This window comes from Rhododendron vialii, chromosome 12a (genome assembly GCF_030253575.1).
Source record: "Rhododendron vialii isolate Sample 1 chromosome 12a, ASM3025357v1".
NCBI lineage: Eukaryota > Viridiplantae > Streptophyta > Magnoliopsida > Ericales > Ericaceae > Rhododendron > Rhododendron vialii.
This window is the reverse complement of record NC_080568.1, coordinates 11,923,845-11,995,933: the sequence shown is the minus strand read 5'-3', so window position 1 is coordinate 11,995,933 and position 72,089 is coordinate 11,923,845. Positions and strand designations below refer to the sequence as shown.

At 37.5% G+C, this 72,089-nt stretch overlaps 3 protein-coding genes across 5 annotated transcripts in view; 1 reads left to right on the top strand and 2 right to left on the bottom strand.

Annotated features, from left to right (window-relative positions):
• Positions 1–39,817: 39,817 nt before the first annotated feature.
• Positions 39,818–43,012, top strand: LOC131310803 (uncharacterized). Of its 3 annotated transcripts, none has more exons than XM_058338010.1 (4): positions 39,818–40,101; positions 41,390–41,601; positions 41,719–41,782; positions 42,280–43,012. In XM_058338010.1, the coding sequence occupies exons 2-4, from the start codon at positions 41,447–41,449 to the stop codon at positions 42,595–42,597; spliced, it is 537 nt and encodes a 178-aa protein (XP_058193993.1). In that variant the 5' UTR covers positions 39,818–40,101; positions 41,390–41,446; the 3' UTR covers positions 42,598–43,012. The 3 variants fall into 3 exon arrangements, with proteins under 3 accessions (XP_058193993.1, XP_058193992.1, XP_058193995.1); XM_058338009.1 differs by having other exon boundaries at positions 39,823–40,101; positions 41,408–41,601; XM_058338012.1 differs by having other exon boundaries at positions 39,843–40,101; positions 41,408–41,592.
• A 3,128-nt stretch (positions 43,013–46,140) lies between these two features.
• LOC131310802 (ribulose bisphosphate carboxylase small subunit, chloroplastic 1-like) lies at positions 46,141–48,781 on the bottom strand. The gene is made up of 3 exons (XM_058338008.1): positions 48,518–48,781; positions 47,520–47,654; positions 46,141–46,636 (listed from the first exon to the last, which is right to left on the bottom strand). The coding sequence occupies exons 1-3, from the start codon at positions 48,674–48,676 to the stop codon at positions 46,397–46,399; spliced, it is 534 nt and encodes a 177-aa protein (XP_058193991.1). The 5' UTR covers positions 48,677–48,781; the 3' UTR covers positions 46,141–46,396.
• Positions 48,782–71,597: 22,816 nt separating this feature from the next.
• LOC131310801 (uncharacterized) overlaps positions 71,598–72,089 on the bottom strand; it is a 2,578-nt gene continuing 2,086 nt past the window's right edge. Inside the window, exon 9 of the mRNA XM_058338007.1 lies at positions 71,598–71,640. The gene's annotated coding sequence lies outside the window, so the exon portion shown is untranslated. The remainder of the gene's footprint in view (positions 71,641–72,089) is intronic.

Below are 72,089 nucleotides of genomic sequence, written 5' to 3'. Positions count from 1 at the left end.
GAGTTATTAGTCGGATATTACGATTTCTGGAACGTCCTGCCATTGTTCTTTGTTCTACGATGGTCAAATCATGTAAAATTGATGAACAGACTACTTAAGTTTAAGTTATCATCTTTCTTTTTTACTTTAATAATTTTAGTTAGGCCAGTGCTAATGCCACGACCGTTTCCTTCAGTGCCATGACTTGTTATAGTTACTGCCTATTCTACCCTTGGTCAGTAAATGGGGAATATTTCTCGTTCTCTGTCCAATTCGTTACAACATATATATCTAAAGCACAACTCAATTGTGGCTTCACTTCAAATACACCCGTTTCTTCCCCTCTTCCACCACAACTGTAATCAAATTCATCTCATCCTCCTTTGTTCTTTCACTAGAAACCCAAATCCCCATCTAATCTCCATTGATTCCTCCGCACATGAATCTATACCCAAAATCCCTCCGTTTATCCAAATGCATGCATAACATGCCTATTATTCAAACACCACCGGTAAGTTTTGTCATTTAACACAAAGTGTATAGTAACATTTTTGCAAATTCTCTCTCTCTCTCTCTCTCTCTCTCTCTCTCTCTCTCTCTCTCTCTCTCCACATATCAAAATTGGAATGAAATCCAACGCCCTATTTGGTGGTGTCTAGGAATCTGCCCATAAAGAAATTAGAAATGAATCAAAGTGTTCCAACAAGGAGGAAATGGAGAGATTGATAGCAAAGGAAAGATAAGTGGGTTTGGTCGAACAGAGAGAGAGAGAGAGAGAGAGAGAGAGAGAGAGATAGTTAAGGGTATTTCTGGAAGACTAGATGAAAATTTGTAAAGTTTCGTGGCATTTGAAAAAAGTTTGTGGCATTATGTAACGTTCCTAATTTTGAGAACGTTAAATAGGAAATTTCATTGAAAATCTAAATAGAGTCTGGCTCAATATTATAGCATAAATCTCAAAAGAGTACTTTTACTCAAATAAGGGAGAACTAGGTTTCTATCTACTGTTCTGCTTGTTCCTCCATCTTGGCTAGCTCCTCGGCTCCAAAGACTCTAAGGTGTAGAGTTCACCTTGTTCGTTTATAAGATCTGACACATTATACCAGTGTCGCCACCAATATAATATGTCAGGATCACCAAAGGTAACACTGTGAGTTACAAAAGCTCAATAGAGTAACCTATACCCACTAACCCTTAACTTACGAACAAAGATCACAAATTCAATGATTTCCACATAGTTCATACATATTTGACAAATAGTTAACAATGACACATCCACATTCACTATTCAACTAGCGTTGGTGTTCATGATTTTTCGGGTTTCTCCTACGCGACTCCTCGTAGACCGTGTCACTAGTTTCACCTTTCATTAACCAAATCAACATTTCAAAATCGTCATTTTAACACACCCAACCTTAGTTCCGCCGCGCCGGTCTCCCGAATATCCTCACAATGGTTCCGCCGCGCCGGGTTTCCATTGGCACACAAAACCTTGCATTGGCTCCTCTCCGCGGATAACCAAGCTACACACACTACAACACGAAAAGGCTATAGCGAGGATTTAGTTTCCTCGCAAAAGCACTTAATTTCCTCGCAAAATGTATTGGCGAGGAAAATTTTAGTCGCCAGTTTTCCTCGCTAAAACCTTGTCGCAAAAAGTATTAGCAAGGAAGAAAAATTCCTCGCCTATTTTTGACGTGTTGCGAGGAATTTTTTCCTCGCTAAATGTTTAAATTCCTCGCTAAATGTTTTTCTCGCAAATACCATTTGTCGTCAAATAGGCTACAAATTTATTACCACAAACAATAGGCGAGGAAATTTTTTCCGCGTTTTTTGCAGCTCCTAGTAATCGAACCTTGGTCCTCTCCCATAAGACACGAAGCAACTAACAACCACACTACATTGTACTTTATGTGAAATTGGTGAAACTTTATTTATATATTATATCTTTCACCACTCCAAATTAATTTTTTCGACATTAATTTTGGCCTTTCTACTTTATGTAGTCTTATAGTGTTTGAACTTTATTTGAACAAGTTAATTTTTTGCTAGCACAACAATTTTATCTAACTAACAATTTTTGAAGGACTAATAATATGTGTTATTATTCTCATTTTCTGATGGGATAGTCCTAGCTTTTATGGAATGAGATTTTTGTCGTCATAAACTTGAGATATATTTCAACGAAAAAGTTAGGGACAAAGAAAATTTACCTCAGAGTGCCCCGAAAAGAGCAACTAGTGGTTGAGATTCAGTTTGATGTGTGGGATCCTATATATCAAAGTGAATCTTAACCACTAATCGCTTTTTTCGAGATAAGTTTTTTTTGTATCTAGTACTAATACTTTAATATCAGATTATGAACAATAAGAGTCATCACCCTCATTTTCTAATTTTAAAAGTGAGTTTGACTTTCTTTTTTGCCAAATACAAAGGGTATTATATATAGACTCATAGTTTTTTTCATCATCGCTATAATAATATGAACAAAATTTATAAATATTCATATAAGATCATCCTAAAAGCACTAAAGACAATACTTTTTTAAATTTTTAATCTTTAACAAATTTTTTAAAATTTTAAATTGCCCTCTCTCTCTCTCTCTCTCTCTCTCTCTCTCTCTCTCTCTCTCTCTCTCACACACACACACACACACACACACACACACACACAATTTGTATATGTATAAATAAAAGTATCCATGATACTTATAAAATTGCATTTGAAATTAATACTTAACATGTTTATCTAGTTATAAAGGAATGCCATTAGAATCACCTAAGTTGATTTAAATTAAAATCAACAAACTGTTTACGGGAAAAAAAAAATTACAGCATGAATGCACAGTACATATGAAATAGTGTATTTTTTGTGAAATAGTGCATTTTTATGTAGATGCTTTGAAAATAGAATTGTGATGATCCAACTTCGAGATATTTTAAATACGACATCAGTATTTTGAGATGTTTTTAACTTTATCTTCTGTTGAGTTTTTTACTATTATGGAAAAAATCATCTATACCTACACTTCAAGGTATCTTTCATTGCTAATTAGAATAAGAAAAGTGACAAATATATGAAGTTTTTTTTACCAATTCAATGCGATTGGTGATGAAAACTATTTGTTCTCTTTTAACACTTTTTATTTTAATAAATTTCATAATGGTATAGATTATTATGTCATACCGTCATAATATTACAAAATACATAGGAATATAATTAATAATAACATATATATATATATATATATATACAGTCAGGTTCCGGTGAGGGATCCCTTATTTTTTTAAAATGCGGGACTTTCCTTCCCGATTGAATTTCGATGATCCGAGCCGCTCAAAGTGATCAGAACGTGATTTTAAGGGTCCCCGCGAGAAATCAGCAAAAAAAATGACCGGGAAGGGCTTCATCCGAGCAGTTTTCATTGAACGGTTCAAAAAAAACTGCTCGGATGAAGCCCTTTCCGGTCATTTTTTTTGCTGATTTCTCGCGGGGACCCTTAAAATCACGTTCTGCACACATTGAACGGTTCGGATTTTCAAAATTTGATCGGGAAATGAAAGTCCCGCATTTTAAAAAAGTGAGGGATCCCTCACTTGATAATTTGTGTATATATATATATATATATATATATATATATATAAAGAATGAATCCTAAAAAAGGTAACGAAATATTTTCTCATCAAAAAGTTACATTTGGAGAGGAAAATCTGTTTTTCTCGCCAAATGTAACCTTTTGGCAAGGAAAACTATTTTCCTCGCTAGAAAAGGCTTTTTGGCGAGAAAATTTGTTTCCTCGCTAGAAAAGGCGACAAAATTGAATTTCCTCGCAAATAATATACTTTTAGCAAGGAAATTCATTTTCCTCGCTATGGCCCTTTTGTGTTGTAGTGACATCCAACTTCGGTTCCGCTGCGCCGTTCTCCCGAGTATCCTCACAATGGTTCCGCTGCGCCGGGTTCCTATTGGCACACAAAACACATACCACATAAGGGGCTACCATGTCTGGCCACATTATGGTTTCCAAAACATTTCTTGTATCAAAAAACACGCCTTTTTATTAGCCACACCCTAGGTGTCATGTTTCTAACTTTCTCGATTTCCGTGTCACGTTTACATGCAACGACTCCGCGGTAGGATTTTTCACATACATAATCATAAATCATTCATTATAATATTGAAACTAAACTAGCAAGATCATCCAACTCTATATTACTAATCATGCTCAAACCACTACTTAAAGCATAACGCCACATGTACTGATGTCTTTGGAGTGAAAATCACTTATGCTTTACAACAAGACAAGTAATACAAACAATTCATAACTCATGCTCATAACCATCTAAAGATCAAAATACGAATACTTCTATCAACGATAAAGTCTTATCTTTTGAAATACCGTTCTTTCTTCTTTTGTGGGAAATTCAAAACAACACATGTTTATTAGAGTAAAAGTCAATTATTCCAACATGCTCATACTTCCATTAGTGAGAATAAGTTTACTAACTATCATGCATTTTAAACCTTATAGGCGATAGATAACCTTATATACTTAAAGATAGGGTATAAGAAGATTCTACGTTATACTTTCCAACATACGGTTCTATGTTATACGTAGAGTTTAGTGGACAAAGGGACTCTACCTTTCTTCTTGGCGGTTGGTCGGTTTTGAGAATAGGTTATCGGTTTTGCGAATCGGCGGCGTAACGGCTCCGAAGTGCTTCGAAAGGAAGAGAGATAGATTTTCTCTTCCTAGAAACAACTTTGCTAACTAAACTAGGCTACTTTAAAGATCTAGGGGTGGTTTTTGGAGGTGGTTTGGTGGTAGCTCTCAAGAACTTCAAGAAATTTAAAGAAACTTGAACCTTGGAACTAAGAAGGCTTAGAAATCCTAGAGAGAAGTGAGAGCAAAGAGTGAAGGTGTGAGAATGGCTTGAAGTGAGCTTGCTATTTATAGGCAAGGCATGTCTCTCTCCCTCTCTCACCCGAAATATATCTCTCTCTCTATATATCTCATCTTTTTCTCACTTGTCAAGCTTGATTGAAAGCTTGATGGGTTAGATTATGAGATTGCTTGTATATCTTCCACCTAGTTCTAGGCATGCATGGCTAGATTTGGTACTTTGGAGTTGGTTTGGAAAGATTTTGTGGAAGACATGGGGTAGTAAGTCAAAGATTGGGTTAGTAAGAAGATTTAGGGTACAATGGTTGGTGATACATACTTGTAGAAGTGTAGAAAGATAGGTTGTAGTGTGTAAGGAAGTGTAAGAAAGGTCACCTCACAACCTCTCCCAAATCTCTCCCACACTCTCTCTCTCGGCCTTTCCCCCTCTCTCTCCCTCTCGGCTTCTCTCTCTCTCTCTCTCTCTCTAGTACTATGTATATATTTATGTGTATAGAAGTACACTTCAAGGGTCATGAAATCTAGTCTAGGAAAGTAAAGGGTTATTGTCAAGATTTCCCTAGGAATAAATAAATAAGCTAAGTAGTACATGTACTTATATATATAAACCTATATGTGTGCTTAGAGAATCTAGAAAATTGACTTTATAAGGTACATATATCTATATATAACCATATATGCATACCTAAAAATCTTAGGACAATATCTTTGGTGGTCAAAGGTAAGTCTAGGTTTCCTATTTTCCAAAGGATCAAAGTTTCCCTAATAATTTTTATCCAATGGGCAAAGGTTATAAGTATAGTCTAGGATTCCTTAGAAATATAATAATAGATACTACTTAGAAAATCTAATATAATAATATGGTCTAGGATTCCAAAGTAGTACATATATTTATATATAACCATATATGTGTACTTAAAAATCTAGGAAGTTGACTTTGATGGGAACTTTAGACTTAGGGCTATAGGTCTAGGTTTATCCAAGGGATAAAAGTTTTCCTAACATTTATTAACCAATGGGTAAAGGTTAAAAGGTTCATCTAGAGTTAGAAGAAAGTAACTTAGTGAATTGGTGGTCCGGTTCCTCCAACTAATCAGTTGGAAACTAACCTCACTAGCCAAGTAGGGCTTTTAATCAAGAAATGAATTTTAAAAGACTAAAATCTAATTATAATGGATCATAGGAGTTAACAAGAAATATTAAAAGCAATATTATGAAATTAAAAGATGTCACGTCCTCGATTTTTAACATAATTATAAAGGATTTACATAATAAAAATACTCACAATATCCATACGGTACCTAAAAGATCACTGTGTTCTCATTTCCTTAGTTAAGCTTCCACTTTCACAAAGTATCCAAAATATTACAATATAGGCTCAACGGCCCCAAATCAACATAAGTATCAAATGTCGAAAGAGGATTAAGGGTTACAATATTCCAAATCAAAAGGATTACAATTTAAGTTACAAGTACACCTTTCAAAATAAATTTACAAAGATGAATAAGTAACTCCTTCGGTTAGCTTTCAAAAATATTGTCCACACTCCAAGCACGTCAAGCAATGCAAGCTATGGTCCCGGGTTAGTACCTGAAAATAATATAAGGCTTGAGCTACACTAGCCCAGTAGAAAAGTCTACGCAAACTCTATATGCAAATGAGCGAGACGAATGAACAAATGATAAAAGATCACAAGACAACGGAGGAAGCACAACTTTCATGAACAAGTGTCCCAAAATCTCCAATTTTTCTTTTATTCAACCCATAAATCATATCCGTTCAAATCGTGTCTCAACATGTCGTGTCATTTATGTGTCTGAGCCGAAGCTCCTGCCGGGCTAATTTTGGGACCCCGATATCCCCTGCCAAGCACCCACCTTGAAGGTTAGGCCTTGAAAAATTATTATGAGCATAAGCTCCTGCCAGGCTAATTATGGGACCCTGAAATCCCCTGCCAGGCACCCACCCGTCGATGGGCCCTGAATGTTCGCGCGTCATTTGCAAGTTCAAGTGTATCATTCGTACAAATGTCGTGCAAGAAGCCCATACTTATCATGTCATAGTTCCACTTATTTGAACAAATTCATTAGATATTTCCCATTGATCAAAGAACACGCATGATTGCCCAATATTCTTATTATATATGATAAAATAATCATAATAACTCATTGAAATGGCATAAGGCTTTGGAAAGGTGGAATTGCAACGACACAGGAAAGTTGAACATTTTACTAGTGGTCTACCGGTAGGGAATGGAGGACTACCGGTACAAACCGGAAACAGAAGAAACAAACTTTTGGTCCACAAGAATTCTACCGGTAGGAGGAAAAATGGTACCGGTAGGAGTCCGAGAAAAATTAGTAATTCTACCGGTAGGAAATAGCTTCTACCGGTACAAAATCAAAACAGTGAGTACACATTTTCACGACAACAAAGTTCTACCGGTAGAGGAAAATATCCTACCGGTAGGAATCCGAAATTTGGCGATTTTTTCATCAGATAACAGATTTTGATCCAGACCAAACAACAATCAATATCAGCTCAAACAAAGCATGGAAATACTCAAACAAGACATAAGAGAACCCAATAACATATAAGGAAAGGTAGAATTCCCTACCTCGAGTATCCAAACCGGAATCAAAGAGATTATGCAAACCCTAGCTTCCGGAATTCAAATCAAGCGAAAATACTCCGAACCAAACTTTGTCCAACACGATACAAGCTCGAATATGCAAATTAAAGATGGTTTGGGAGTTGATTGGTATGGATTTTTGGGTGGTTGGGTGAGAGAGTGAGAGAGATCGGGAGAGAGCTAAGATAAGAAATGGAAAATGAAAGTAAAAAAAAAGAAAACATTTCCCTGGTATACACGTGCACACATGCACAAATTACACCAACACCCCATAACTTTCAACTCCTTACACAAAAGACCCCCACATTCATAATTAAACTATTTTCGTCCTTTTCTTTTATTTTATTTTCTTTTACTATAAATATTAAAAATTAAATAGGAAATTTACGGGTCTCTACATCCTACCCTCCTTAAAGGAATTTCGTCCTCGAAATTTTCAAGCCAAAACTAGCTAACACACATATCACCTATGCACGCAAAACCTCAATCACAAATATTATGCAACATGCTAAATCATCAAAATACTTCAATCTCGAGTACTCACTTTGGGTTACTCCGGGAATAAATGTGGATACTTCTCTCTAACCTCGTCTTCCCTTTCCCAAGTTTGATCCTCGCAACCCTGACTTCTCCATAAGACTCGCACTAACGGTATCGTCTTACCCCTCAACACTTGATCGCGTGAATCTAGGATACGGACCGGTTCTTCCCCATAAGACGCATCGGCCTCTAACTCGAGTTCGGACCATTCCAACACATGCGACGGATCAGGTTCGTACTTCCTCAACATAGACACGTGAAACACATCATGTATGCCCGATAATCTCGGTGGCAGGGCCAAACGATATGCAACCTCCCCGATCTTCTCAATAATGTCGAACGGCCCGATATAACGCGGCGAAAGCTTTCCCTTTTTCCCAAAACGAGATAAACCTCTACGCGGCGATACTTTGAGGAATACATGATCCCCCTCTTCAAATGACAACGGGCGACGACGACGATCGGCATAATTCTTTTGTCGGCTTTGCGCGGTCAGCAATCTTTGGCGAATCACCTTAACTTGTTCGGTCGTTCTCTCTTGAGCTTCTTTAAGGCGCTGACGAATTACTTTCAAGCTCTCGGAGGTCTCTTTTACCATATCCGGTCCTACAAGCGTAGCCTCTCCCAATTCGGTCCAACACACAGGCGATCGACACGGTCTTCCATACAAAGCCTCATACGGTGCCATTTCGATACTAGATTGATAACTATTGTTGTACGCGAACTCAACTAATGGCAAGTGGTCCTCCCAACTACCCCGGAAATCCATCACGCAAGCCCGAAGCATGTCTTCCAAAATCTGAATCGTTCTCTCGGATTGCCCATCGGTTTGAGGATGATACGCGGTACTAAATAGAAGATTAGTGCCCAAAGCAGCTTGTAAACTCTGCCAAAAACGCGCGGTAAATCTCGGATCTCGATCGGACACGATGGACACGGGAATCCCATGAAGTCGAATGATCTCTCGAATATACAAACGACTAAGCGCATCAACGGAATCGGTGACCTGAATGGGTAAGAAATGAGCGGTTTTAGTCAAACGGTCCACAACTACCCAAATAGCATCATGCCCCCTCGGCGATCTCGGTAAACCTGTAACGAAATCCATGGTCACATGCTCCCACTTCCACTCGGCCACTGGTAATGGTTGCAATTCCCCCGCGGGTCGTTGATGTTCGGCTTTCACTTGTTGGCACGTGAGACACTTGGACACGAAAATCACAACGTCCCTCTTCATTCCGGACCACCAAAATTGTCTACGCAAATCATGATACATTTTCGTTCCTCCCGGGTGAACGGCTAACGGAGAATGATGAAACTCTCGTAAGATTTCTTCCCGACACGAAATGGGTACGAACAACTTTCCTTGATAGCGCAAGCTTCGGTCGGCGTGAATCATCCACCCTTCTTGAGCGTTTCCACTAAGGAATCTAGTACGGAGTTCCTCTGCTTCCTCATCATGTTGCTGGGCCTCAATCACTCTCGTCGATAAAGTCGATTGTACCGTCAAGTTGCATAACGTGACCCCTTCCCGAACTTCCTCAAAGTGCATGGCGTAGGAGCCCAAGTCGTTCATTGCTTTCCACTCATGAATCGCTAGGCTCGCTAGATGTGTCGGTTTTCTACTCAATGCGTCAGCCACAACGTTCGCTTTCCCCGGGTGGTATTGTAATTCAAAGTCATAATCCTCCAAATGCTCCATCCAACGGCGTTGACGAAGGTTAAGTTCCTTTTGAGAGAATAAGTATTTCAAACTTTTATGATCGGAAAAGACTTCAAACTTCTCACCATACAAGTAATGACGCCAACTTTTCAAAGCAAATACGACGGCTGCAAGTTCTAGATCGTGTGTCGGGTAATTCCGCTCATGTGTTTTCAACTGTCGTGACCCATACGCTACCACTCGTCCCGCCTGCATCAACACGCATCCCAACCCTTCCTTAGACGCGTCACAATACACAGAGTAGCCAACTCCACGGTCGGGCACAATCAAAATCGGCGCGGTAGTCAATCGCTTCTTTAACTCCTCAAAGGCTGTCTCACACGAGTCACTCCAAACGAATCGGGTCCCCTTACGTGTCAATCTAGTCAGTGGTGCCGCTAAACGAGAGAAGTCTAAAACGAAACGGCGGTAGTACCCAGCCAAACCCAAGAAGCTTCGAATCTCGAATACGTTCTTTGGTCGCTGCCAATTCATAATCGACTCTATCTTTCCGGGATCAACAGACACTCCACCCTTCGAAACCACGTGGCCTAAGAATTTAACTTCGGATAACCAAAACTCACACTTACTAAGTTTAGCGTATAGCTGGTGCTCTCTCAAAAGTTCAAGAACGATGGTGAGATGGGCTTGGTGTTCCTCCTCCATAGGCGAATAGATCAAAATATCGTCCACAAAGACGACGACGAAGCGATCAAGATAAGCACGAAAAATACGATTCATCAAGTCCATGAATGTAGCTGGAGCGTTTGTTAGTCCGAAAGGCATAACAACGAACTCATAATGGCCATAACGAGTGCGGAAAGCGGTTTTAGGGATGTCCTCTCTACGAACCCTCAATTGGTGATAACCGGACCTTAAGTCGATTTTAGAAAAACAAGTGCACCCCGTAGTTGATCAAACAAATCATCGATTCTAGGCATAGGATACTTGTTCTTAATGGTGACTCGGTTTAGCTTACGGTAGTCAATACACAAACGGAGTGAACCATCCTTCTTTTGCGCAAAAAGAGCCGGTGCTCCCCACGGAGACGTACTTGGACGAATGAATCCTAGGTTCTCCAGTTCTTGTAACTGAGTCTTTAGCTCTCTCAATTCGGCGGGTGCGAAACGATATGGAGGTACGGAGATAGGAGCGGTACCGGGAAGTAGATCAATGGTGAACTCAATCTCTCGCTCGGGAGGTAAACCAGGTAACTCTTCCGGGAATACATCCGGAAAGTCGCAAACCACTAAGGGTAACTCCCCACGCATGAAGGCATCCTCATCTAACGTCAAACTCGCCAACAATGAATAAACCGACCCTAGCTCACGAGGCCCACATAAATAAGGTTCCAATGGTTCTCGACGCTCCCCAAAGAATTCAAAACAAGGACCTTCGGGTGGACAAATACGAACTCGACGCTTAAAACAATCGATGGTAGCATGAAATTTGGATAGCCAATCCATTCCCAAGATAAGATCAAACCCCGACATTCCTAAAACGATGAAGTCGAACATGAAACGACAATCACGGATAACCAACTCACAATCTCGACAAATACGGTCAAGAGGTGTTCTACCCCCTAGAGGTGTTTCGACAAACAAAGGAGGACTAATAGTTTCCGATTCCAATTCCAAAGTACACACAAATGATGCAGCAATGAAAGAATGCGATGCTCCAGAATCAAAGAGTACTTTAGCAAATGAGTTGAACAAAAGAAAAGTACCCCTCACAACAGAAGTTTCCGGAACCTGAGAAGTGGTAGGTGGGATAGCAGAAGTGATGTTGAAAACTCGCCCCTGGGTACCCTGACCCTGCATAAAACCCCCTCTCTGACCAGAACCCTGAGCAGGCGCGGAAGAACTCGCTCCCTTATCAACCCCGGAACTCTGAGCTGACGTAGTCTGACGAAAGTAAGGCTGCTGCTGCCTCTGAGTACCCCTAAACGGCTGGCCCACATTACGCCCCGTTCCCGGCTGCTGCACAGAACCTGACTCACTGCGCGCTCCCGACCCCTGAGGACAACTCCTTGCGAAATGATCCGTTTTACCACAAATATAACAAGTTTCCCCGAGGCGTGGACACTGAGCACGAACGTGTCCAGGTTGATTACACTTATAGCACACGGTTGAAGGTCTAGACAAAGCAGCCCGAGTCCCCAAAGAAGAAGGCGGCCTAAAGTTCGACGAACTACCCTGCGGTGTCTGAGATGGTTCCCTTGTCCTTTTCCTCCCTTGGCTTCCAAAGCTCCCCGATGAAGAACTCGTGTTCACGGTTGGTTGTCGCGGTTCCCAAACCCCTCTATTCCTTTGTGCCTCTTTCGGTATCTCAATACTTCTCGCACACTCAACTACCTCGGCGTATTTTGTCTTGCGTTGCACCATTACCATCCTCCTCACGGTATTATGCAGTCCTTTCTCAAAGCGTCTACATTTCCTCTCTTCCGTCGCCACCAACTCTGGCGCAAAACGAGATAAGGATTGAAATTTCTGTGCGTACTCCGACACGGTCATGCTTCCTTGCTCTAACTTCTCAAATTGGTCCCTCAATTGCTCACGGCTAGTTTCTGGAAAATACTGCTCCTCAAATAACGCCTCAAATTCAGCCCAGGTCAAATTCTCAACGTCTGGCTCATCTACTTGAGCCGCGGTCCTTGTCGCTCTCCTTGCGTCTTTCCTGCTTTCAAGAACGGATTCCCACCATTCACCGGCCTCCCCAACTAGTTGCACCGCCACGATACCTACCCTAATGTTATCTTCTGTGATATTAAGAGCTCTGAAAAGTTTACGGATTTGGGCTAGCCAATGGTCCGCTACCAAAGGGTCGCTACTAGTCCCATCGAACACTGGAGGGTTTCTACGGCTAAACTCCCGCATCGCCACCATAGCTCGATCCTCGACATTCTCTCTAGGTGCTTGGTTTAAAAGATTTGCAGCTGTAAGTGCTGCGACGAGGTCCCTAGCGAATTGGTTCTGAGCAGGAGGTACACCTGCACCTCGACCGGCCCCAACCCCCGGGTTCCCACCTGGGTTCTCCCCATGCTGACTAACCTCGTCCTCAAGAGGTACCCCACGGCCACGACCACGGCCTCGACCACCCCGGGTTCCAGCCCCAACTCGTCTGACACGCGTCTTCGGAGGCATCTTACTACATGATATACAAAAGAAACTATTAACCACAACATTAGAACTATGGAGTTGAAGCCCTCAACTTCGCAACACGGGTTAATAGCTCTACACCACTCTACGATAATGAAAATGCAATGCCACGTAATCACGTGAATGTTAGTCACACAAGCATGCACAAATTATGTTAGAAGGCGTGACATTTTGAACCCATGAGACGAAACGTCTCCCCATGGTCTCTAGGTGTTCTAAACCTATGCTCTGATACCAAGTTGTCACGTCCTCGATTTTTAACATAATTATAAAGGATTTACATAATAAAAATACTCACAATATCCATACGGTACCTAAAAGATCACTGTGTTCTCATTTCCTTAGTTAAGCTTCCACTTTCACAAAGTATCCAAAATATTACAATATAGGCTCAACGGCCCCAAATCAACATAAGTATCAAATGTCGAAAGAGGATTAAGGGTTACAATATTCCAAATCAAAAGGATTACAATTTAAGTTACAAGTACACCTTTCAAAATAAATTTACAAAGATGAATAAGTAACTCCTTCGGTTAGCTTTCAAAAATATTGTCCACACTCCAAGCACGTCAAGCAATGCAAGCTATGGTCCCGGGTTAGTACCTGAAAATAATATAAGGCTTGAGCTACACTAGCCCAGTAGAAAAGTCTACGCAAACTCTATATGCAAATGAGCGAGACGAATGAACAAATGATAAAAGATCACAAGACAACGGAGGAAGCACAACTTTCATGAACAAGTGTCCCAAAATCTCCAATTTTTCTTTTATTCAACCCATAAATCATATCCGTTCAAATCGTGTCTCAACATGTCGTGTCATTTATGTGTCTGAGCCGAAGCTCCTGCCGGGCTAATTTTGGGACCCCGATATCCCCTGCCAAGCACCCACCTTGAAGGTTAGGCCTTGAAAAATTATTATGAGCATAAGCTCCTGCCAGGCTAATTATGGGACCCTGAAATCCCCTGCCAGGCACCCACCCGTCGATGGGCCCTGAATGTTCGCGCGTCATTTGCAAGTTCAAGTGTATCATTCGTACAAATGTCGTGCAAGAAGCCCATACTTATCATGTCATAGTTCCACTTATTTGAACAAATTCATTAGATATTTCCCATTGATCAAAGAACACGCATGATTGCCCAATATTCTTATTATATATGATAAAATAATCATAATAACTCATTGAAATGGCATAAGGCTTTGGAAAGGTGGAATTGCAACGACACAGGAAAGTTGAACATTTTACTAGTGGTCTACCGGTAGGGAATGGAGGACTACCGGTACAAACCGGAAACAGAAGAAACAAACTTTTGGTCCACAAGAATTCTACCGGTAGGAGGAAAAATGGTACCGGTAGGAGTCCGAGAAAAATTAGTAATTCTACCGGTAGGAAATAGCTTCTACCGGTACAAAATCAAAACAGTGAGTACACATTTTCACGACAACAAAGTTCTACCGGTAGAGGAAAATATCCTACCGGTAGGAATCCGAAATTTGGCGATTTTTTCATCAGATAACAGATTTTGATCCAGACCAAACAACAATCAATATCAGCTCAAACAAAGCATGGAAATACTCAAACAAGACATAAGAGAACCCAATAACATATAAGGAAAGGTAGAATTCCCTACCTCGAGTATCCAAACCGGAATCAAAGAGATTATGCAAACCCTAGCTTCCGGAATTCAAATCAAGCGAAAATACTCCGAACCAAACTTTGTCCAACACGATACAAGCTCGAATATGCAAATTAAAGATGGTTTGGGAGTTGATTGGTATGGATTTTTGGGTGGTTGGGTGAGAGAGTGAGAGAGATCGGGAGAGAGCTAAGATAAGAAATGGAAAATGAAAGTAAAAAAAAAGAAAACATTTCCCTGGTATACACGTGCACACATGCACAAATTACACCAACACCCCATAACTTTCAACTCCTTACACAAAAGACCCCCACATTCATAATTAAACTATTTTCGTCCTTTTCTTTTATTTTATTTTCTTTTACTATAAATATTAAAAATTAAATAGGAAATTTACGGGTCTCTACAAAAGAAATAATGAAATTTTTATTCATTAAAAATTAGAGTCGTTACACATTAGCACTTAGTTATTGGAGTGTTGTTTGATAAAATTAAAAATTGAAGATGAAACTTGAAAACCTAAGTGTTGAAAATAGAAAGGCTGAATTATTTAAACTGAAAAACTGTTTGATAAAAGTATTAAGAGTTGAATTAAAATAATTGCTTTGATATAAAGATAAATGAATTCAGCTATTTGATATAAAAATGAAATGAATTCAGGTTAAAGTATTTCTGATTGTTTTCTTTCATTTCTATTAATGGATGTCATGTGTTTGTAGACATGGTGGTGAAGTAGTGGTAATGGTGGTGGTGTTAGCAGTAGTTGGTAGTGTTGTGGTGATTGTTGTAGCAAATGTGGTGTGGTGGAAGTACGGCGAGGGTGGTTGTGGTGGTGGAATACGATGGAGAGAAAGTGATAGTTAGAACGGTGTGGTGGTTTTGCAAAGATTACGGTGGTAGTGGTCATCATAGTGATGGTGGTTGCGATAGTGGCAGTAGTAGTGGTGTTGGCATTGGAGTGGTGGTGGTGGTAGTAGTAGTTAGTGCGATTGTGGAGTGGTGACGGTGGTGGTAGTGCGATAGTGGAGTGGTGATAGCGGTGGGCAACAATGGAGTAGTGGTGGTGGTAGTGGTGATGACGATGGCATGGTGATGGTGGCAGTGGTGGTGATAGAACGTGGTAGTGGTGGTGATGCTACGAAGGTCAAGTGATGATAATGGAGGCGATGATGGAGTAGTGGTAAGGGCGGTGGCATTGGTGGCTATAGTGGTAGCAGTGGCGGTGGGGTGCGGTGGTGGTGGGGTGATGGTGGTGGTGACGATGGAATATTGGTGACGTGGTGTGGTGATAATGGTGATGACGGTGGCATAGTGGTGGCTGTGATATTGGGTTATAAGTTGTATATGTTACACGGAGTTCATTCTCTTTTAGCCTTGCCTGGAGTTATATGAATCTATTTGATATTTTTAACTTCCCTTTCCACTTTTAATGGTCATCAATACAAAATAAACTTGGGAGGCGATAAAGCCACGACTCCAAATGTTAGTGACACGATGTTTTCTTGTTTTCTTACAATTATACCCTTTACTCTCGTAACTCTCTCTCTCTCTTCTGTACTTCTTCTCTCACTGCCCACGACACAACTCCCTCTCCTGATGTTTTTTTTAGAACAGCTTTCAATCTAGGCAACCTACTTCCATCTTCTTCCATTGCTTTCAATCCTCGTCAACGTACAACGGCTTGCCTTCAGACTCATTTATATCTCGCCCTTCTCTTCCCCTCCTCCACATCCCCAAGACCCAATTTTCCCCACCGCCCCATGGAATCATCTTCATCGTAGTCCACCATCTGATTTTGTCATGTTGTAGACTCCTACTTGATGCGTTAAGTAACACAGAGTTCAAGGATTGGCACAAACCATAGAATCAAAATCTGTCGCCCTCTATATTGGCCTCCTCACCAGGCAGAAAGTAGAAACGATTGGGATGAGAGAGAGAAAGAGGCAACTGAGTGATAAGTGAACAGGAGAGAGAGTGCTGTTAAAAAAAAAAAAAAAGAACAGGAGGAGAGGGAGTTGTGGAATGTGGGCTCAGCAGTAAGAGAAGAGAAGTACATAACCATAGAATCAAAATCTATCGCCCTCTATACTGGCCTCCTCACCAGGCAGAAAGTAGAAATGATTGGGATGAGAGAGAGATAGAGGCAACTGAGAGATAAGTGAACAGGAGAAGGAGTGCTGTTAAAAAAAAAAAAAAAGAGGAGAAGGAGTTGTGGGCTCAGTCAGCAGTGAGAGAAGAGAAGTACAGAAGAGCAGAGAGAGAGAGAGGAGAGTAAAGGGTATAATTGTAAGAGAACAAGAAACATCGTGTCACTAACATTTAGAGTCGTGGCTTTATCGCCTCCCATAAAGTTATGGTATTAAGCGTTAATAGGCCACATGCCATATTTAAACGAACTTAACTCGGGCGCGAGGCTTTCTACAATGAATAAACGGAAACTTTTTCAAATTTGAAGTAGACCACGCTAGGCTAAGGCAAGTTGTAGACTACACTTTTTTTCTTTTGTCTTTATTTAATATTTTTTGCATTTGTTATTTTAGCAGTAATTTTTTTTTTATATTATTGGTTCATCTCGACAAGAGGAATTGGAAGATTAGAGTTTTTTTTGACTTTTACTCAATTTTTTTGGATAATATCCAAGAAAAAACCCTTAAGTATGTTTGTGTAAAAATCACAATTTTTTACTTTTTTGATTTCTCTCGTTGAAAAGAACCAATTATACATAAAAATTTAGCGCAAAACTATTTTTGAATAAGGACGAAACAAAAAAGTTACAGTCCACAATTTTGAGGTTAGTAGAAATATTAGTAGGCCATGCTTGCATGTTGCGACATGGGAGGTTAGATGGTCAGATCATTTCAAATGGAAGAACAGAGTACTTAGTTTACATTACAGCGATTCTTTATATTTGTATTCATTCTTATAATTGACTTTTTTGAGTTAATAGTTAATTATTGGACTTAGTTTAGTTTTGACATGCTCACCCATAATTGATACTCCCTCCGTCCCAAATTGGATGTCAATTTTTGATATTCGTGTTAATTTCAATTTCTTATATCTTTCAATATGGAAATATAGATCTTGTTTTATAGTTTTCGATTAGTTCTATAATACAAATTTCCAAACTCATGAAAAATATTATAGATTGAAAGATATAAACGATGAAAAATGACACGAATTTAAAAAATTGTCATCCTTTTTGGGATGGAGGGAGTACTATATACTGCCATTATAATTCAGCTCACAATATATGCAAAAGATGGTCCATCGAATAAGCATACATGAAATGAATCCTAAAGTCGTGGGTATATTTTAGTAACTTGTGAGTTGCATTGTTTGTAAAGAAGTTAGGTGTTTATATTCTATTATAACTTTACATGATGTTGATTAGCAAGTTCCAGATGCAGTCAATTATTTTTTTACTTTCTTCGAAAGGCGAAAAGAAATTCATTAATCTTTGAAAAGCAATTACAAAGATTAAAGGAAAACACGTGAGAACGGCATCAAAACAAAGAGAAAACATCATAACTATGTTGGTACGCAGACCCTTGACAATCATATGCTCAATCACGAACTAGAATAGAATGGTTGACAAGTAGTCAACAAAAGATAAAGAACCGTTTTCAACCGGAATTACAACCAAACTGAATTAATGTTGACAAGTAGCCAACAAAAGATGCGGTCAATTATTGGCATTAACGTGGATCTCTGTCTATGTTTAAATAAAAACTAGTTAAGCAAAATAGCTTAAAAAGAAATTAAGTTTTGAAATGTCCTTCATATTTTTGAATTTCAAATAAAGATATTTTAGCCGCATGAAATTATATTGATCGCGTACGTGTGACCCATTGTAGCCTTGAAAGATGAATGGAGTCACAGTCACCCAATATATGTGTATTGTATTAAACTCAAATAATGGCAAATGTTGAATCTATTAGGTGTACAATTTGATCTTATTGGATCAATGGTAGGGATATCATACACGGTAACACGGGGTTCAATTTTTCCCCTTTTTAGCACTGCCTTGGAGTATCTTATCCTTTTCGGTCATTTTAATTAACTTTTCTTTTTTACTATCAATGGTGGTGGTTTTATTTTCTCTGTGAGCTCTTAAACTTGGTCATTAAAATGAAGTGACCCACAGTATAATTTCTAATATTACCAGCCGCTGGAAAACTGGAGAAATAAAGACACATGGAAACATGAAAAAAATTTATCACTAACACAGTGTGTGACTTATCAATAGCTTAATGTGCCACGAGCGATACAAAAGTAGTTTAAGTCACACGCCCATGAACAAATGGAAACTTTGCAGTCTTTGGAACGTACAGCTCTAACAGAGTTCTTGGGACTGCTATTCCCTGAGTGTTGCCGAGTTGGTGGTAGATTTTTGTAGGTTTTGTTAATTAAGCTGTTTTGTGGGCGGCCAGTTTTTTTGTTGGTTGGTCATAAAATGTTTCATTTACCAAAAAAAAAAAAAAAAACGATTTAATGAAATCTATCTCACCGCAAGAACAAAATAATCCCCTGTGGGCCTATGAAAGTTGTCATGCGCCGATCCTCCTCCCACATCATGCTTTCTTGGAAACCCAAACCATAGCCATCCCACATAAACAATGAAATAGTATAGCTCGACAAAATCAAAATAAACTTTAAGCAGTTCTCTAATTCGGTAGTAAGTAGTAACACGATTCAAGGAACATGAACATTGTCCAATGCTTAGTTTTTAAGGTCCAAGTACAACGGGAATGCTTGGCTGCCAAATTTTTCATTTTGAGTTTAGTATTTTTGGCTTTTGGGAACCAAATCTAAAATATATAATGCAAATGAACCGAAGGATGCATAATTCAAAAATCAGATGAGATAAGTTTTTTGGGTTCTCATTATACTTTCCCCACACAAAACCTTTTGCAGATTCTACTCTACGCATACCATCTTTCCACTTGTATGGATTTTGATTATAATTGAAAATTTTATAATCTACAACGTCAAATTTATAATTAAAAATAATAATTTGCTTCCAAAAACTTAACCCTCAATGTATAAAATTATATATGTTTATACCCGAAAATGACATCCAATTATGGAGAGTTTTGTTCGCTTTGTGAAGTGGAGTAGTACATTTGGATCATGTTTATTGGGCTCGGAATTAATAATGATGGGCCAATTAAAGATTTATTATGAATATGAATTGGATCGAGAATGGGCAAATCCAAGAAGATAAGTATTCCATTACATACTAGTACTACTGGATGGGAGTGGGAGTTTCCCCTGGCCATCGAAGTGGGTTTATTTTCTAACAGCTAGTTTTTGGCTCCAAAAGACATACTACTCCATACTACTGTACTACTAGTTCAACAACCATTTTACCCAGTCAATGGCCCCCATATATATATATATAAGGACGGTTTCGGGGACCCTAAAAAAAATCCTTAAAAAAACCCTTCAAATCTTAATCTCATAGTTCCCGATCAAATTTTGATGATCCGAGCCGCTTAATGTGTTCAGAACGTGATTTTAAGGGTGCTCATAAGAAACTGGCAAAAAAACTAACCGGGAAGGGCTTAATTTGAGCATTTTTTTATTGAACCGTTCAATAAAGTTCAATAAAAAATTGTTCCGATAAAACCCTTTTCGGTCATTTTTTTTGCTGATTTCTCACGAGCACCCTTAAAATCACGTTCTGATTACATTGAATGGCTCGGATCATCAAAATTCGATCGGGAACTTGGGGGGATTTTTTTAAGGGTCCCCGGAACCGCCGCGCGCGTGTGTGTGCGTATATATATATATATATATATATATATGTATGTATGTATATGCTCTAAAGGAATTGAGGGATGGTGTTGTGCAGTGGTATGTGCAGCACAGTGCTGCGCACCTCCAAACTGTCGGATCGTGGATTCAACGACTCGAATCTCATCTCAGTAATGAACGACTCTCGATCGTTAGTTACCGCGGTTCTAAAGATACATCGGGACATGGTAGCCTTGATGCTGTCATGCACTAGATTTTCTCTCTATAAATAAATAAGAGTCTACCTCTACTTTGATACTCCTATTTTTGTCCAACCCCTCTTTTTCTTTTTCTTTATTTTCCATTTCCTTTAGCCTTTTTCTCTCAATCATCGATCTACTTGAGTTTATTTCCTTTCAAATTTCAAAGCTTAGTACTTTTTTTTTTTTTTTGATCCGAAAGCTTAGTACTTCACCCTGGCACTTAGTTACTACTCTTCATGTAATTTTCATTTCCGTTTTTCACGTCTACCATCAACTTAAATATTTGTTGTTCCTACTACGTTAATGGAGTTGGTTCTTTCATGTTTAAGTTCAATTTCCTTTATTAATTGTTCATGAGCCATTAGTTTAATTTCCAATTTTTCAACAACGGTTAGAAAAATACTACATTAAAATCATCTTCCTTGAGGCAAAGCCACAAACTTTAGCCACATCACTAGAGCAAGTTTATCAATAAAAAGGTAAAAAAAGCTTGTGTACAGTGTACATTTTTTATTTTATATACTTACATTTCTTTCAACACTACACCAATATTATTTATTTAACCTATCATCTATTAAAATATTATTACTTTTATTTACTTTTTTCTTTTTTGGGGAAAGAGAGAGAGAGAGAGTGAGTGAGAGAGAGAGAGAAAATAATAAAAAATAGGGTGGCTGTTGAACAGTTCTTCGCTTCTTATGCCGAAGAACTGTAGCCGGATGCACAATAGCTTCATGTTTAGCTCACCTGTTGCAAGAGAACTTTTGCCCTTTTGATTAGTCAAAATAACTTTTTCTCTGTTTTACCTTCACTGATAAAGTTGCTCTTAGTCAGATTGAGGCACCCATGCCCTATTCAAACATTAAGTTGCAATATGGCATTGGAATGCCTGTGCTCACAATTGCGAGTGACGTTGACGCCTCTCTCGAATAGTACGATAGCATGGCATTGCGAGTGACGTTGACGCCTCTCTCGAATAGTACGATAGCATGTCATTTCGGAGAGTTTTCTTGTATTCCAGAAGCTATGTAAGAGTTTTTCGCTGCTATCGAATAGATTAGTTTTGTTGATTCCTTCAAAATGTGGTAATGGTCCACTGTGACATTTCGGAGACCTTTCTTTGGAAATTGGAATCAGTCAAATTTACTTTTTTATACGGTAGCCCAATTCTGCGATCCGATGGATTAATTTTGCACGTGCAGTCTCTTTTTTTTTTTTTTTTGCAGTATTGGGAAATGACGCATTGTTTTTGAACAGGGCAAGTAAAATGCGTCATCTTTAAGCGGTGGTTGAGTTGAGTGGCAGGATTAATTGGGGAATCAAATAATCCATTTGATTTAGTATATCATGCGTTGGATTACACTCAATTTGACAAAGAAACAAACGATATGCATGTCTCTATCGAATATGAAGAGAGAGAGAGAGAGAGAGAGAGAGAGATTAATTTTGTAATTGGAGCATATACGATGGTCATACCCAGCAAGGAATTTGCATTTTCATTATTAGGTTTGTGGGAAATTGACAGGTGAAAAGTTGGAAGCAACTTGGACGAATGAGTCATTGGACTTTTCTCTCTATGTCAATCTCTTAAATTCTACGAGACTATCAATTTTTCTCTCTCTCTCTTTCTTAGGCGCTCAAAATGTTTCGAAAAGTCTTCACACCGAACGAGGTGGGTAGGCAAATTCGGTGAATAGACTTGTTGAACAATCAACCCTTTTCCCTGGTGGAATTGTTGGATTTAATTTAAAACTTAATGATTATATTTTCATTATCCTAGCTTCTCATTGAGATATTTGTTGCCTACAATTGGAATTGGTCAAACCAATTACCACGTTCACCTCTTTTTCTCCTAATTGCTAGGATAACTTGTTATATATCTATATAACCCCTAATAACACACTATATATATGGGAACTAGCCTTCTTCACAAGTAGACTACTGATTATCACAGGAGAATCATTTTTTATAAACCTTTTATCCTCTCTTTCTTCATCTTACCATATACACAGAATAATGTTCTCATTTATGATCGTCTAGTTTGATTCATTATATGATACTATATTTTATGGTGTTTTGAGTGTTGAAAAATTACATGGTTCGTGAGTTCAATTCACTACACAGAAGAGAACTTGCAGGTCGATGTATCTTAGGAAATGAGTACCATTCAACCATGTGCAAGAGGGGGTATGTCGTTTCTTAGGAGAGCGCTATCACGTGCCTCGACTGCCTCACAGGCTATTCTATTCCTTTCTCTATTTATTTGATTCTGTAAATTTGATTGATGAATATTATTTAGATTTATTATTCTATCAGAAAATTCCTATTGCATATATTTTCTCCAACAAAAATGATTTTGAGTATACTAATTTTGTTTTGGAGAATGGCATTTAAATATTTTCCAGGCTGAGAATGTTGGTGAGCTTGATAGGAAGCAATAATGGAGCTCTTATAAACTTCTAAAAATGTGGGGGCCTGATCAGCCTCAAGAGCGTGTAGACTAATTCTTGTTAGCCTTATTAAAGGCTTAGCGCGAATGCTAGTCTTTGAATCATCGAGGGGAATGGGATTGAAGCCTATAAGTTAGTCATCTCGGCGGACACCTAACCTTTGTGATTGGAGATCCCATGAATCAGGTTCAACAGGTAGCAACGAAGTTGAATGGTGACTAAGAGGAGCACTACAAATATTAGAGGGGAAACCCCTGTTCCTATTCCTACGGTGATAGGGCTCATGTTGTGTGATGATAGGAAGAGCTTAGCTCTGAATGTGTCCAAGGTAGGATTTCTACGGGGTGTTGGTCACAAATCACCGTTGGAGGATACACCTATATGAGTGTGGCAGTGGGGTCGTTGCTGTGAGAAATTAGACTACTCTCTAAAGACACTCATGAAATAAGATACGTGCGCATGACCGTATATCGCACCAAACCGTTCCAGAACCATAATGTTTCTCGTATTGTGTGTGTGGTAGGAATAAGTTTGATTTTAAGGACCTAGTTCAAGACTTTGTTCACTACGGTTCTTCAAGCTGAAACTTGATAACACTAAGCGTAGGTTCAAGTCCGGAAGACACCTATGCCCATTGCACAGTAAAAGCACTCTTGTAAAATTTTTAAATTATGTGGGGAATTGTTGGATTTAATTTAAAACTTTCTGATTATATTTTCATTTAAGTTAAAACTTTAAAATTGCAAAAAAACCAAAATTGGGTTTTGATTCAGTGTGTTTTTGGACTCAGTTTTGGTTTTCTTCAATTTTCACGTGTGCCGATCATGTATCAAATAAAGACCAATGAACACAATTTTTGGCATGATTAACGTTCTCACGAACTCTACAAAATGAACGAAATCGATCATCCAAATGTGATCAAAAAATAACCTTAAATGAGAAACGGACCAGAGGGGATACCATGGGGCTTGGTATCACCGGGATACCTAATTGTTTCTCTCAAGGGCCTCATCTCTTTAGCTATAAAATGATCATTACCGTTCTGGTTACGGCTCCGGCTATGATGCTCCCGAGTGATTTGGGAGTATCATGCTCCCAAGTTGTTTTTTCCTTCTTCTATGGTAAGTATTGTCAGTAACCTGGTAAGTGTTGTCGACAAATATAGTAAGGGTTTCTTAAGGAAGTGTAGCCATGCAACATAATAAGTGTTACCTTAAGGAATGATGTATAAAACATGTTTCTGTGATAAGTAATACTACGTTGTTTTGGTCAAAAATACTTAAAACCATCTCGTTTTTAGCAAACATACCCTACTTTTTATGAGTGGTTTTGATCTAAAAACTGTAATTTACCTACTTTTCAATCTAAGATTTCAAATTTAATGGGGCATCATGCTCCCATATCATTTGGGAGCATTGTAGAAGTTTTGGTTACTTTGAGGATTTCGTGAATAGGTGGTCAAAACAAGAACCAAAACTTCTACAATGCTCCCAAATGATATTCTGATATTGTTTTGTGTGGGAGAGAGGCATACATAGAGTTCAATTCGCCAAGGAGGCTTTTGGTGGTGTTCTGATTGACAATCGTGGTTTAACGGTTCTATTCCCTGGGTCAACCTCCAACACCTTTCGACGAGGCAGTGAATCTGTTTTAAGGAGACTGTTTACAGAGCTCGATTTGGTTTATGATTGTTGGATTAACTGCTTTAAAACAAGAACGGATTACCACGAAATTCTGCTATTGAAAACAGAATACCAAATTGTAGAATGCCGTCTAGGTTGAGTCGCGGACTAGGTCACTTTCTTTAAGATGTTTCTCGGCTCTGCCCAGATTGTGCAAGCAGTTCGTGAATGCCTCGCCGTCCCCAGGATAAATCAGCCCAGAATTCAAGACCTCTGCTCGGCCTTCCCTACACGGAGGAAAGCCGAAAACAAAACACACAATCGACCTACTGCTCGAACTCAGAAAACATTTTTGGGGGTGAAGAGATAACTGTTTTTTTCTGTGTAAAAACCAATTCTGAAACTCTAAATTTATAGGTGCGGGCTGTACTTGATTTTTGGAAACAAAAAATCAAATCAAATTCCTTTGATTTAGCACACATTTTTTTTACACGTTTTCTTAATCAGCCGAAATCAAATCAAAATCAGAGTGCATTGATTTAGCACACGTTTTTAATCAGTAAGAATTTTCCATTTTGAAAAAGATTTGATTAACTGAGTATTTTGTAACAAAAAAACGTATTTCAGAATTTTAGCAAAAACGTGGGCTTAACTAGTACGTGCGCGAGGCTCAAATCCCGAATTTACACCCCCCCTGCGCGAATAACCCGTGACGCGCACCCGGTTAACTAGTTTCCGAATCAGTTTTCCAATTGCCGCCCATTTTCCTGAGCGCGCGAGACCTCTCCTTGGGCCCTTATTCACAAACTCATTTGGGTGCAAAGTCATTTAAAGTGGATAGAAGTTTCGTGACTTGGCAATGTGTTACTAGAGAAAAACATAATGTTTTACAAACACAAACCAAAGTTCCAACAATCCCCCACTTGTATTTTTAAAACAAAATATTCGAGGAAAGGTATAAAGCTGTGCATAAGCAGAGGTGTCTTTCAACTTGAACCCTTACATAGTGATAGTGCTTCAGATAGTAACTAGAGTGACTTGTGATCTTGAACTTTAAGTCTGAGAGCACTACACACACAACTCTACTAATGTGTAATGTTTAAAGCCAGCACTTTACGGCCATGTGCTTATATCCCAGTTTCATGAATGACCCAGAGAATTTGCCCAAATTCTCCCGAGAAGCGGCCACACTTCAACATTCATATAGGTGAGTCTATCAAGAGTACTCCTGTAGTCTAGGTATTCCACTCCACATAGAGCTATAGAACTCATTAAGTGTTAAAATAACACAACCTCTTTCGCTACAGGATGTCGTGCTTCTTAGGGATGGACTTGGAGTGTAACTCCTTACAGCATGATTCTTACCATATTACCATGTGACTCGTTTTTCCCTTTGAACCTATTTCTTGGGATCTCCAGTCTATAGGTTGGGTATCCATCACAAGTGACTCATTTCTCAATGGGCTTTAGCCCCATCCCTTTCGAGGTGTCCCACACCTTCTCTCGAGCTAAGCCTTTCGTCAAAGGATCAGCCAGGTTCTCTGCTAACCGTACATAATCCACTATAACAGCTCCATTAGAATGAAAATTTTTAACTGTGCTATGTTTACGATGTATTTGTCGTTTCTTACCATTGAAAAAACGGTTCTGAACTTTTGCAATAGCCGTGGTACTATCGCAATGGATTAGTATGGCCGGTATCGGTTTTTCCCATAAGGGAATCTCTGATAGGAGGTTTCTCAACCAAGCTGCATCCTCACTAGCCACAGCTAGTGCTATCATCTCAAACTCCATAGTGGATTACGCCAAAATTGTTTGTTTCTTGGACTTCCAAGAAACTGCACCTCCTGCTATGTTGAACACATACCCACTAGTTGCTTTGGAGTCATCCGAAAGAGTGTTCCAATCGGCATCACTGTATCCCTCTTGAACAACGGGAAACTTCTAATAGTGTAATCCAAGATTCATGGTTCTTTTCAGATACTGCATGAGCCTCTCAATAGCAACCAATGCTCCATTCCTGGCCTGCTAGTAAACCTGCATAAGACCCCCACTGCATAAGCAATATCTGGTCTCATGCAATCACAAGCATAACGAAGACTACCAATAATGCTAGCATACTCAGATTGTCTAACACTGTCTCCAGTGTTCTTAAACAATTTAATACTAGGATCAAAAGGAGTGCAAGCATGTTTATAGTCAAAGTAATTGTATTTCTTCAAGATCTTTTCAATATAATGTGACTGATCAAGAGAAATTTCATTTGCAGATTTAGTAACTTTAACTCTGAGGATTACACTAGCCTCACCCAAATCCTTCATGTCAAAGTTTTGGCTAAGCAATAATTTGGTTTCATTCACGACAGATAAGCTAGAGCCAAATATCATAAGGTCATCCACATACAGACAGATAATGGTGCATGCATGATTATCAGACTTGTAATATATGCATTTATCACTCTCATTGACTTTGAAACCATTTGAAACAACTAGACTGTCAAACTTTTCATGCCATTGCTTTGGAGCTTGTTTAAGGCCATAAAGAGATTTAACTAGTCTACACACCTTGTGTTCTTGACCATGGACAACAAAACCCTCGGGTTGATCTATATATATCTCTTCTTCTAAGTCTCCATTTAAAAAAGCAGTTTTAACATCCATTTGATGTACAACTAAGTTATGAACAGCAGCTATAGCAATCAAGACTCGGATAGAAGTGATCCTTGTCACAGGAGAGTAGGTATCGAAAAAATCTATGTTCTCCCTTTGCCTATATCCTTTAGCTACGAGTCTAGTTTTATATTTATCCATAGAACCATCAGGTCTCAATTTCTTTTTAAGCACCCATATACAGCCTATTGCTTTGCAACCATATGGAAGGTCTACTAATTCCCAAGTTCTATTGGACTCCAACGAGTCCATTTCATCATTTATGGCTTCTTGCCAAAAATCAGTGTCTAGGGAAGTCAAGGCCTCGTTAACAGTAGTAGGGTCCTCTTCTAAAGAGAATGCAAAGTTAGGACCAAAGTCCTTAGCGATTTGAGCTCTCTTGCTTCTCCTTGGTTCAATCTCAGTGTCCCTAGAGTTCTCGTTTCTAGGTTCTTCTAATCTAGGCACACTACTACTAGATTCAACATCCCCACTATTTCTGAATTTAAAAGGGAACTTTTCTTCGTAAAAATCAGCATCTATAGATTCTACGATCACCTTATTATTAATATCGAAGAATTTATATGCTTTACTATTCACAGCATAACCAATAAAAACGTATTCATAAGCTCTACTCGCAAGTTTTGACCTTTTCGGATCAAGAATATGAACATATGCTAGACAATCCCAAACTTTAAAATATGACACATTGGGCTTCTTGTTTTTCCACAATTCATAAGGTGAAATTAGAGACTTAGAATTAGGAATTCTATTCAGCACATAACATACAGTCAATAAAATTTCACCTCACCAATGTGAAGCTACACCAGAACTAAGCATAATCGCAACTACGAGTTCATATAAAGTTCGATTCTTGCGTTCTGCCTTTCCATTCATTTCGGGTGAGCATGGAGTAGTTTTCTCATGAATAATACCAGTAGAATTATAAAAAGCAATGAACTCATTTAAATCATACTCAGTGCCTCTATCACTACGGAGTCTTTTAATCTTTCTTTGGAGCTGGTTTTCGACCTCATTAAGAAAGATTTTAAACATATCAAATGCTTCACTCTTATGCTTCATCAAGTAAACAGAGGTATAATTCGAATGATCATCAATAAACGTGATAAAGTATCGATGTGCATTTCTAGTGAGAACTCCATCTAACTCACACGTATCGGTATAAATCAAATCTAACAATTCAGTCTCCTTAAAAGTTGATTTATAAGGCTTCTTTGTGATCTTAGCCTTGCTACATGATTCACATTTTTCAAAATCATACAAGGAGATATTAGGAATAAAACCTAAGTTGTTCATATTCTTAATCAGTTTCTTGTTAACATGACAAAGCCTAGCATGCCACATATTAACAGAACAAACAATGTAAGAAGAAGATGCAATTTTATTCATATCAATAGTAAACTTAAACATGCCATCAAATGCATAACCCTTTCCAACAAACATGCCATTTTTAGTAAGAGTATACTGATATGATCCTATAGTCTGAGTAAATCTGGCATTATTGAGGAGGTAGCCGAATACAAGATTCTTCCTCATTTCTAGAGTGTGCAAGACTTCCTTCAGAGTGACAGTCCTTCTAGAAGTGAACTTGAGATCAACCTCACCAGTACCAAGAACCTTAGTGGTGTGGGAGTCTCCCAACAACACTTTCTTATCATCAGCCTCAGAATACTTTTTGAACAAGGAGCGATCATAACAGACATGGCGAGAAGCGCCAGTGTCTATCCACCACCCTTCCGAACCACTTATTAGATTAACCTTTGATATCATAGCCACTAGTGGTTCTCCATCCACCAAGTTCGCCTGTGGAGCGCGACGCCTGGGGTTCTTGCAATTTCTTGCCATATGGCCAGGCTTGTTACAATTGTAACACACAAATTGGACGGAGTCCGTGTTTCGAGCCTGGCCTCCAGAAGGGGGTAACTTCTTGTTCTGATTTGGTTTTCCATTTCGGTTCTAGTTCTGATTTGGCTTCGTAATTCCTCCTTTCGGCTTGAGCACAACCGAACTGTGGTTCTTTTTGTTTGCAACAAAGAGAACCTCATCCTTCTGATCCTGTTTCCGAGCCTTCTCCTCAATTCGGAGCCGAACAATCAAACTTTCCATTGAAAAATCTTTTGACTTATGACGGAGATCCTTTTTAAAGTCTTTCCAACTAGGAGGCAGTTTTTCAATAAGAACAGCAACCTGAAATTGTTCACAAATAGACATGTCCTCAGTAAGAATTTCATGTGCAATTTTCTGTAAATCGTGTGCCTGGGAAACCACGAATTTTTCATCAATCATAGAAAACTTCAAGTAGCGACTAACAACATATTTCTTAGTCCCAGACTCTCTGGTATCATACTTTTTCTAGAGGGCATCCCAAAGTTCTTTAGCAGTATCAAAAGTGGAATAGTAATCATAAAGCTCATCAGTCAAAGCATTCAGAATGTAGTTCTGGCACAAAAAATCATCATTGGTCCATTTTGAAATCTCTTTAGTGTTTTCAGTAGTAGGAGGATTCGCAGCAACATGTTTAGTCGAATCACAGTATGCAGCAAGTTTTTGAGTAGTCAGGAAGAAAAACATCTTTTGCTTCCAACGTTTAAAGTGCAGCCCCTCAAAGCGAAAAGATTTGTTGATATCAATGGTGGTAATAGAAATCTTGTTTTCAGAATCCATGGTACATTGAATCGTCTTAAAATTGTTGGATTAACTGCTTTAAAACAAGAACGGATTTCCTCAAAATTTTGCTATTGAAAACAGAATACCAAATTGTAGAATGTCATCTGGGTTGAGTCGCGGACTAGGTCGCTTTCTTTAAGACGTTTTGCGGTTCTGCCCAGATTATGCAAGCAGTTCGTGAATGCCTCGCCGTCCCCAGGATAAATCAGCCCAGAATTCAAGACCTTTGCTCGGCCTTCCCTGCACGGAGGAAAGCCGAAAACAAAATACACAATCGACCTACTACTCGAACTCAGAAAACATTTTTGGGGGTGAAGAGAGAGCTGTTTCTTTCTGTGTAAAAACCAATTCTGAAACTTTGAATTTATAGGTGCGGGTTGTACTTGATTTTTGGAAACAAAAAATCAAATCAAATTCCTTTGATTTAGCACACATTTTTTTTACACGTTTTCTTAATAAGCCGAAATCAAATCAAAATCAGAGTGCATTGATTTAGCACACGTTTTTAATCAGTAAGAATTTTCCATTTTGAAAAAGATTTGATTGACTGAGTATTCTGTAACAAAAAAACGTGTTTCAGAATTTTAGCAAAAACGTTGGCTTATTATCTAGTACGTGCGCAAGGCTCAAATCCTGAATTTGCACCCCCCCCTGCGCGAATAATCCGGTTAACTAGTTTCCAAATCAATTTTCCAAATTGCCGCCTATTTTCCTGAGCGCGCGAGACATTTCCTTGGGTCTTTATTCACAAACCCATTTGCGTGCAAAGAGATTTAAAGTGGATAGAAGTTTTGTGACTTGGCAATGTGGGATTAGAGAAAAACACAATGTTTTACAAATACAAACCAAAGTTCCAACAATTTAGAGTTAATTTTTCATAAGTCTTCTCGATTTTCTTTTTTTGAACGACGAATTTTTTTTATTAATCTTTGATGGATTACAAAAACTAAAGGGAACAAAGAAAAAGGCAAAAAATGCCCATTTGAGACCCAAATCTTTGATTGGCAAAGATACAAATCAAATATACCCCAAAAGGCCTAACTGCCCAACAATATAAAACAGAGCTCAACACCTAATAGGCCTAAAAGTCCAAATAAAATATTAAGCACAAATGGAACATAACCCAACACCTAAAATACCTAAAAGCCCAAGTCTTCTCGGTTTTCACATACCAAAATATCCTTATTGGTGGATTCGATCTTGCAAATTTTTTAATTTCTCTAAGCTGCCCAAACAGATCCAACGGTTTTAGTTTTCTTTATGGAAGTCCTTCTTTTCTTTTTCTTTTTTTTTTTATCCGTTTATGGAAGTACTTATTTTTTCATTCTTCCTCTCCATTCTCAAATCCGACCCGAAATGAGTTTCTACTTACATAATCCGTTCTCACTCTCAATTATCATTTTACATTCTCATTCTTAATCTTCGTTCTCGTGAACTCCATTCCATTTTGTTCACTTCTAAATACTAAAAGTAGTGTCATTTTTATCTCAAAAAATAAGGTGGTTATGAAAATAATTTTTCGAACTTTTTTGCACCGTTCTAACTAGTTGAGATATTTCAAATTGTGCCAAAAAATGGACAAAATTATTATGAAAAGAACTTTATTTTTAAAGGTCAAAATAACATTTTTGACAATAGACAAACAAAATGAGAAATAAAAAATAGTTTCAGATATTTTTAAGAGACGATTTCATTATGAAAAATGATTTTCAAACTCTCCTTTTTACAATTCACATTCTTTTTTTTTTTGTCTTTATCACATAAATTTACAATATTGTCCTTGAATGTGTGAAAAAAATGTGTTGAAAAAGGACAAGATAGTAAATTCAAATGGATGAAAAAAAAGAAAAAGGTATGAACGGTAAAAAAGAGAATATGAAAATCTAGATAGTAAATTCAAATAGATAAAAATAAAAAATAAATGTAAATAATAAAAAAAAGAAAATATGAAAATCATTTCCTCCTTGTTGCTTGTGCATTTGCTCACGATCACGTGGTGTATTGATCAGATGAGGAGGAGCCGGAGGCTTTAACAGGGAACGACGTGGCCCATGTGGCCGAAACCGTTAAGCGGAAAACAAGGATTTCTGTTTCACTTGGAACAGTCATCCCCACGTGACTAAAGTCCATCCTCATTTATGTTCATCACGTTAATATGCAGACAAACATAATACATCCGTATCCTACCCTCTAATTTTGTTCCAACTCAAATACCGATCGATAGAGGCCGACGCAATATTGTTAATACAGGATGGTACCAGTCAATACCGGATTATTTATAAATCTATTTTTTCCTTCCTATACTGGTCAATACAAAACAATACCGATCAATTTCGATCAATACCGATCTACTTTTATTTTTTTTTTATTATAAATGTATATGTTATACACTAAATTCTTTATTGTACATAAAGAGAAATCTGCACAATCGAATGATAGATTAATGAATAAATGATTGCTTAGTTACTTATATAGAGAGTGATGTATTTGATACTGTTGATAATGAGACTATTATGTAACGGTTTCAATATATGAAAAATCATCGAGGACAATTGGAATATCTTATGGACTTTTATGGTTTTTTGCTAAATGTGCTTTTTTCCTTTCGTATTTTGTTAAGGAAAATTGGCCCCTTTAGCCTCTTAGTGAAACTCGTCCTTGGTAGTACTTTCTTAAATACCGAATTTTGCCTTCGAGTGGAATTTGACTTTTTTTTATTTGGTAAATCGGAAATGCAATTTGACTCTTCAAGGCAAAATGAAATAGGACAGTGCAGGGGGCCGAAATATCTGAAGGTTCATAGGGTTCAAATGGTCCAAAAGGGGGGGAACAGGTTCATACGCTATTTGACCCGTCGTCCAGTTGTCTCAGTTCATCTGTAAATAAAGGTGAGCTTAGGCATGATATGTCATTAATCTTCCGAAGGATAGATGGATTCCCGGGTGCTTCGCCGAACGTTGTACGCCTATCCGAACGAACATAAACTCGAGTTCGCTCGGTGGTCATGTCTTCTGCCCGAGGACGTCTTTTCGTTCGGCGGAGTTGTTCTTCGGATAGCACATCAAATGCTTGGAGCAGCTTCGTCCATCAGGAGGGAGTTCCGCCGAGTACAGTCGTTTATGGAACCTTCCAGAAATATCTATTGATAAGTAAGCTGTCTTTTCTGATATTCGAAGTGACATCTCTAAGCGATGTAACCTTTCTAAGATCGACCCATATGACTCTGTAAGATCTGGGGAAGCGTGCTCATTAAATGACTCTTCTACATGACATCATCCGAGCGCTACTTGACGCGTGGAAAGCAAAGCCATCTTGCTTAACACTCTACCCCTTCACCTATAAATAGAAGGGCATTATCTCTAAGAAAAGGATCTGAATTCCTTCTCAACAACACTCTCTTCTCTCTACTAGCATATTTCTTACCAAACTTCTTTTAATCTTCTCCACTTACTGACAAGTTCGTCGGAGCTTCTTCCCGGAGGAACATCCCCCTCCGGTTCTACAGGTACCCCAGGCTCAACGCCGTCTTCTACGGTCCAGCAAACGGAGAAAGGCACACAGGAAAGATCACGAAGAAAGCGACCCCCACAGACAGAACAGACAGTTAAGGAAAATCGGTAATATGATGTGCTCCATAAGGTTAATGAAAAATAAGTCTGAAAAGATTTTAAAAAAAACCAAAGAAGGAATACAGAAATCGATCTTATTAGCCCGTTTATTTTTTTGGTACGAGACAATGACTAAAAGCAATTCAAAATGGAAAGGGATCTAATCTCTTTGTCGAAGCACATGGAATCCTATGAACCATCTCCTCACGTCCTCATGCTCATGCAATGATCAGTTCCCTTAGGTTTTTCTTTTTGATTTACACTTAAGTAAGTTTAATGTTTTTTTTTTGGTCCTTAAATAGGATTTATGTAAGTTTTTCTAAGTGAAATGATTTAAGTATTCAAATAAAATTATGTAAATAACTACGTAATCGAGAATCAATCAATCCTCCAATTTTTATTTTTATTTTGATCCTAATCAATACTCCATTGTTATCCGAAAACCACTCCATGCATTATAATAAAAGAAGATCAATAATAACTAAGCAGTGACAAAATGATTAAAATATGAATTAAAATATATTCTTTGGAGCTGACACACAAATGGGGTCCACCGTGTGCTAGAAAAATTGATTCCAAATGGAGTATATATTTTCCTTCACATTTTGTGTGTTACATTTTTTTTTTTTTTCAAAAGTGAGAAAATTGTATTGATAGACGCCTAGCGACACTTATAAAACAGAGATCATTACAAAGAACTTTGATAAAGTCAAATTAATCGTCTAACAAATACAAAACGAGTAAATCACAAGGCAATCGATATCTTTCATCCTAATCTAGGCATGACTTAATGCAATAGTGACACTTTGAAATTGCCTAACATTTAATTAGGAGTCTCAAACGAGAAAAAGTGCAAAGTTAAGGACAAAAGACACCAAATACCCAGACGATCAGATGCACTCAAACCAAGTATGAACGCACCAATGAACTCCTAAGAACTATTGATCTGCCAAGTCGTCATGAGTTGCCCCGCCAAAGACATCGTGTAGGGATAGAACGCTGAAGCACAAATATTGTTGTGAAGCAACCTCGATTGAGAGAACCTAATCTGTAAACAAAATTCATCCAAAGACGAAACAATAACTCTCATAAAACGAGAGACAAAACTCTCACAAATTAGACGGCAAGTCGTAGATCTGAAGAGACAGAAGAAAAAAACAAAGAAAGAGAGTCGGAATAGTACTATGACCTTCCCCTTTCACTGCCGCACACAGGTATGGACGCATGGGGGGAGGGGGAGGGAGAAGAGAAGTTGTGGTGGCGGGTTAAGACTTGAGAGATTAGGTCAGCTGCTTCAACAACCCGTGAGTTACGATATCCTACTCTGGCATCAAAACCGTGTGTGCGTTACGTTACGTGTGTAGCCCGAGAGAGTCGCCGCCCGGATTTTTGAGATGGATGATCCGAGAAACCGAGAGTTTGTTTGAGAGAAAAAGGCTTTTGATCTAGCGAAAACGTCGAGACTTTGGGTCCGGGAGCCAAGTTACGAATAGGGAAGGTTTTGTCGAAAAGCACCCCACTCGCTCGGTGAAACCGGTCTCTACTAAACATTTTCAAAAAGAAAACTCTTCATGGATCTTTTTGAAAAATAAAGCTCTTTTAATAAACAAGTAAGAGGGGAAGGAACATGAGAAAATATATCACATTAACGTGCGTGTGGTGCTGTCTGTACAGAGATGATAAAGATGATGCAGTGCATAAAAGGAAAGAGAAGCTTTTAAATAAATTGTTTGAGTCACTGTGATCCCCTTCACGGCATACTGTAATGTCACGTAGGGCTTTACAATTCGTCGTGCGGGGTTTTTGTTCTGTTATCAGATCGCCATCAGCTCTCAGAGCATAACTTTCACCACTTTTGACAGGCATCTGAAGATGCTCAGCCATTGGATCACTTTAGAACAGTACCATTTCATCAAGCCATGGACATAAAACAATTCCTAATGCGCTTAATCACTTGAAATGATCGAGAAAGCTTTGTTTATAAATGGAACATGGCTCGTTGATATGGCCTTATTCCGAGAACACTGACAACTGGTTTCTTCGTAACAGAAACATGCCTAATGAAAGATGACTTGGATGCAGATAGTTTAAACAAGAAAATAGTGGCTGATGAAATGATGTGCGTTTGAACACATTACGCCGTGCGTTGCATTGAAACGTCGCACGGCGTGGTGCCTTCAGATCAATAGTTGCTTTGTTTTCTAAAAAATGATTTCTAAGTCAAAACTTTACCAAAGGAGGGTTAAGTCTGACAGCAGAAGAAGTTCCCTCAGGGTCAGAACTGAGCCTAACCCAAGAAAATTTGGTTTTTATCTTTGATCTTTTGCTTGGACAAGGACGGATGATGGCGGATGAGCGTTTGTGGGGTCGGTTGAAAGAAGAAGGGGGTATGGATGTGTGTAATAAATGGATATGTTGAGTGGTTGGGATCTTAAAGTGAGTAAATGGACTCTCTTTTAATGATGGAGAGAAAAATGGGGACTTTGAGAAAGGAGAAACCTAGAGAATGTTTTTAAAGCAAACCTTCTCAAAACTTGGAAGTGAGTAGTGGGTATAAAAGCATGAAGAGATAGAAAGAGAGTTCAAGGCCCTTTTCCCTTGAGTGGAGGGGTGAATTTATAGGCAAGAGCCAAGAATTTTGAATTCAAATGGTGGAGGTATTTTCTAGGCGGGCCAGAAGTGCCTTTTTAGCTTAGCCAACTTGTAGTTGTGGCTCAAGTGGGCGTGGCCGACAGCTAGCTCAGCCAGTCGGAATTTTATCCAAAATGTCGTGCGGTTTACCTCATGACCTCGTGCGACATAATGAATTCTATTATGCCGTGCAGTGTAGAGGAATTTTATCCAAAATGTCGTGCGGTTCCGCGCAATATTTTAGGTCCAGTACAGGGCTTTTGGTTTGGGCTTTGAGGTTTTGAGTTGAAGGAGTCCTTTATCCAAGCTCGCAAAGGTATTGTTTCCTTTATTTCATCATCGGGATGTTTAAAGGCTCTCTGAGGTCTGGATTGAGGTGTCTACAGTCATCCCACGTAAATATTCATCTCGGTCATTTTAAACGGTTAAGTTTTCATCATTTTCACTTGTGAAATACCTTATCTACCATTATTTGGTGATATATCTACCATTATTTGGTGATACATATAAATATGCATAAATATTGTTGCCTAATTAGGCGACATATAGTTAGGATTTATGTAAGTATAGTTTCCTAATTAAGTGAATTTTCATTGATGATTTGAAAATGAAGGAGAAAACTTCAAATCTTTATTATCTTTTTTCAATCTAAATCATTCATTCTCCTTAATTTTGTGTATTTTTAAATCTTTAATTTCATGAATTTTAATAAATTGATCGTATCATATTTCTAAACTTACATGAATATGATATGACCATGAAATTGAAAATGATCGTATCATATTTTTCATGAATTATTCCTGCAAAATTACCATAAAACATATTTTCCCGAAATATGGTGGATTGTCAAATTGATCATGTTTTTTATGAATTTCCCATGATTTATTTCAACTTGAATCGAACCAAAACAGTTATGATTTAATGAACGAAATTGATTTTGGCACTCCAGTTTTTACCACTGGCACTCTACTTTATGTGTTAATCATGTGAGAAAATAAAACAAAAAGTGGAGTGCCATTGGCTAAATTTGGAGTGCCAAAATCACCTCCCTTTAATGAATACACTGTGATTTATTTAAAAAATACTCACTCCGTCTGGATTTAATTATCCCTAGTTCTATTCTAACCGGCTAAAAAATGGATTATATCTTTGAATTCTTAATGAATTTCATATCGAATATAGATCTTGTTTGATAGATTTCGATTAGTTCTATAATACAATATTTTCGAAATCACATAAAACATTATAAATTGAAAAATATAATCAATTGAACAATGACACGAACTCCAAAAATAACTATAAAATCCGGATGGAGGGAGTATAAATCTGAGCAATGATTTCATGAATTGAAAGGAATACACAGTGATTTTTTAGGAATACACCATGATTTAATCCAAAAATATGAATAAATCATGAAAAATCTAGGATTACGCAAATCATGAACAAAATAAACCATGAACTACACAAATAAACCATGAATTCGTAAATAAATATATCATGAAATACACAAATAAATTGTATTGAATCTGGTTTTTGATTCAAATCTCCAGCATTGCTAACTCTGTATTCTCCATCAAATTAGATGAAGAGGAATCTGATGGAGTATTAACCGACTCCAAACAACTTTGTAAACTCACGGGGACTCTTCTGCATTATTGAAAGAAGCACCCAACGTTTGGGGGAATGAATCTAGGTTCTCCTCTAAATCTCTACGTAGGTTAGCCAATTGGGTCGTAACAAGTTGTTGTGGCAGCGGAGGCGGAGTGGTATGCACCGTCATTAATTCGAGCAATTTGGGGTCTTAGCTTCTGGGACTGAAACTTACCGGTGGAGAAGTGCTCAAAGACACCGACCGAGTGGAATACGATGACGTAGAAGAACTTGACTTGCTGCTACTTCCTTCAAGATTCTCCCTCGTCGCCTCCACGGAAAACTCCCCCCTCACCGCTCTGGTTCCGTACGAGTTCTCGCGGCTACTGGAAAACTCTCTCGATGAGTAAAACATGTCTTTTACTACATTCGGGCAATTTTTTCGGTGGCCGAGCGGCGGCAGGGGGTGGAGCTCTGGCGAATTGGGTTTCCTCGAGCCAGCGCTCTCAATCGGGGTGATAAAAGGGTTGAAGCCGTCGTGAGAGTTAATAATGGTGCCAAGGAGGAGAAACACAAAAGTCAGCGACGGTGATCTTCCAATGAGCCTCGGAGGATCGTTTGACCGGGAAACAACCTTGACGCTGTAATCCGATTTGGTGGTGTTGGTCATGGCGTCGTTGAAGTTGAAATTCTCAAACGGGGCAGTTAAATTATTTTTTTCGAAATTCTTGGGATTTGTTAAGGGTGATTATCCTAAAATTAGGCTAAGGGACCTTAAAGATTAATTTTTGGTCCCCTTTTTCGGTGCTATATATATACACAATCCTTTTTAAGTCAGGGATTCCTGATGCGTTTTTATAAAAAAAAACTACTAAGATCAAGTCTTTTTCGGTTATATTTTTTGCTGATTACTCATAGGTACCCCGAAAAACACGTTTTAAACACATTGAACGGTTCAGATCATCGAAATTCAATCAGAAACAATGAGGTCCGGACCGTAAGAAAATCAGGGATCCCTGGCTTGAAATTTTTTATACATAACATATATTATAGGGACAGTCTAGGTGTTATTAAAAAATAAGGATGAAATTATAAGTGAAAAAAACTACTGGATGAAAACTTACAGAGAGTGGCACCTGAGGATAATTCTTTAAATCTCCCATTGTAAAATCTTCTCCTTTTTGAAAAAAAAAGAAAAAGAATACGAGTCTTTGAGTTGATAATTTAGATTTTTTTTTTGTCAAAAGTGAAAAGATTATATTGATAAACGTCCAATGACACTTACAAAATGGAGATCATTACAAAGAAGTTGGACAAAGCCAAACTAATCGTCTAGCAGATATAAAATGAGTAAATCACAAGGCAATCGATGTTTTTCATCTTAACCCAGATATGGTCTGACGCAATATCGACACTTTTAAACTGCGTAACATTTAATTAGGAGTCTCAAACGAGAAAAGTGCAAAGTTAAGGATAAAAAACACCAAATATCCATACGATCAGATGCACTCCAACTAAGTATGAACGCACTAATAAACTCTCAAGAACTAAAGATCTATCAAACTGTTATGAGTTGCCCCGCCAAAGATATCGTGTAGGGATAAAACGCTAAAGCACAAATAATGTTGTGAAACAATATCGATTGAAAGAATTCAATCTGTAAACAAAATTTGTCTAAAAACAAAACTAACTCTCGTAAAACGAGAGACAAAATTCTTATAAATCAGATGACAAGTCATAAATTTAGTGAGATAAAAAAAAAAAAGAAAAAAAGAAATGGAGTCAAAATAGTACACGACCTTTCCCCTCCCACCCGCTGCACACAGATATGGAATACACCGGGGAAGAAAGGTAGAAAATGAGTTGTGGTGTCTAGGGTTGAGAGAAGGGAAAAGAGATAGGGTCGGCTCGATATTTTAGACATCAATAAATAAATAAAAAATTAACTGTAGCGTTGGCACGGAAGCTGTTCTGATTTCTCGTGGGGAGCACCGCCTTCGTGACTGTTAAAATAATACTCCGTAATAAAACAATTTAAAACAGAATACTCTCTCTCATTGCACAAACGCTTCCCCTCTCTCTCTCCATTCGCGCTCTCTCTCTCTCCAGTCTTCGCCAATTTCAGATTCCCTCCGTCTCCCTCTCTCTACAAGACTACAACAACTGTCTCTATAAATTCCACCCCACAGGTCCTTAATTGCCTTCCAACCTCTGACCGTTTTCCACTTAAATTTTCCTTTTGTTTTCTGTTACTTTTACTCCGACTCCTCTCTCGGCCACACGCTACCCTCTCTATCTCTACAGCTCGCGCTGAGGTATGAAATCTCTTCTCCAACCACTCTTGCATTTCAAATTGATTTTCATCTATCTGACCTACTCTGTTCAGCCTCTGGGTTTTTTTGGTAATTTGACAAAAAATAAAATTATGATCTCCAGTGTTTCCCCTCCACTGACTTGGATAATTTCGATTTAGTTTGTGAAGCTTTACGTTAGACTTTCACTGTTTCTGGAAATTTTACAAAATTCCGTCCAAAATTAAAATTACGTTGAAATGATATTTAATTTACGCAGATCTGAGAGTACGTAATTCTCGAACTAATTTTTTTTTTTCTGACCTAAAACGAAATTTTTTAGCTCCGGAAGATAAATTTTGGCGAAGAGATCAAACTTATCGAAGGAACGAAAAACTCAATTTTTTTTTCCCTTTTCCGTCGTAATAATTGATCTGACAATCTACTTTCTTATGCATGTTTTCTTTTTCGTTAAGTAATTTTTGGTGTATGTTTATTGCGGTAGATCCGAAAATGATAATTTGTAGCAAAATAAGTTAGGGTTTTTAATTAGATCTCATCCACTTTCATGACTATTTTGCTGTAATTTGTGAATGAGTTCCTAATATCTTTGCTGTGATTTGTTAAAATTCCTTTGACAAAGTTTGCTTGTAATTGGAATTGACGTTTTCTAAGACAGATCGGAGCGTTATCTTAAAAAAATTTCTTGTGAAAACCAGAGAGTACGATTTATTAGTACTTAGGTTTCTCTACAACCAAATATTGATCGAAGGTCCAAAAAAAGTCATTTTGAACTCATTTTTTTATTTAATATCTGATCTGTTACTTTCCACTTCTCGGACCGAGATCCCCTGTCCGATTTCTCATGTCTTCGAAAATGGAAAAAAGAGTTGATTTTCTCAGTAGATCTTGATCATATCCCATTAGTTTAATTTTATTTATAGTTTAGTTAGTTCAGATTTTAGGTATGCGCACGGCTGTTTCATCGGTCTTTCCAATGCCTCAACAGTTCTCTAGCGATAAGGTCAAACATATTCAGCCGGCAGATTTTTCTATATTTTAATTTTTTGTTCTATTTTATAAACTTTGACTAGATCTCGTTCCGATACTGTTTCTGATCCGTCCATATAAATAAATCCAAATAATATCTTTAACCATTCACGCTAGAATCGAGATCGTGTCCTTGTTAGAATCGATGATTCGTTCACTAGGCGTTACATTGATCTGATACTGCTTCAGATCTATTCTCACGAATTAAAATTAGTATCTTAGATTTACTTATATGTTAAATCGAGATCGTTTCCTTATTCAGATTGATTCATTTCGTCAGGGCGTGTCGTGCATATAAGATATCTATCTGAAGACAAAGATGAATCACGCTTTGGCAGCCTGTGAAGAGATGAGGAGCTATGTTTCTGTTTCTGATCGAAGAGAGGCGGTGGTTTGTCCGAAACCTCGTCGTATCGGGTTATTGAACGCAGGCGTTAACGATCCGATTATCAGGCCTTTGAGATGGCATGTGAGGTAAATTTGAATACCCCCTTTAATTTACTCGATTCCATGTAGTATTTGGTTCATTTGAATGCCCCCCCCCCCTTTTTTTTTTCTAATTCTTTGTTTTTGTGTGTGTCTAATTAACAGTCATCATCCCGAGATATTTGAATCAAGAGCAGGAACAGATCTCCTCGACCTCATCCTCCCTAAGGTATGTCTCCTCTGCTTTATTCATTAGTTTCTTAATTTTCTGTAATTAGTTAGAACGTTTTGATGTCCATGTGAACGACATGCTTGGCAAAAAAAAGTTTGAAATAATGAATATCCTCGTTTGGTTCCATCTTTCGGGATTGTTTTGTAGAACCTTTCAAAATTCTCATAGAATCTTTTATTTAAGAAATGAATAAGATCTGGAAATGATGTGTGCTTTTGTTTTTAAAAGTAGTTTCTGTGAAGCATTCTACAAAATCAATTTGAAAACTGCGAATGAGTAAAAATTTCAGAAGGGAAGCAATATTAGCCGAGAATACTGGGATCTTTGCCAGGACAAGGTACAACTGTGTGATGTGCTGAGGAGTTGTTCTCCGCCTTGACAATAGTTTTCCAAGTCCTTATAAGTTCCGTTTGTTGATTATGTTCCCATGGAACCATCCATAACAGTATTTATAGAAGTAGTATAACAATTCTGTTTGCTTATTGATTTTACAGGGGGTTTGTGGTGGAGAGCATCAATCTTGTGCGCAAGCAGCAGTCGCCTCGTCGCCCCCATTTTTTTCTGGGTCTCCGCCGAGCAGAGTATCTAACCCATTAATTCAAGATGCCCGATTTGGCGATGAGAGCTTCGCCCCAATCTCACCGCAGTCGATTCCTATTCCGTCGGGGTTGAAAATATCGTCTCCTTCCTCATCCGCTAGAAAAGGCGGATTTGTTCGTGTGAGCTTTGGAAACAACCCAGCTGTGAGAATTGAGGGTTTCGATTGCCTCGACAGGGAGAGGCGCAACCGCAGTATCCCTGCCCTGGCTTAGAGAAACCCAATTCCAAAAGTACATATACAACTGAAGCAGATGAGTTTTGAACATTGTCACTGAGGAGCGAAAAGTGGATCCTTGCTATTGATGTAAATATGTTTAAAGGGTCTGTTATGTATAGTGTCTGTAAGTAAAATGTAGTTAACGAAGTACTACTAATCGAGAGCGACGGAGGTTCTTAGGTTTCTATTTGTGTTCTTAGGAAGCTTTTGAAACTACACATCCCCTCTAATGATGTAAGTAGGTATGAGAGAGGGAAATTCCTAAGAATTTTTGGTACCGTTTTGTGTCGAAGAAGTCGAGTCGTACTAGGCCTTTGGGAGAGAATTTGTATATATGAAGTCGGTATGGAGTCTCCATTAGTTGTCATAAGACATATTACCATGTTAATATATGATCCTCGTTCAGTCTCTGTGCCGTCAATCTTTGTTTTTTTTCTTCTGTGTGCTGTCAATCTTTGTTGGATTGGGTTTCTCTTCTGGTTCATCAATGCGATGTGGATTCACTTTGGATCCACTGCGTTCATCTTGTATAGTTTCAAGGTTGAACGGTTTTTTTTTTCAAGACCATGATAATTTGTATGGTGGATTTAAACAGATGAACGATTGAGATCCTTAAGTCTCACCCCGTCTGCCGATCTTAAATGATCATTGGAAACAATGTTTTCCAATGTTTTCCCGGCTTGATTAGTACATTATGGCACCCAGTCGTACTTCCAGCAACGCTAGATCTGCCCTTCTTTTTGGTCACCAGAATGCTACCACCCATCTAATATGGTCTAGTAATGGCCTAGCTATAACACCAATGGTGGTAGCTAAGTCGAAAAAGGTGAAGGCCGTGGGGAGAGAACTCCTCCTCCTCATGCAGTCGCGAGTTCAAACTTAATTGTGTTAGCAGGTCTTGGGAATCAAATGTCATGTGGGAGGGCATTCTCTTGTGCAGATCGCATCTCGTGGGGCAATGGTGACGGGTTGTTCTTTCCGGTTAAGTTAACTCGCAAGAGCACCTCCTCTCAGCCGGATACTTCACAGCAGATAAGGACCCCTATCGACTAAGGTTATGGTCATGCACTAGGGAGTAGCTACGCCAATTTCCCATTCTACCCTTTTCTGTTGAGGAAAAAATGATGGCCATGCTATGACTTCACTTCCTTTTACTTGTTTCCTTTTAGTGGATGTGTGTGATGATGGATCATGCTTGCTTATTTGTCACGCGATAGCTAATGATTTGAATGGTTAATATTTTTTTGGGTCCGGATGGATGTAACTTTTCCCATTTAAGATGTGTGCTTGGTGATAAAGATAGTAGGTGGAAGAGTTCTGGTTTCATTTTTAACTTCGGTGTTATTGGTATGGGCTTCTTCTGGTGTTTATATTAACAAAAATGCCAAGGACACATACATTTGTACACATATCTTGCATATATACTTTTATGGGGCCCACCTCGGGTTCCACCAATATGATCCGAACTGCTCATTATTTTTAAAATAATATTTTAAGAGTTTCTGTAAAAAATCAACTCGATAGGATATCGGTAAGGGCTTTTTCAGAAATCGCAGTGTGAATCAGACTGTTTCACCCTATGATTTCTAAAAAAGCCCTTACCGATATCCGATCGAGTTGATTTTTTTATAGAAAATCTTAAAAAATTACTTTAAAAATAATGAACGGTTCGAATCATATTGGTGGAACCCGAGATGGGCTACATAAAAATGTATGTACAAAATATGTGTAAAAGTGTATGTGCGAGTAGCATGACTGTGAATTTCTTGAACTCCAGCCACAGATTGGTTGGTAGTTCAGCAGTTTAATCAAGTGCTATAAAAGTGGACAAGAACTGTATTGCGGGGGAAAACCAAAATTGGCAAAAGTTGAACCTGTAGTATGAAAATTTGTTACTTTGTTTAGTCACCTAATAGTATAAAACAGAACAAAAATGCTACTTGCACAACAGTTGTGTTGGTTGTGTGTGTAATTCTGACTGTTTAGATGTATTTGGACGGTCTAGATTTTAAAAAAACTCTTCCATAAATAAGTTTAACTTTTATGAGGAAGAGTTTAAGCGAATCCTGACCATTCATTACAGCCATGGATGGCTAGAGATTGGTTGTGTGTTGTGTTTTACATAACCGTTGTGTGTGTAGCACTTTTGAAAACAAAAGTAGGGAAAACTTGCCATGTTTTGCTATTTACCTGGAAAATACTAATAACAGCCAAATGGGCTTTTTATAAGGCAGACAAATGATTAAAAAAAAAAACCCATAGTCTTCTATGTGTTAAAGCGCTTCGAAAAGTATATCATAAATTGTGTTTTTATTTTATTTTATTATATATTTTATTTTTTTTGACTTATTAACAATCTATTAGTGAGCTGTTAATAGCATAATCGTCCACCATATCCTTCAATTTTGAAATCTTTTCTCCATGCCACCGCCAACGTACCTCCCTCTCACCTTATTCTGGTTTAGGGTTGGATAGAACCCTCATTCCGGCAACCACCATTCGGCTTCTTCCGGCCTTTGACGAGTGTCGATGACTTCTGGTGAACACTTGTGTTGTTTTGAAGTGCCTTGATCTGACTATATCATGCTCGATCCAACTTTTCGGCAATCAGAAACTATCATCGACCACTCTACAGTCTTCAACGACTACCAACGGTCCCCGCCGGAGACTCATCAGCCTCCGTGACCACTGTTTCTAATCCAATCAGCTTAGGTTTGTATTGTGGAGCTTCGATCTGGATGTGATTGGTCTTTTCTCCATGCCACAACCACCGTTCCTTCCCCTCCCACCTTATTTTTCAGTGCTCTTTATGCATGTTAATGTAGCAAAGTAAGAAAACAATTTCAATTATTCCACTTTGTTTATGCAGATGAAGTGTTCGATGAATTATGTGAGTGGAACTTTAGTAGTTGAATTTCACTATTTATTCATGACATTTACAAGTGTATAGCTAAGGAAATTCACTAGGCGGTTCTGACGTTCTGAAACAGGTCGTATTTTTTTAGAACAAAACTAAAGTTTTTCAAAATTAGTGAATTTCACTAACTTTTGAGGTCGTCGGCCAGAGGTGGTTGCTGGGGGGATGTGGGAGGAGGAGTAAACTGTAAAATTGAATTTAGTGAAGTTCATTAATATTTGAAGGGTAAAATGGTAATCTTATTATGAGATTATTCGTAGAGGTAAATAAAAACTGAGTTAATCCTAAATGGGAATAATTAAGATGCACTTTTCTATCTTTAGAGGTAATTTTCCGATCGAATGACAGTAAATGCATGGAAATACAGGTTCACATAATAATCAATACTAGAGTGCTTCACTGCGTTCCTAAAGATAAGAGAGTTCGAAATTTGTATTCCCATGCTTTCTGTCTCAAGTCTTTTTCTCAACGACGATTGTAGTGTTGCTATATCACCACAATTTGAATCAAAACAGAGATACTTGCCATCGAGATACACAAGACCCAGAGAGTGAACATATATATATATATATATATATATATATATATATATATATATATATATATATATATATATATATATAAAGAAGAAATGGTACCAGCTGTTAGAAATACGGCATGAAGCTCCAACCATTACATGGATTATTGGGACAAAAAAAAATTGACAACACAAAGCCAGGCCGGCCTCTCATGTTCGTCATCAACAAAGAGACACAACATCGATCAAATGACAAAAAGAAAAAACAGAGTTCATAGTTCTTTCAGAAATAAGACATAAATAAGCCTAGCGAATTGCGAATGGATATCGTTCCGACTTAGGTAAATAAATAAAAACCCATCACATGAAGGCTGCCCTTGGGGGCTTGTAGACGATGAAACTGATGCATTGCACTTGGCGCACATTGTCGAATCCGATGATCCGAATGAAGGCTTCCGGGTATTCCTTCTTGGCCTCCTCGACCTCGTTCAATACTTGGGCTGGGTCAGTGCACCCATACATGGGCAGCTTCCACATGGTCCAGTACCGGCCATCGTAGTACCCGGGGGACCTGTTGTTGTCCCGGCTCACAAATCCTCCCTGTTAGAATTGTCAACTCGTAAGCGGGAGAATAAATCGAAAGAAGCAATTACGGTTTCAAATAGCGGTACTATACGGATCGTATGTACTGCTATGTGAAACCTTTGCCAGTAATGGATGGATTGTATAATTCGAGGAAAAACCGTCCATATTTTGAAGACAAAACAGGATGCAATCATAGGCGGCTATGATCGTCCGATCATCCTGTTTTTCTGGATAAATGAGCTGCCCGACAGGTGCTACGAAATGAACAATTCGGGTCATCATGGTGGCCAGGTCTGTGGTTGGCCCATTGAGGCCCAATAGCAAAGTGCCAACTGAAGACAATCCAAATCATTCTTAGAATATACATATGCTTGGGTAGCAAATTATAGTAGCACTTCTAGGCTGCAAGGATACAAGATTTTCTACTCGATCCTAGCTTAATTAATTATTTACAGGAAACATTCTGGTTGCCTACGGAATGCTAAAACACAAAATTTTCCAGGGCAATGTAAAAAAAGAAGAGAAAGAGGATTACTTGCCCATTCATGTATATAAGGTGACCAACCCAAACTTGGAGTTTCTGACTGACACCTTTTAGTTTTATTTTCAGTACTTTCATCATCAAATTCTACCTTTTGCCATTGTTTTCTTGAAAATTTTGGTAATTGTCTTAAGGCTCTAATTGGATTGCACGTTTTTATCGACTTATTTTACTTATTTTGAGTCTGAATCTGGAAGGACGAAATTGCATTCATATTCAGGTTCAAAATAAAAAACAATAATAAGACAAATAAATAAAATGGGATAAACAAATAATTAAGCCCTAATTAAGTTAGGTCTTTGCTAACAATAAATTAACAGTACTAGTAGTCAATAAAGCAACAATGAGAGGTCAAACCTCAACAGAGAATTCAATGCAAGGAACCCATCCCTTGATAATAAGGTAGTTGATTTCCTTGGCCAAGGATTCAATAGAGAGAGTAGGAAGGTAAGACAGGGTCTCGAACTTCTTCAGTCCAAGTGGAGGCCACACCTGCACTTAACCAAATTCCAAAAGCATTAACAGGAGTCTTATCAATCTAAGCATGTATCACAAATAAATTCAAGAAAATTTCCGAGATCGCGTCTTTCGATATGATTTATCGTAAGGTCATCTATGGCTGAGATCGTGTTCAATCTTTGCCATAGGGTTTTGAGATTGCGGCAATAGATATTGTTTATCTGTTTAGAAAAAAGACAATCTTTGGCTATTTCACTCCTATGAAGGTATCTTAAGTTCTATCTAAAATAAGAAGGTTATATTCAATACCGACCTACTACAAATATTTGAAAATTGATCAGGATTTACGTGTCTCAATATACTTTCACCAATACGTTAATTTTGAGCTGCAAAAGCATACAAGTATAATCCTATGTATGACTAACAGTGCACTAGGGTCAAACAATTTGTAGGCCTATGCTACCCGGACTTCTAAAAGTATAAAGTACCCATGTCAAACACTGGACACTTCGACAGGGGTATGGGATTTGTGTATGATGGATATGGTTGGACACTTACCTAGAAAACATGTTTTGCAAGTTGAACTAACATTGAACTATGCATATAACTCTTATAAAATGTATGGAATGCACCAACCCACATAGTAAACACCATTTATCATAGAAACCGAAAGAAATATATGGAGGATTATAAATATTTTTCTTGAGATGTGCATTAGATGAATCCGATACTTAGACACGTACCAACCCCTGACACTCATACCTAAATTAATGTAATTGTAGGTGTACAAAGAATTCCCCGCGCGTGGTTTGAAAACATGTGTTTCACCAGATATATATAGTATTGAATCCAAAGACTCGTTTTTTGGAAAGGAGTACGTGACATCTTTCAAATACCTTCATGCACTTGATTCTTCCAACATTGCTGGATTTCTGAACCTTACGGGACACCGGAAAAGCCGAGGCGGCCCTCAACCCGCCGAACGGAGCAGCCACGGTAGCCCGAGCTACGATGGCGTGTGGAGCTGAAGCAGATGAGACCATGGAGGATGCCATTTTCCTTCTTCTCCTTTCTTCTTTGGCTAGTTAGCTTCTCTTGCTCTAACACAGACTAAAATCTGGTGCTCTATTCAATATATATATAACAGCAAATTTCAGTGACCAATAGCTGTGTTTGCCGAATTCAATGGTCCTTATCATGAAGCACCCTAGCTACTGTTTGCCACGTGGCAGTAACCCATTATCTTATCTCTTCCTGGGAGTAAGGTCATGAATATGTGAAGGCTGTTGTTTGGTGAATTCTTTTTCTAAGTCTTATTGATCATTGGCCCTTTAGTGTTCATCTTTCCACTGCCACACGTAGAGAGCACATGTTGTTTACTGTATGTTTTATTAAACACTTGATGATACTGAGAAACTTGAAGGTCCATTTGTTATGATTTAATGTGCTCTTATCCTTCTATTTTCCCAACTTACAAATTCGTAAGAGAATATTTCTTTGTATTATTGAATTTATCTAACTCAAGCGTTAATTACGTGAAAAGACGTCCAACAACACAAACTCACAAGCATGCCTAAGCCAAAACATAATACCACAACAAGAAGAAATAAATAGATGCAAAAAGAATATTATGATGGGGAGTTATGATAAGCTAATGGGAAAATGCTAATTAAATACACACAATACTCAAATGCTTAACAGTTAACATAATGTAGTGACATATGTCGAGCCCCTATCCAAGTTAGCATAAGTAAGTGTTTGTATAAGTTGTGTGCGCGCATCTCAAGCATGATTGTTAGCTGATGGCCTCCTTGGCGTGGGTGCTTATGACAAGGTGTAGGATTTCACATTCCTATGGGTAACAAAATTGTGTTTTTTGTGCCTTTTAAATAAATTTGTCTCCCTTGTGGTGCTTACAAGAATTTTGGATATTTATTTCCTAGTAAAATACAATGGTCGCTATTTCACAAAAGCAACATTACAATATATATAGAGATGCTTGACGAACTAAACGATATATCTTGCACTCTCATGTGAAAAGACTCAAAACTCAAATTGATACAAGATAAGCTCGATAAATAAAAAAAATCAGTATCTGTGACTGGTCTATTAGTCACGAAGCGAGAAATACAACTATTTTGATTGTCTTTTTTCCAAGTGTTATACTCCCTTCGTGCCTTTTTAAAAGTTCAATATTTTATTTTGTGTTGTTCCTTAATAAGTACTGTATTTATTTTTTAAAGTTAATGGGCAAAAGTAATTCTTACTCTTTGATTTGTTATGTTTCCTACCCATCTGTAAATTGTTCATAGGATCGTTAGGTGTGCACTTGTTTCTCTTCCCTCTTGCAATGTTTTATTTAGGGGCGGACCCATTAATGGGCAAAGGAAGTCAAGTGACTGTAGGGGGATGAAAACAATTGGTACTTCGGATCAACTGGATCGCAACGGCTTATTCGTGCCTCTTCACCGGAACCCTAACTCGTCGTCTGAACCCTAATCTGCAAAATAGACAGGGGGTGAGTGCACCTCTGCCTCTCGTGGCAAAGGCCCTCCGATGCCTTTGTTAGTATCACGTACTAGAAGTCGAACCCTAATTCTCAGTAGGAAAGCAATAAGAATACAGTATATTGCGTACCTTTTACCTCTAGGTTTAACTCTTATTTATAGATTTGCGTATGCTTGCTGGCCAAGCATCCGTGTTGCCCTAGGATTCCTAACTCGTATAGGAATCCCAGGATATCAAGGATTCTCGTTTCCTTTATTAGTTCATTACCTTAATCCTTATAGAACTCTTTTCCATAACAAGCCGAACATCTCATACTCGTTGGGTATCTTTATCAGATCCTATATTCTCGGGATCTTATTCTTTTAACGGAATACTATTGTTTCTGGACTCTTTCCAGAATGTTCCTTATGCTTCAATATTTGACTGAAGTTCTTTCTTTTGTTCGGCCATCTCGTTGCTGAACAGACGGCTTGGACCATTGACTTCTCATGTCACCGGTCCATCTTGCCGAACATTTGTTTAGCATGATGACTGTCCTGCCTATATTCAAACTATGGTCCCACATACCATTTGCATTGCTTTTTAACCCGTGATCCCTCGTATCACGTGCTTGGTTCTTTGCTTCATCTGTTCGGCTGTTTATAACCGAACAGTCTGCTTTGGACCGCCTACTTCACATGTAACTTGGCCCTTAGTTTGCCGAACAAACAACATGGATCAATGACTTCTCATATCATTGGTCCATATTGCTGTTCACTATATTGCCCGGCGGTAAGTCCTGTCATACTTACCACGTGCTCCCGAATATCACGTGTTCGGCAACTAAATGTATGTGTTCGGGAATACCTCCCTACAGTGACCCCATTGAGTCGGGAAACCCACTAGAGGAATACATAAATTTTCGGACATTTTTTTTATAATTTTGCCCCATAGGCTTTTGAACTTGTAGTTGTTGCCCTAAAGATAATAGAATTGCGCCATAAGTTCTATACCCTTTGGTTCTTGTCCCATAAGTAAAATAATTGCCCAGATTTTTTAGGTATCTCTCTCTCAACAAGAAAGATCGACTTTTAAGCAAAAGGATTGATTGTGACTTTTTTTAGTAGAAGTTATTCCATGCTCCTGAGTTGGGTTGAGCACGAGTCTGAACCACACATTCAAGTGGATTTTACACACTTGGGAGTGAACCTCATACATTTGTGTGATCCAAGTTTGTGCTCAACCATGTTCCAGGGGCATTGACTAATTTCTCTTTTTCTTGTATGTGTTTTTGGAAGAAAATGATTATCATCCTCTTTTTTTTTATAAAGGTATCCCATTTTTTATCTTTTAGTGTGAACTTTATGTGTAGTTTTCATTAAAAGACAATAAAAGGAGTGGACATATAAAAAAAATATGAGTGCAAAAATCATTACTCATTTGGAATTTTAATTTTAAGGTATAAATAGATACCCTTTTTGTTTCGAGAAATTTTATAGATAGAGATAATTCACTTAACCACTTCTTGTATGGCATTTTAGTGCATGTAATTTTTGTAAGTATATAGTAAATGAACTATATAAGATCAATAGATGTCTTCTTGAATCCTTTTTGTACGTTGGTTTAAGGTTTATGGTGGATAATTGACCCCATTGCCAATAAATTCTGGGTCTGCCACTGGTTTTATTACTAGGGATAAATTTTTGCTTTGCATGGTTGAAAATACGGCCAAACCAACAAACACACAAAACACGAAGAATAACTCAGAACAGAAAACAAGCACACAAGAAACAAAAAATTTTACGTGATTCTTCAACTACATATATGGTTGAGTACATCCATAGTTCACAAAAGTTTTACCATGTAATTCCAATGAAGAGAGTACAAGATATGACTACTATGAATAACAAGTACTTATATCATGGGATTTATATGTACTTATACCATAGAATTTACATCTGTAACAGCCCGGATTTTTGACCCAATTTTTTTAATACAAATTTATACTGTTAAATTCCTAATTCAATAATTAATTAGATTGAATAATTAAAATATATTATTATGTGTACAATTGATATTATTTGCACTATTGAATAAGTTATGTATTTAAACTTTAGATATACAGGGAATCAGTGATTCATATTCATCTCTTATCTTTCCTATCTAAACCCTAAGTAGAACTCTATTCAAACTAACTCTCCACTTCTCTCTATTATCCTATACATACACGCGTCCAGATACATTCTCACCATGTACATACATGCGTCCACATACATTAGAATTGAAACCCCCCCCCCCCCACCTAAATGTGGCACTTGTCCCCTATCTTTTTATCGTTATCAGTATCACTCTTCTTCCTCATTCCACCACTTTTACACTTATCCTCTCACCTTCTTGCTATCTTATTCTCTCTTTATACCCTGTGAAAATTTATGATCGTTTAACAAGTGTTTGATTGTGAAATTACTATTAATGATGCATTGTTGATTTGTATTTGAGTGGACGTTTACGTGTTTAATAAATTATTGGGGTAGATAAATATTTATGAAATATTAACAAGAATATTTTATTATTAAAAATTTATTTAGATTGTAAATAAGAAATATTTTAGATTATATATTAGTTAATCTTTAACTCTAATAAATATTGACTAGAATAGCCTCGCATAATTTTGTTGTTATGAAAATCTCATATTAATATTTAATATAGTTAGTAATACTAAATTTAGCAATAAGTATTTTCCAATAAAAATTAGTTTGTAAAATCTATGAATAATATGAGAGTTAAAGAAAATGTATAAATAGTAGAAATATTTTATAAAATTTCTAAACGAGAGAAATAGACTTAATTTTAAGTGTAGTAATTAATTGTTTGACTGAATATTATTTTGTTACTCGTATGATTAATTCTATGGCAGGATAAATTTTATCGCATGGTTATGTGTTGGTGGCATGTTAGTACTTTTAGTTGAAATGTTGAACCGTGTGGTATTTTGTTATGGTTGTAGATTGAACAAATAGGTTTCCCGGGTGGTTACGAGTAGTGAAACATGTAGACGATGATAAGTAAATGAAAAATGGTAAAATGTTGAAAGTGTAAGTACTGTGTGGATTGTGAATTGAGCCATGGCGATGGCAAGAGTAACCTATGGGGCCCTGTGTTGAAATGGGTTACCTGCGGGGCCCAGTGTTGTGACACTAACGTATGATATGTCATGGGAAGTTTCTCTTCGAGGAAGAGAATGGGTCCCATGAGACGGTTATAGTTAGTGAGACGCTTACGTATGATACGTCATGGGAAGTTTCTCTTCGAGAAAGAGAATGGGTCCCATGAGACGGTTATAGTTAGTGAGACGGTTATAGTTAGTGAGACGTTAATGTATGATACGTCATGGGAAGTTTCTCTTTGAGGAAGGGAATGAGTCCCATGAGACGGTTATAGTTAGCGTGGGGTAGTGGATGTCCGACCCTAATGTACGATACGTCATGGGATGACTCGATCCTCCTGTTATGGTCTTAAGTGAGAACATGCTCGGTACATAACTTAGGTGAGCTCACCTAGGACCCTGGTGCAGGATAAGCAAGATAAAGGGTGGACCCATGAGACGATTGTAGTTAGTGGATGTGGGAGGAAAGGATCTCGCGGAGAGAATCCTTAGATTACATGTAAGATGATGGATAGTAAAAAAAAAGACGATGTATTATTATGTTGTACCTTCGGTGTATTATGAATTATTATATTGTTGATCTGCATATTGTGGTATTGGGTTTTAGGATTTCTACTTAGTGAATTATCACTCAGGATACGTTTGTATCCTGGCAAATCGTTTGCTTCGGCATTCAATTTGCCAGAGTGTGCAGGATTCCACAATGGAGCAGTTGATACAGGTGGGACCCCTGAAACGTAGTCTGGGCCAACATTGCTTGGAATTTCGTGTCAAAACTAGAGTCGCTCTGGAGTTGCTTTTGTTAAATAAATGTATATAGATTTTTGTATTATTTTGAAATTGTAATTTTTGTATAAAGATATTTAAGGGCCTAATAGTTTGTAAAATTCAGTGTATTTTAGGGTTAATGTTTCCGAAATCCCTTGAGAAATCGGGGCGTTACAACATCACCAACTACCATACTACCCTTTGGGACCTAGCGACCGAATAACGCATGCAGGTCGAACCCTGAGCTGTCAGAGAATAGCAACCCAAATTGTATCGGGCTTCACAAACCCATCAATTGCCCACTCCAAGTGGGGGTCATTCAAAAGGGGTATGTCTATACTTGGTCGATATACCGAATGAGGCCCAAATTAAAGCTACATTAATATGTGGATCTATCTCAACAGTTTCCTTTTGATTGTTAAAAACTAAGGGCTAATCAAGCCAAACAAGTCGAACGCATTATTGTTCAGGCTTGACTTGAATTTCTAAGGAAAAAAATATTTGAGCTGAGCTTATACTTTGTTTGAATGAATCAAAAGTCAAGCCAATCTCTAGCCAAGCTCAAACTGTTTAGATTATTTAGCAGCCCTAAACTTCTAAATGGACATTCTGAAATGGTTGTAGTGACAATTGTAGGAGCATATGAAGTAAGCAATTTATACGTTTCCACTTAAGAATGTATTATTAATAGGGAAAATTACTCAAATGGTCCTTGTAGTTTGGTTTGTGTGTCACTTTGATCCTTCTAGTTTTAATTGGCTCGATTTTAACCCTGCAATTACGATTTTGTTGCAATCAGGTATAATTGATAACTTCTATTTGCACCTACTAATAGAACTAATTGTAGAAATACACTTTGACCTCTTGTCATATAAAAACTAACCCATGACCCAATATGATTTGTGTACTAACAGTGCACGTTTTATTTGTTAATCATTTTAAAAGGAAATTTTAATACTAAGTGTAAAAGACAATATTATCCTTCTTAACAATTTTTTTTTCTTTTCTCCACCATCCACACATGTAAGCACATATCTTTAATGGATTATATATGTATATAGAAGACTATGCTAATTGAATATCTTATCGACCTAATTAAATCTCAAATTATCGACATTCATTTTTTGTTATGATTATTTTTCTTAGTCCAATTTTTTTAGGTTATTAATCGTCTCAACAAGGGGAATGAAAAAAAGTAAAAAATTATGTCAAAAACCCTAGAAAAAGTTCACTAACAGAAAAAATAATACAATACAGACATATATATATATATATATGTATGAATGTATGTATAAAATATAGTACATAGTATATAGCGTTGTGTTAGCACCGCTCCATGATTTTGTGCGCTTTTGATATGGTAGTTTCGGAGGAAGTTGACAACAAGATACATAATTGATTTATGATAGTGGGATCAAGACACGACAAACTTTTCAAATAAATGTTGGTATATATCTGTACCTCTTGTCAAGACAAATAAATAATTCAAGAAACATTTGACTCAAAACTAACAAAATTCGGAAAAATAACTAATGAATAAGACCGAAAATTAGACTAGCTTTTAGCTCAACATATTTGTGAAAGCTTACACAACACCATCAATTAGATCAAAAACTTAGATGATAGGTTGAGAAACTAAATGAATATACAAAATCAACATATTTGCCATTAGCGTATGTAATGGTGCACTTTAATATACAAAATTACCATGGGTCATGTTGAAGTTTCTAAATGAATAGGAGGAATTTTGTAACAAGTGCAAACCACAGGGGTCAAGTGTAATTTTCACAATTGGTTCCGTTAGTAGGGGGAGGAAACGAAAGTTATTGATTGTACTTAACTGCCACAAATCAAAACTGCAGGGTTAAAATCGGGCCAATTAAAACTAGAGAGACCAAAGTGATACAAAGATCAAACTACAGGGATCATTTAAGTAATTTTCCCTTACTAATATATGTCTATGGACACTGTCATTTTTCCTTTTTGTGTTGCTGTTGTAATTTAATATGTTTTGGGCGCCGCTATTCGCAACCCTTTATTTTCTCCCGTAGCCCACCACATTTCGGTAAATGGTTGTTGAAAATCATAAATAACATTTCGGTAAATTGCTGTTGAAAACAAGATTATATTTCGGTAACTACATGTCGAAAATATGTTCAACTTTCGGTAAACAACTGCCGAAAATGCATTTTCGGTAAACATCTGTTGAAAAAAATATTATATTTCGGTAATTGGATGCTGAAAATATATCTCAATTTCAGTAACTAACTGTCGAGTATAATTGAAAATTTTTAACGGGCTATGGGAGTAAATAGAGGGCTGCGAATAGCAGCGCCCTATGTTTTACTTAAGGAGGTTTTTGTTCTTCCACCAAAAAAAAAAAAAAAAGGCATTGGGTTGGGCTGCCTCATGGCCCATATTTTTAGCCCGGAATTAGTCTTAGCTCAGTCTATTAAGAACATTTTATCAAACCTAGAATACAACTTCTGGTAAAGTTTAGGGGGATATATAGTTAGATTTGGGGTTTAATGCAAAAAGGAGAAGAAAACTTATTAAATTATTTCAGCTTATGATAAAGTTCAGGGGATATATAGTTGGATCTGGGGTTTAACGCAAAAAGGAGAAGAAAAAATATTAAATTATTTGAATATGTGTTGCATTAGTAACAAACATTTTACAAAACCTTTATGTCAAATGATAGCTGCACTATATTTTAAGGGCAAATTATAGTTACCCCCTCTAACTATGCCTCGCGTACACTTACCCCCTCTAACTTTTTTTTTAGCACTTAACCCCCTTAAACTAACGGAAATTCAAACGGTCATAACTTCAAACGGTCATAACTTTTTCATCCAAAATCGAAAATATGCAAATTATATATCGATTTCGAGATCTTGAAATCAGCTTTCTAATGACACCAAAATCACATCACGATTCAAAGCACACAGAAAGTTATGATCAAACGAGTAAGGGCTGGTAGACAGAAAGACCGTTTTGATCATAACTTTCTGTGTGCTTTGAATCGTGATGTGATTTTGGTGTCATTAGAAAGCTGACTTTAAGACCTCGAAATCGATATATAATTTGCATATTTTCGATTTTGGATGAAGAAGTTATGACATTTTGAAGTTATGACCGTTTGAATTTTCGTTAGTTTGAGGGGGTTAAGTGCCAAAAAAAAAGTTAGAGGGGGGTAAGTGTACGTGAGGCATAGTTAGAGGGGGGTAACTATAATTTGCCCATATTTTAAAAGTTACGAAAACACCATACTAACTCAATTATGTGCAGTCTGTAACAACTAGAGTTAACCTCAATATAACAATAGCCTCATAAAGAAAAGAAATAATACAACTATGAAAAACTCATGTACATGTGAAATAATAAAGAGTTACGATAACGATATACTAACTCAATTACGTGTGATCTGCAACAGTTAGAATTAACCTCAATACACAACAATTAACTCTAGCCATGACCTCATAAGGAAACGAAACAAATAACTATGAAAAACTGATGTACATGAGAACTAAGTAATACTAATAAATTCTTGGCTTTAGAAAGATGAGTCATTTGACTTACCAAAAAAAAAAAAAAAAAGTCATTTGAACAACGGATCTCTTAGTATAGAGTGTACAAAGGGTGGCTAGTGTCTATATATTTTAAAAGAAATCAAGAACCAGGACCTAGTTAATGAGTTATACCCTTTCTCGGGGTATACGGCAAGGAGATCCCCTATCTACTTACATTTTTATTCTTTGTCTGGAATACTTGTCTCGTACCATCACAGCGGCTTGTGAGAATAATCTTTGAAAAATCCAAATTGTTCTTCCCCATGGCCAACAACACCGAACCTCATACTCGAGATCACATCATCAACATCCTGAATATCAAGGAACGCTCTAACTTGGGTACGTATCTTGGTTGTCTCATTCACCACACTCATCCCAATAAAGCCACTTTTCAAGGCCTCATTGACAAAGTCCTTTCCAATTTGACCGGTTGGGCCAAAAATTGCATGGCTATGCCGAGTCGCCACACCCTCGTCCAATCCGTTAACTCCACCATCCCCTCCACTGGCTCCACTATCTCTCAGACTAATGCCCTCCCTAAATCCATTACCAACCTTTTGGATAAGCTCAACGGTGACTTCTTGTGGGGCTTTATCGACGATGTTCGCAAAATGCACGCCATTTGTTGGGATACAGTCACCAAACCTAAATCTTTAGGTGGTCTTGGTATCCGTAACTCCTCTTCGGCTAACAAAGTGGCTCTCGCAAAACTCAATTGGAAACTTCACAATGAGCCTGAGTCGCTTTGGGCCGAAGTTCTCAAAGGAAATATGGAACCCCTTACCATTGTCATTCCAAACCTTCCCCTCTTTGGCGTAGTGTGTGTAAAGGTCACGAGCTGTTCTTGAGAGGGTCTCGTACTGTCATCCTTTGTGGTTCTTCAACTAACTTTTGGTCTGAGAATTGGTTGGGTGTTGGTCCTCTTCAGGTAATGATTGAAGGTTCCTTAACTTTTCGTGATCACGATTTGGTTGTGCGCGACTTATGGGATAGTGGTTCTTGGGCTCTTGATCTTGACCAGACCTCTTTTGTTTTTCCACCAACTATTGAACGCCTCATTCTTGGGACCTTTGTCAACTGGACGTGTACTGAGACTGACCGTGTTTGTTGGAATTCTTCCACGGGGAAGTTCATCAGTAAGAAGCCTATGCACTTTGTTCGGACATGTTTATGTTGGGATACACCCAAGTAGTGTGGGTGTGTGTAGGGGATTACTTCCCTTGGTTCCTTTTCTTCCTCCTTGTTTTTAGATTGCCTTTTGGCAGGGAGTGTGTGTGTGCTAGACAGTGAGAGAGGGTAGGAGAGTGTGAGCGTGAGAGTTCCCCCAACAGGGGGAGCGGGGATCCTCGGAGATGTCCGAAGAGACTGTCGAAGAGCCACCGGAGTGAGGGAAAAAGAAAGGAGTGGGGAAGCCGGTTTGTGGCTGTTCCGGTGAGATTTTTTCAGTTGTATATGTGTAAATATATACAAGGAGTTTTTTCTCGGATCTCTCATTTGTGCTTGGTTTGTTTGTTTGCGTGCTTGTGCTTGGGGGTGCGGATTTAAGGGTGGCGTCACGACCCAACAGTCTACCTCCTCACCCTTCCATAACTTGAATTGGATTTGAAAAATTCCTGCAAATCCCCGTATTATTCATTTCATCTGGCTTGTGGCCCATGGCCGCATCACGACCAAGAATAACCTCCACACTCGTAACATCACTCCTAATCCATTCTGCCTTTCTTGTCCAAGTATAGTTGAGGATACTTTTCATGTTCTCCGACACTGCCCAAAAGCTCAGTCCATGTGGACTGTCCTCCTCCCTAATCATGCCCTTTCTCCCTTCCTGGCTCAAGTCTAACTGTTGCTATAAAACCACCCACTCTTCCGGTGTTCCTTGGTCCATTATTTTTCCTTTAGGGTGTTGGTGTATCTGGGTCAATCGCAGCAGGCTCCACTTCGGTCCAAACCTCAATTTTAATCCTCTTGATTCTAGATTTTTCACTCACTTGGATGTTTTGGCCCGGGGAACGAAATGGTACTTCACAGTTTTCAATGACAAACCGGTTAGGGGCTCCTTGGAAATTTTGGTCGGTTGGGAGCCTCCCCAATCGGGCTTTGTCAAAATTAATTCCGATGGGGCTCTTGATCGTCAAGGTAAGGCCGCAACTGGTGGTGTCATTCGAAATGATCAGGGTCATTTCTTGGTGGGTTTCCAATGCCATATAGGCAATTGCTCAGTCTTGGCAGCAGAACTGTGGGGATTGCTTGATGGACTCCAATTGGCAATCTATCACAGTTGGAACAAATTGAGATTTCTGTGGATGCAGCCCAAATTCCACTACTTCTGAGGGATAACCCAGCTCATCACCCACCGTGTAATCTAATATCGCACTGCAGGTACCTTATGGAGCAGGTCATTACCGTGCAAACTAGCCATGTTTATCGGGAACAAAACAAGTGCGCAACTATTCTTGCCAAGGAAGCTCTCAATCATGCTTTAGGATTTATTTCTTTTTATGTTCTACCGTCTGTGGTAGCTTTTCAATTTCATGAAGACATTGTAGAGGTTAAATACCCCAGACTTATTATTTCAGTTTAATCTAATTTCGCACGTTCATTACAAAAAGAAAAAGAAAAAGGAGCTTATGATAAGCATCTAAGATTGTATAATCTTGGTGCTTAAGTCATCTAGTTTGAAGCGTTTATACTTATAAGTTGTCGTTTTTATTCAATATTGCACGTAAGGTTGTTTTGTAAGTATTTCAGGTAAATCGGTGGATTAAGCCGCTTTTTGACGCTTTGGTTAGCCCTTGAGGGTGACCAAGTGCTTGAGGCCACGTGGCGATGTGCCACCGAGTCTCAAGAACCGAGAAGTCAAGCACTGGAGGGTGTACGGGACATGTGAAGGCCGAGGAAGGCAAGATCACAGTAGAACAAGTCTAAGGAGCTAGGTATTGATACCACTGTTTATGCTGGTATCAATACCAAGCTGAACAGGAGCGTAGATATCCATACCACCATTTATGGTGGTACCGATACTAAGAGCTTACGAAGGAATTTTGTTGCAGGTATTGACACCAACTTTATGGAGGTATTGACTTTATGGAGGTATTAATACCCATAGCTTACCAAATTTCCTTCTCACCTTTTTCAATCTTCCTTTTATAGAATACTTGCTACTTTTGGCAAGTTTTTAGATACTTTTGTGATATTTGTAGAGAGAGAAACTCATATCTATATATAGCAATATCTCTCACAGTATCTAGCTAGTTACATTTTAGCTTTAAGTCTTTTAATTCCTAGAACTCTACTTTCAAGCTTTTAGTTGTAATTTTTCAAGAACTACTCAAGGTAATTGTTGCATGTTAATTTCCCGTTTGATAATGTTGTAGCTACTTGTTGGATCTTCTATAAAATCAAGTTAGATTTCGATTTTGCCGGTTAAATCTTTCGCTTCAATTTCTTACCATGCTTAGTTGTTTGAGTATATGCGAGTAGTTACTTAGGCTTGGCAACGGGGTGAATAACACCTCGTGACTTAAGTTAATCTTGCTCTTCTCAACTCGAGACTTGAGGTTTGGTTTGGAAAGTGAGAAGGGTTCACCTTTTATTAACAAAACTCGATGATGTTAATCTTCGGTGATCATGTGCTCGCACACATGGTTTCAGAGCGATGTCTCGGTGGGTATTAATTATCAAAACACGTTATTGGCCGTCATTTCCCTTTTTTTTTTTTTGACAAGATCAAGGTCGGTCTTACATCTTCTTTTTTTTTTTTTTTTTTAAACGGAACCAGTTACATCTTTAGCCAACAAAACTCCCACTTCAGGCGGAATACAACCTGAATAAGAAAAAAAACTCCTACAAAGACCATCCTTACTGGGCTCAGCAAATTTTGGACCAAATAAATCTTGAAACCCACTTTTTCTATTTTAAGTGGTCATTTTTACGTAATTACACAGAATCTTGATATTTATTCTCATTCTCTTCTCAATAAAATAATAGTTAGCCTATGAATAGTAGATGTGGTGGAAAAAGAACAATAATTGTTTCGACTCTTTGGAGTGGATGTGGTGTAAAAAAATAAAAATAAAAAAATAGTTAGCCGATGAATAGTGCCTCGGCTCATGAGACGAGTGACTGTAGCATGTGCTACTTTGAACCAATGAAAAGCGAGGTTGATTCCCTTCGGCTTTCTGCCCTTTTACTCGCTACTCTATCGCAAAATGGGGTAATAGCAAGGCTGCTATTGATGTTCTAAGAACATCCACAGTGGTATAATCAAAATTAAAATGTTAAAATTATTAACATTTGCTCAAAAAAAGCTTACAGTGGAATAATCAAATTTAGCAACCTCGTAGTAACTCATCAAATTTTGACCATTGGATAATCAAAATTAGCAACTTTTTCTCAATAATCAAATTTAGTTGTCCCCATATTTTCTCAATCAAGTACACCATCATAACACAAAAACCTTATCTCTCTTACATTTTCAACATATTTCTAAGAAAAGTACTTTTAAAAAAAGTTTCTATTTTTTTGCAAAAACAGTTTTTTTTTTCAAAACAGTTAATTTTTTTTTTTTGCAAAAATAATTTTTTATTAATTTTTTTTTCAAAAATTGTTCTTTTTAAAAAAATTCAAAAACTATTTTTTTGTTCGAAAACTGTTTTTTTTTTAAACTTTTTCCTGAAAACTTTTTTTTTAAATCAAAGTTTTCAAAAAAATATTTTCTCTTTTTCTAATAACCTATTTTTGTTAGTTTGAAACCTATTTTAAAAAAATTGTTTTCTATGTTCACAATTTTTAGATTTTTATAAATTGAAATGGTGATGTGACAAGTTTTGATTGTACCATTGTGGATCTCTACATTACTAACCTTAGCAACCCCTTAAATACATAATCAAAAGATGATGTGACAACTTTTGATTATTAATTTTTGATTTGTTAGTAATTTAATTTAATCAACGGGTATCTGTAATCTTAACATGGGGAGATTAATAAGTATTTAATATCATGGAGCTCGTAATATAATTGAGATAAGGACGTGAGTGCAATTATAATTCTGTAGTGGGGTGAATTATAATTAGTGAAATAAGAAATTGAATCCTGGCAGGATTAGTTTTCTTATTTACATTGGGAGCCCAGACTTATTACTCCTTAGGTCCCTATCGTAGCCTTATATATACACGTTATGCTTTCTAGGTCAGATTGATGTTTTTCTATTATTCAGTAAATAGAGACAGGCTTAGAGAGAGCAAATAGATCACGAATGAGTCCACACTTGATTCGTGTTCTAAACGTGCAGGGCATACAATAGAAGATCGTAAGGTACGGTCAAGCAGTATTTGTGGTTTATAGCAAGACGTGCTATAACAAGTTCAATCAGCGTTCGTGTCGCAGGGAGTTGAGGTACAACCCTAATTCCGCTTTGTAGATTTTATAATTTTTGTTGTCTAATCTGTACGCATCATTACTGGGTCTTGGGGATTCAGTTTCTCAACAGTGGTATCAGAGCAGGCTGTAATCACGCGTGTGGATTAAACATACCATGTTTTTCATAGGTTATAGAAGATAGAACGTAGAATTGTGCTAACCCTTATTTTGCAGCGTTCTTACCCAGCTATTATGGTCACATGATTTTTTGTTGATTTTATGTGATTGTATCCCACGATAATTTTTTCGTGGTTATTGTTATTTATTGGGTACCACGATTATTTTTCGTGGTTGTAATAATTAACGTAACATGTGTTATTTATTGGGTGCCACGATTATTTTTCGTGGTTGTAATAATTAACGTAGCATGTGAACTCCAATGGAGGCATAAGATCGATATTTGTATGTTTCCTCAATTGTAATAGCATTCGACGGTTATTCGGAGATCGAAAATGGTAGATACAAAAGATTCAAGTTGTTTGGCTTGCAACAGATTTTTTTTTCAAATTCGTAGGGTCTGATTGCAGGGCTATTTCAACCCAGTAAACGTTGGAAATAGAAAATTTGTTCTTCACAAAAGTTGTAGATAATTGAATTTCGAATCCAACCCAATTTGAATCACTTCAATTGGAGGTCGGATGAGGAAGATATGACCAAAATACTGAAGGCTGTGCAGTTTACGCGGGAATATGTTAAATCCGAAATTTCTTGCCTAAGCACGGTTGGATTTTGGTTTCCTCGATTGATTCAAAGTATAAGTCTTCTACACAAGTATAGCCGAAGGATTTCAAGTTTGGAAGGACTCCTTATTGCTTAAGGATTTCAAGTTTGAAAGGATTTCTTGCTGCTCAAGGATTGCGTCTTTGACCATAATAGTTTGAATGCATATTTTATTATGTTTCCTTTTTTATGTTTATGCATATTTCCATGAGTATTTGCATATGTGATAGTTTACCATATTGGGACAACATGGTAATATATGGCCTTTGACCTAGATCACGTTTTTTGCAAACTCAAAAATTTTGATGACCCTTACAAATTTTTTTTAAATAACTAAGTGGGAGAGGGAGTTTATTTTTATAAATCTCACAGTCTCCATTACTAGTATATAGATGATGTAATTAATTTTGTGTGATGATTTTAGAACCTTCTCTTCCATCGGGCAAAATTAATTATGGCCTGATCGGTACAGACTTTTTTAAAGGATAGGTCTATGATAATTGTTGTGTGAATTACTTCACCATCTGAGGTAATTTATAACGGAACAATGGGTCATGGGGCTAGGGAATGGTATACACTTAGCTGTAAATAATAGTGGCTTTGTTCGGTTATTTGTTTTGTTTTGTTTTAGTTTTGTTTTTCAATCATTACCCTACTTATTTCTTCAATCATTACTCTATTTTTTCAATTATTACTTTCTCACCTCTCTCTATCTCTCTCCAATCATTACCTCTCTCTTCAATCATTACCATATTTCTCTCTTCACCCACTACCAAAACTAAACTAAACTAATTTCCAACTAAACAAAACCAGAATAATCATCATCTGAGTCACTATTATTATTTATAGGACCGAAGCTATATTGGCTATTTAATTTTACTTGGCATGGTATAGTGTCTAGATAATAAAATTAAAAGGTTGCCTATCTACACGAATGATAAAGAGTAGAAGACTTCCCTTCGAGGCATGCTCTTCACGGTGTGTAGGGTTGTCAATATTTTTCTTTTAACATGTGGTTGAGGGAACCAATATTAAAATGAAATTCAAAGTTTTTATTGCCCTTAATAATTGATTGTTATATTATTTGATTCTCATATTCAAAAATGAGCTTTTTCAATTCACTTGTCATTATTCTCAAAGAAAATAAATTTATTGGATCCAATTATCTTGATAGGAAAAGGAATTTGAATATTATGTTAACTGCTGAGGGGCACAAATTTGTGCTGTCTGAGGTGTGCTCTCCTAGACCTGATAAGAATGCCACTGAACAGGAAGCCAAATTTTATAAAAATTGGTGAGTATCACCCTTGTTGAAGGGACCCCGATTAGGGATCATGTTCTGAAGATGATAACTCTTCTTAATGACCTAGAGATCCTTGGAGCTGAAATTGATGGGGAAACCCAGATCGATTTCGTTCTTAACTTACTGCAATCTGAGAGTTTTAAGTAATTTCGCCTGAACTATTATACGAACAAAACGCATTTATCTTTTGCGAAACTTCTTAAGGAACTCCAAGCAGCTGAGGGTCTTTTGATTGTGAAGAAACCACCATCAGTGTTAGTGGCGAGAAGGTTTCTACTTCTAAGCTGAAAGACAAGAAGAAGCAGAACAAGTCTCAGAAAAAAGGTTGTGGAGGCAATTTATGCGCCTCAAGGTAGAGTGAAAAAGCCTGCGGGCAAGTATTTTCACTGCAAGCAGTAAAAACACTAGAACAAGGAATGTCTATTCTATTTCAATAAAGTGAATAATTAAGATAGATCTTTTCGCTAGTCATTAAATCATGTTTAATGGTATTATCTACCAGTACCTGGCATGTAGATACGAGAGTCACTAATCATGTTTGCAATTTATTGCATGGGTTCCAAGAAACCAGAAGACTCAGTGATAGAGAGATTTATCTGCACATGGGTAATGCTACGAGAGTGACAACAGTTGTAGTAGGAAATACTATTTTAAATTTTAGTAACAATGAGAGTTTAATTTTGAGAGATTGTCTTTATGTTCTCACACTTAGAAGAAACTTGGTTTCAGTTTCTAAGTTGATTAAAGATAGATATTTGGTTTATTTTAGTAACTTTGTGGTTATTAAGTTAAATAAACGTTTTATCTATTCTGGTTCATTGGTGAATAATCTTTACTTTATTAATCCTATATTTCCTACAGTGCAACTGTATGAAATGAATAACACTAATAATTTACCATGTAAGAGAAAAAAAGCCTTCTAAATTGAACCAAACGTATCTTTGGCACTTATGTCTTGGTCATATTAATCTGAATAGGATTTTAAACTGGTCTTAAACTGGTCAAGGATGGACCTTTATGTTCATTAGAAGTTAAGGAACTTCCAGTCTGTGAATCTTGTTTGGAAGGTAAAATGACCAAAATGTCTTTTTCAGCAAAAGGATATAGAGCCAAAGAGCCGTTGGAATTGGTTCACTCTGATTTGTGTGGGCCTATGAATGTCCAAGGTAGAGGTGGTTTTGAGTTCTTTGTCACTTTTATTGACGATTACTCAAGGTATGGATACATTTATTTGATGCACCGTAAGTCCGAATGCTTTGAGAAATTCAGGGAGTATAGGGCGGAAACGGAAAAGCGTTTGGGTAAATGTCTCAAGACACTACGATCTGATCGTGGTGGTGAATACCTCTTGGGAGAGTTTAGGAACTACTTGTCAGCTGAAGGGATTACATCCCAGTTGTCAGCTCCAGGTATGCCACAACAAAATGGTGTAGCAGATAGGAGGAATAGGACTCTTATGGATATAGTAAGATCAATGATGAGTTATTCAGATTTATCAATTTCGTTTTGGAGACATGCACTAGAAACAACAACGTATATTCTTAACTTGGTACCATCTAAGTCAGTACCATCTACACCCACAGAACTATGGACTGGGCGCAAACCTAGTCTGCAGCATGTTCGGGTTTGGGGTTGTCCAGCACATGTGTTGAATGGGAACGCAGATAAATTGGAATCGAGGACAGAAGTTTGCTTGTTTGCGGGGTACCCTAGAGGAACGAAAGGTGGACTGTTTTATAGTCCTACGGATAAAAATGTCATTGTTAGCACTAATGCCCGGTTCTTAGAAGAGGACTATGTAATAGACCACAAGCTTAGAAGTAAGATTGTTCTAGATTAATTAAAAGGAGAGGGACCGACAAAGATTTCTTCAACACCAATAGTACAGGAGGTTATACTGCAAGAAAGAGTTGTTGACACACTGGTACCTCATCGTAGTGGGAGGGGTTGTTGTCCCACCCAATCGGTATACGTTCTTGGGAGAATCTTATGATATGATACCTGAAGAACAATATGTTGAACCCTGCAATTACAATGAGGAACTAGAAAATAAAGATCCGAAATTTTGACAAAAGACTATGAAATCAGAGATGGAGTCTATGTACTCTAATGAGGTCTGAGATCTTGTAGAACCACCCAAAAGGATTAAACCCATTAGGAATGTATCTAGATAATGGAACTAGATAGATACATAGCAAAGGGTCAAGAGCACATGTTATGTAAGCTTATAGAGTCTATTTGTGGACTCAAGCAAGCATCTAGATTTTGGAACATCCATTTTGATCAAGCAAATCAAGTTTTTTTGGTTTTGATCAATGTCCGGATGAGTCATGTGTGTCCAAGAAGCGCAACGAAAAAGTGGTGGTATTCATGGTACTATATGTAGATGATATTCTGCTAATCGAACACGATGTGAGAATATTGTCTTCGGTAAATGTGTGACTATCTAGCCAGTTCGATATGAAGGACTTGGGAGAAGCCGGTCACATCCTTGAGATTAAGCTTATGTGAGATCACAAGTATAGGATGTTGGGCTTATCGTAAGCTACTTATGTCGATGAGATCCTTGCTCATTTTAGCATGCAAGATTCCAAGAAAGGGTTCCTCCTTTTTTAGACATGGAATCAACCTATTCAAGGATCAGTGTCGTAAGACACCTGAGGAGGTGGAGAAGATGAAGGCAGTTCCTTATGCCTTGGCAGTAGGAAGCCTCATGTATGCTATGCTCTGTACTAGACTTGATATTTGCTTTGCTGTTAGCATGGTTTAGTAAATTTCAGTCTAATCTAGGGCAAAAGCATTAGACTGGAGTGAAACATATTAAAGATTATATGTTGGTGTACCAGTCAGATAGTCTGATACCTTATGGGTACACAGACTAAAACTTTGTGTCAGATAAGGATTCCAAAAGTATACCTCGAGATATGTGTTCACCTAGAAGGTAGAGCCATAAGTTGGAGGAGTATCAAACAATCGTGCATTGATTGATTCCACCATGGAAGCCGAGTATGTGGTTGCTTCTTAAGCAATCAAAGAGGCCATTTGGCTTAGAAATTTCTTGATGGATCTAGAAGTGATTCCTTTAGTGCAATTAGTTATTACATCTATTGTGACAATAGTGGTGCAATTGCTAACTCTAAGGAGCCATTGATTCATAAGAAAGAAAACACGTCGAGCGTAAGTATCACTTGATTCGAGAGATCATTCAGTGAGGTGATGTAGATTGCATCAGTAAATAACCAAGCATATCCTTTTACGAACAGCTTACAGGCTAAGACTTTTAATAGTCACGTAGAGGAAATATGAGTGAGATGTGTGGCAGCGTGACTTTGAGTCTGAGTGGGAGTTTGTTAGGAAGTTATGTAAAAGTTATGCTTTTATATGATGAATTAATATTGTTATGTATTAATTAGTTTTACCCCTTTTTGATGAGAATCTTTTATGGGCAATGATTGTATAATATTATTGTATATTGTGCATGTGTGTCTTTTATTTTACAAAGTAGACAATTCGGTGTGTAGAATTCGGCTTACACACAGAAGATCAGATCATCGGTTCTTGTGAAATATAAGCTATGATTCACAGTCTTAGATGGAACTGGACACACCATCGGTAGGACTGTAGTACAATGTTTAGTAGGTCTGTCTTGACTACAGGGAATGGTCTAGTTCTAACTCATTGTACTAGTACACTTTGTGTGTATTGAACGGGACCGCATTGAGGTAATTGTATTTATACTAACTTTATAAGACAATTGGAATCTCATGGTTATTATGAATACTTATTCTCTTAATCTAAAGATAATTATTAGAGGTATATATTTAATGTTGTTGACTTTGATTCATTAAAGAGTGAGATTTTTATACAGTCAATAGTCTCGGTGAGTTGGGTAGCAACATTATGTATATGACAACTATTAATTATTGATGGAATCCACGTCCCAGTAGGGATTGATGATACCCCTTGAGTAAGCTTGTAAGTTTCGATTATGTTAAACCCTGCAGGTGGATATTTGTATCCGACATATCGAATAAGTTAAGCGGATAGTCTCAAGTTAAGATGTTGATTAAGTGGGAGATTGTTAGTAATTTAATTTAATCAACGGGTATCTGTAATCTTAACGTAGGGAGATTAATAAGTGTTTAATATCATGGAGCTCGTAATATAATTGAGATAAGGACGGGAGTGCAATTATAATTCTGTAGTGGGGTGAATTATAATTAGTGAAATAAGAAATAGAATCCTGGCAAGATTAGTTTTTCTTATTTACATTGGGAGCCCAAACTTATTACTCCTTAGGTCCCTATCGTAGCCCTGTATATACACGTTATGCTCTGTAGGTCAGATTGATGTTTTTCTATTATTCAGTAAATAGAGACAGACTTAGAGAGAACAAACAGATCACGAAAGAGTCCACACTTGGTTCGTATATATTCTAAACGTGCAGGGAATACGATAGAAGATCGTAAGGTACGGTCGAGCAGTATTTGTGGTTTATAGCAAGACGTGCTATAACAAGTTCAACCAACATTCGTGTCGCAGGGAGTTGAGGTAGAACCCTAATTCCGCTTTGTAGGGTTTTACAACTTTTGTTGTCTAATCTGTACGCGTCATTATTGGGTCTTGGGGATTCAATTTCCCAACAATTCCATTGTGGATGCTCTAAGACCATTAAAAGCTAGACAATGTGCAACTTTGTTACTGCATGGTAACTTGTGTTCTTGATAAGCCATTATTTTAAACTATATCTAATTAGGGAGTATAATTTCAGCTAGGTTTAGTAGGTTTAAGGTAGGATTTTTTACCCTCAAGGTAAGTTGGACAATCATTGTGATTCTTAGTTTAGAAACTCCGAAATAAACTAAATTGGGTTGCTTTAGGGTGCCTTCACCTATTGAAACAACCCAAACACTGACCCCTACATTTTGTAAGAAAATTTGTAGATATGAGGGGCCTTTAAGTTAATCGCTCTGGACAAATAATGATATATATACAAAGCTTAATTAGAACGAGTTATCGCTAGCTAATCTTAACAAACTTTAAGCTACTTTGATTCAATTCGATTTTATTCTTACCCAGAAAAAAAGGTTTGGTTTTATTAATTTTTTGTTTCAATTTTTGGGTCAAAGATAATTCGAACTGGTTTAGCTTCATTTTCAACTTGGTTTAGGATAAGGCAAAACATGACTACGATTAATGGAACCAATTGAATAAAAATTCGATTGACTGTTTGATAGAATTGCTATGCTTAGTGTGTGATTCGTTGGTTTTTTTAGGCTTACGATTCAAAAAAGATTCCCCATAGACCATAGTTTAAAGAATTATAGAACTAAAAAATTAGCTGAGCAAAAAAAAATAAAAAGAACTAAAAAATTATTCTCACCGTCCCGCATTCTTTTTTTTCAAAAATCCATTCTGGATAATTTTGAAATGTTGGGGCGGTTCTCTATTCGTTTTTGCAATAAAACTATGCGTACATCATTTGTTGTACATCAAATGTACACTGCATTTTGTGGGACCCATCAAATGATCGGTGCTACTTAATTAAGATAATCTTTTAAGGATCTCTCACTACTACAATAATGCTTAATGATCACAGTTATTAGCCGTGATCTATTGATTTTAATCACGGTTATAAAACCGTGGTCTATCGAGCCATTATTAAAAGTCTCCTACTTTTAAACACGGTTATAACCTGTGATACAAGCTAATAAAAAACCATGCTTGATAGGTAAGAACTGTGATTGTTTGCAATTAAACATCTCAGTATTCTCATAAAACCGTAATCATTTTGAATGAACTAATCACAGTTTTTACTCAAACCGTGATTGTATCTCATAAAACCGTGATCATTTTGAATGAACTAATCACAGTTTTTACTCAAATCGTGATTGTATCTTATTTACTGTGATCATTTTCAATCAAATAAGCACGATTTTCTATTAAAACCGTGGTTAAAAATATTATACCATTACGGTTTGCTTGAAAAACCGTAATTAAATTAACTATAACAATATGGTTTGAACCTAAAACCGTTGTTAAATATGTTATAAGATCACGGTTATGACATAAAAACATGGTTAATAGTCAAGTGAAGAGAACGGGTTTTATGAAAAACCGTTGTTGTTCTCACGTAAAAGATTACGTTTTTAAGTGAAAACCGTGGTTTAATGGTAGATTATGCATATTGCCATAATCTTCCACATTCAACATTAATAATTTTATGCCAAAAGAAAGAAAAAAAATATTTGTCAGCTCCCCAATTAAAAAACAATAACAAGTAGATAAAAAAGACATTAATTAAACCCAAATTTCTCAATCAATCTTTGACAATAAGAACTATTAAAATAGATACCAGTAGCTAATGAGTTATAATACCTAAACATCGTACTAGGGGACTACAAAAACATGAAATTAAAAAACAAAAATCTCTTCAAAACAACTCAACCAATATGATCTTCGTCGATCGGTCCAGAAAACATTGCACCGTCCAGCATATGAACTGAAACAAATACATAAAATGCTAGTGTTAGAATTTCTGAGACCAATAAACATCACCATACTGCAGCAACACCAACAAAATCTATCCTGCATATTAATGCAGGATTAATTCGACAAAGCATAACTATTATTATATCTTCTATGCATTATAATTACAGAAATTGTATGTAAAAGAAAACAGAATACAAATTACAGAAGCCTTGAGAAACCACAACACACTCGAGTAAAAAGTATCTTGAAGTCTTCATAGTTGATATTGTTCTATAGCCGCATTAATCTATACAATCTACATGGGTGGCCCCCCCTTTTACTTTACAAAGTTCCGCTCATCAGAGGTTACCGCCAATAATCCCATATAAGGACCTCAAAACACCCCAAAGTAATCTTCTATCAGGAACACTATTACCACCATATACTACTGAAATATAGAAATAAACTGAAGATTGAAGCTGCTCAACCCTAGCGTTGATACACTGGCTATCCACCAACATAGGAGTCACATTAAAACAGGAGGCATTCTAATCAACAACTCTAGC

Bases quoted from the DNA above. Each gene is read 5' to 3' on its own strand.
- LOC131310803 (XM_058338010.1), top strand. From the start codon at position 41,447: ATGAATCACGCTTTGGCAGCCTGTGAAGAGATGAGGAGCTATGTTTCT. The intron at 41,602-41,718 runs GTAAATTTGAAT...TCTAATTAACAG, and splicing joins CCTTTGAGATGGCATGTGAG to TCATCATCCCGAGATATTTG. The intron at 41,783-42,279 runs GTATGTCTCCTC...TTGATTTTACAG, and splicing joins TCGACCTCATCCTCCCTAAG to GGGGTTTGTGGTGGAGAGCA.
- LOC131310802 (XM_058338008.1), bottom strand. From the start codon at position 48,676: ATGGCATCCTCCATGGTCTCATCTGCTTCAGCTCCACACGCCATCGTA. The intron at 47,655-48,517 runs GTATTTGAAAGA...GGTTAAGTGCAG, and splicing joins GAAGAATCAAGTGCATGAAG to GTGTGGCCTCCACTTGGACT. The intron at 46,637-47,519 runs GTTTGACCTCTC...CAATTCTAACAG, and splicing joins GCATTGAATTCTCTGTTGAG to GGAGGATTTGTGAGCCGGGA.